Source organism: Cryptomeria japonica, chromosome 1 (assembly GCF_030272615.1).
Source record: "Cryptomeria japonica chromosome 1, Sugi_1.0, whole genome shotgun sequence".
Lineage (NCBI taxonomy): Eukaryota > Viridiplantae > Streptophyta > Pinopsida > Cupressales > Cupressaceae > Cryptomeria > Cryptomeria japonica.
In genome coordinates this window covers 633,250,470-633,322,558 of record NC_081405.1, presented here as the reverse complement: position 1 = coordinate 633,322,558, position 72,089 = coordinate 633,250,470, and the positions used below count along the sequence as shown (strand labels likewise).

General features: G+C 34.5%; 2 protein-coding genes across 2 annotated transcripts; one reads left to right on the top strand and one right to left on the bottom strand.

Annotated features, from left to right (window-relative positions):
• Window positions 1–14,392: 14,392 nt before the first annotated feature.
• On the bottom strand, window positions 14,393–15,799 carry LOC131042504 (glycine-rich cell wall structural protein 1.8). The gene has a single exon (XM_057975819.2). The coding sequence runs from the start codon at window positions 15,787–15,789 to the stop codon at window positions 14,707–14,709; it is 1,083 nt and encodes a 360-aa protein (XP_057831802.2). The 5' UTR covers window positions 15,790–15,799; the 3' UTR covers window positions 14,393–14,706.
• A 23,280-nt stretch (window positions 15,800–39,079) lies between these two features.
• LOC131042454 (glycine-rich cell wall structural protein 1.8) lies at window positions 39,080–39,856 on the top strand. The gene has a single exon (XM_057975732.2). It carries the CDS (start codon window positions 39,080–39,082, stop codon window positions 39,854–39,856), a length of 777 nt encoding a protein of 258 aa, XP_057831715.2.
• The last annotated feature ends 32,233 nt before the right edge of the window (window positions 39,857–72,089 follow it).

Below are 72,089 nucleotides of genomic sequence, written 5' to 3'. Positions count from 1 at the left end.
TGCATACCCACCACTATCATTCTACAAGACATCATTTGTGTTACTCTCCCTCTTTCTCTTCCTACCTGTTGTTTCCTTCTGAAAAACATATTGCAGGTACTCTGACTCATCATGTTTTTTTTGGACACTATTTTCCACATCTGCTCTACTCATTAAAAACACATTCAAGAAGAATATTGCTGTAGGTTTCCTTGTTTGTCACGGTAATACACCTGTGGTTCAATTTCAAACCCTATTCCTCCTATTCAATATACACACACAAATCCATTAGTCAATTTTCTTAGGAGAGCATACATGATAAAAATCAAAGAGAAAGTTGCAGACAAGAAATAAATTCACTTACTTCTATAGAAGTGCAGACACAGTTGTAGTGGGGTATGGAGGGAGGGAGGGAGAGAAGAAGAGAAAGAGGGATGGGGTATGGAGGAAGGGAGAAGGGGAGAGAGGGAGAGGGAGAGGGATGGGGTATGAAGGAAGGGATAAGGGGAGAGAGCGAGGGAGAGAGAGAGAGGGGGATCGGGTATGGAGGAAGGGAGAAGGAGGGAGAGGGAGAGAGAGAGAGAGAGAGAGAGAGAGAGAGAGAGAGAGAGAGGCACCTTGTATGCGTTTGAGAGGGGGAGACAATACACTTACATGTGTATATATATTTAATATATTATAAATATACATATATTATATATTATATGTATATACACATATTATATATACAATATCATATTATACACATATTGTATATTACATAGATTATATGTATATACACATATTATATATAGAATATCATATTATACAATATCGCATATGCGTTGTTTATAGTAAAAAGAGCGCATACACGTTGTTTATAGTAAAAAGAGCACGTACGCACTATTTATAGGAAAACGTGTGCATATGCGCTGCTTACACCATAAGTACCCCATACGCGCTTTTTAAACTTGTGGTACCCCGTACGCGCTTTTGACTGTTTAGGCTTGGAAATAGGCTTGGATGACAAAGCTGCAGTTTGGAAGTTTGATTTCCCTCCATTTCTCTCATTTTTGACATGTTTTATTTTATCAACTTGGTTTATCAACTTTGTCATCATCAGGTTTACACTTCATCAAGTGGGTATTTCTAAAATTGCCACCATATTTTCACCCATCTTCTGAGCTTTCTAACCATTTTTTTTTTTCAATTTGAACAACAATAACATATTACTATTGAATTTCTTTTACCAGTGTCTCCATAGTTCTCACAGACATAAGTGCACCATTTTTTGAATAACTTTTGATATTATTATCCAAATTTTAAAAACTTTATATATTATTGTAGTGCACTTGATTCTTTACAATTTAAAAAAAAAATTGTATTTTCGATTTGTTTAGTGCAACTTATGCTTCGCCCACGAATAGGTACCTAATTTTCAGGATGTGCTTGATTGGAAAAATTGTAAAAAAAAATACTAAACAAAAAATTACAAAAAAATACACATCTTCTAGTGCTCACTCTTAACTATCTTTCTACCAAAGGATTTGTCAAAATACCAAATCTAACTATGACATTTTTGATGCGCATGTCAGACACTATGTTATGTTTTTCAGAAAAAATTAGGGTCAGTTTTTCGTGCGCGGAGGATTTGACCCCCTTAATCTTATCCAATTTTGAAAACATTTAGTAGTTTGGAAACTAGATTCAGAGTACTACAATAGTTGTTCTTTGATTATCTTGATATCTTGAGTGGATGACTTTCAAATTTTGCCTCCAATTTCAGGTCACCTGATTTCAGAAAAAAAGTGTCCACTTATACCCCCCTTTTTTACCACCATCTTTGTGCACTTACCGTTTTATTCTTTGAAACGTCCACTAAAAGAAACTTAAATTATCTTCATATTTACAAATCTTGCAAAGAATGTTGTCAATTTAACCATCTCAGTTGTAGACACTTGACTATCTTCTTGGTTAAAAGTTCTTAAAATGATCAACGCCAAAAAGAACAATTTCATTAAAATTTTAAGCTATGGATTCATCATTTTTTAGAATCTTTCAAATAATATTAACATTTTTTCAATAATTAGCAATTACATTAAAAAATATTTTTTCATTTCCTTTTGCCAAGAAATTGATTCATTAGATACCACATTGAAAAGAACCCATGAATCCTTTATAATTCCAACATAATCCTTATCTTTAAAATGACTAGGGGTGTCCTTCCAACTTTTATAATTTTCAAGAAAACACACATATGATTAGAAAACCCTCTTAAACCAGTTCATTTCCTAATTTGGATCGTGTCCCCTATGAATTTATTGGCTTCTTAATTCTACATTGAACACCAAATCTCATGTTATTCCAAGTGTGGCACAACTTCACATGCTAAATGTCATACAATTTTAGATTAACCAACATTCACAAAAAATACTTAGAAGAGAAAGAATCGACGTTAGCAATAATGCCCCATATTTCGCAATCACAAGATGAAATTTATATCACCTTCGATGATGGTATTTCTTTGACATAGAAGTTTCACGACAAAGGCCTTATCACAATGAAGTAGCTAGTCAATATAAGGACCATACATATTAAGAACCATGTTTTCTTCCCTAATCTCCTAGGCATATAAAATATAAACCTAAACCTATTTTAGAGGAGAAAAAAATTATTCATTTGACACTTCTTCTCTGCTTACTTGAAAATTGATCTTCATAATGATCTAGATAATTCATATGATAAAAAATCCTTGATCTATAAAAAATTTCTAGAATTGATTATGTACAATTTTTATTATCACATTTAGATAAATATTTGTGATTAGAGTTTTTTGTTTGCTACCATATTTTCACTTATCTCTTCTTGTTATCTCATTCTGATGATGGATCATGAAGTTCGATTCAAAATTTTGATTATGTGTAACTTTTATCATCACATTTAGATCAAGCTTTGTGATTAGAGTGTTTTGTTTGCTACCATCTTTTCAATTATCTCTTCTCTTGTTATCTCTTTTTGATGATGGATCATGAAGTTTGATTCAAAATTTTGATAAAAATTACACATAGTCAATTCTAAAAATATGTTAATAATTTTTAATATGAAGTGTGAAAACTTTATACTTTTAACAATCCTAATCACCAATTTTGTTCTCTTACTCAATGAAAAATTTAAGTCCCATACCCATAGTTTTCTAAAGAAGTAGTTCTTACTTGTATAAATCCACAAACCTACACAAGGCCTATTATTTAGAGGTGTTTCTCAACTATCTTGTATTTATGAACATAAAAATCATGATATCACTTTATCATGGGTATGGACTTCTCTAAAAATCCCTTCAATATCATGATATTTTCCAACTAGATATTCCTTCCTCACTTCTTCCTAAGCCAAGAAATAAATGAAACTATACATCTTCTAGACCTAAGAGAACCATCCACAACATACATTCCTTATCCTTATTTATTCCCAATAAATAAATCCCAATTCCCAAAGTTGTCTAGGTCTAAGAAAATATCTAGAAGAGCCCATAGATCCTCCTTCATATAGAAGATAAAGATTCCATAGACCTTCTAAACATCTACTCTTGTTAATGTATTTTACAAGGGAATATTCTTCTACTAAACATATTTATTTGGCACTTGGAGATGAGGCCACCTCAATAAACCTTTCTTCCTCAAAACTCAAAGCCAAGATAACCATCTAATCCATTTTTGGTATTATCTCTATAAAAAAATCTTTAACTAATCATGGATTTCCAAATTAATTAAGGAAATAAAAAAATTGGAATAACCCATTTCAATGGATGTTTGAATCAGTGGTATCCCATCCTTAGTTTCCTCAAATCCTTGTTTCATGCAAAATGTATCATTGGTAGGAAAAATAGAGCATGATGTTCCATTAGCTTATATATTCCCTTTTAGGCATCCAAAATGTCACATTTAATAACATTTGTAATTTGTAATATCCCTTTCATCCAAAATCTTTTCATATTTTTGGGAAGACCCAATATTTAAGGTGATAGTAGATGCAAATTCTTGAGGCACCTCTCTAAGATTTGAAACTTTTTTCCTTACCTACCTTTTGGAGTGAACTTAAGCTCACATTTTTCCACAAGATGATCGTAGTGGTTAAATCTAACACTTTGAAAAAGGAATTATAGACTAGTCTAAAACATGAATATGAGAGATGAAATCACATTGTATAATTAACTCCATTGCTAAATCCTTCCAAAGGTTTTTGAATGAAAGAAAATTGATTTATAAACATGACTTCTAATTCAATGAAACTTAGATCCACCTTCACATGAGTTCAAAGTTGTAGCATTGTAAGTTGCATTTCTATGCAATTTCTTGCTCAGCTATGCCCTATTTTAGTATGTATGGCCTCTTGTATCTAGTCTTGAACATCCCAACTCAATTTCACATCTCATTTTAGCTTCTCCTTTCCATTTTGGACCTCATCCCAATTTGAGGTCACATTGGAGGGATAAAGGTGCCTAGGGTGACCCACTCTTGAGAGTTGGACAATCAAGGTGCCTTTCTCCCTAGTGTTTGGGCCCAAATTCAAACCACTTAATGGTTAGCTTAATTTAGAAAAAATTGGAAGGAAAGGACAACACAAAAACACCTTCCACAATGTTAAATTCAAGGGGAAGAGATGCAGGGATGAATTTCAATTTCATATTACAACGACTAATATGCACGTTACCAGAATGATAGAGTAAACAAAAGATTCACAGAGACACAGAGAGAACACAAAATTTGTGTGGGAAAACCCTTATGGGTAAAAAACCCACCACCAAAGCTAATCTCTTGTATTACAGTAAAATGTTTATTACATACAAGGTACAGATTAAGCTCTCAGGTATATATTACATAGTCTATATTCTGACAACATGCAACCTACAGATAGAACTTGACCACATAGACCACACAGGAAACAAGAACAATAGTTTTGCAATTTTGCATCCAACAAACCACCAAACTTCCAACCCAGTTGCCCTCAGCATCTGACCACTCGAAATTAGTCTTTTTCGATTTCTAATCTGCAAGGCATCTCTCAAACCTCATTTACAGACGTTTTTGCAACAAGTCTATCAGACCTCTCTCCGGGCCAACCTCTCAGCCTCACCTTGCAACCATTTCATCAAATGATTATATCTCTGCCAAGAACGGTTCATTTCAGCAACTATCAAACTTCTCAGACTGTCAATAACACGTGATGTTATCTCTCGCTTCCTCCGAGTCATTCCAGTTTGGTCTTATCAACAACAGACAACTTGATAAATCAAACGAGTCACATCGTGGTCCCACCATATTTCATGGATTATTTGTAGCTATCCCATTCAAACACTCTAGCTTGGACCAACCATTAGCATCCAACTTAGCACAAAAGACTGAGTTCATCGTGGTCCCCACTAAGTCTCACAACTTATGAGAGAGAGATACGACTTCGCTATTCACCTTGCAAAGTCTTATCAAATTCCAAAGTTACATCAAAAATCTCTTTGTCACCAAGACTCAGCAATGTCTTATCGATAACAGTTCCATCGACAGAAACCACGATTTCGGCTCATTGCTTGGAACATCTTATTGAAACCTCATGTCATATTGAAACTCCTTGATTTCGCCAAGATGCATCAGTTATTTCATCGAAAACATAGTTCATCGGTGAGAGGCATGTCTTTTGCTAACCACCCGAACTGTCTCACCGAAAGCTAATGTCACATCAAAAAAATCTCTTCCAGGTGGGTATATAACAAACAAAGGTTATCAAACTACTTTATCAATAACACGAAGGTTATTCAGTTCCCTTCGAAGATGATCAATAATAGGAACAATATCCACACCGAACTGCTCATTGTAGGAACAAAATGCCATCTGACCAAGATTTAAACCAGTGAGTTTGAGGCACCTATTCTCAACAAAAATATTTGCCTATGTCGACCTGCTCTAATTTTTGCACCCCAAAATGCTTGGGAGAGGTATATAAGAAAGGTATCCTCCCTCATTGTGGGTGAGAATGAGTAACACGAAGGAGTAGGAGAATAGGACAAGGAAGCAATTCAATTCAAGCATTCAAGGCATTTCATCCCACCATATTCTTCATTGTGGCAATCTTCAACAACCTTCATGCAGGCATGTCTTTAATGATTTCCTTTAATATCTTTTGTGGAGTCATGCTATTGCACCAACATTCGTGAACATATTCTAAGAAGCATTTGTATCATCTAGGTAGAAGAGATTTTTATTCTCAGATCTAGCCTCTTCTATATAGCAACACACTTTCTTTTCAAATACATTTCAATTCAATTTCAAGGTTGATTCCAAAATTGGGGTTTGACTTAGGCAATCTCCTTTCTACCCAACATTTTTTGTCTTTTATATGTGTAGGAACAAGTAATGGACCTGCAGAAATAGGTACAGAGCAAGCCAATGGAGATCTATAATCTACAATTTTGTCAGAACTGAAACTACTAGGAGTGGGCTGAGCAAGTTTCCTCAGTCCTAGGAGCAGGTTGAGCTAGGCATCTTCCTCCCTCCAATTTTTCCTAAGATTTGTTTTGCAAGTTGGTTATAGTCTACTCTACTAGATCTTCTTCCATAATCAGTCTGCTAGTTCACTATCTTCTTGTGCACACAAAAAGGTCATCTTTTCACCCAATTTTGCATCCCTCTTCCTAAATTGTAGAGTCACCTTTCCCATGAGGGACCACTAAATTCACCTTGTGCCTTAGAACTTCTTGGGCCAAGTGGATTATTCTCCCTCTCAAAGTAATTAAAGTGGAAATAGGCTTAAGCTTCCTAGTTTGTCCGCACAAGATAGTGAACCCTATTTCCCCACATTACATAGTTTTGGTGAACCCAACGTGTCCTATACTTCCATATTCTAATTTTCAGGTCTAATTTTGGTGTATTATATTATTCATAATGGACTTCACTAAATCCAATTGGTTTTCTATTTCACCTGTGATTACATTACTTCTTAGTTACATTTATCAAAATCAGGCGTCGGATAATGGTTTCTTTCACTTCATGTTGTTTATTTTCATTCATAGTACTCTTACGTATGGCATCACTAGAATTTCAAACATATTAACTAGCAAATCATTTCTCAAATCTTTTACCAACGTTGTATGTTGTTTTATTACAATATATCTTAAGAAAATGCATAACAAATGTAGGTCACATAAGAGATTTTGTAGAAAGTGATAATCCTAGAGATGACATTGAAATAAACAACACTTGTACCTCTCCTAGGTTATCTTTTGTTAATGAGGCTAGAGTCCATACTTCAAGACCCTCTACTCACAAGGATACCTTGATGCAAGAGGGACAAGCTAAGCATGTTAATTTAGGTTAGGTATTATTATGTGTTAAATTTAGGATTAAGTTAAATTTATAATTAACATTCAATTAGTATTATAGTTAGGGTTCAAATAAGATTACAACTCAATTAGGGTTTGGAGACAATCTTTTGAATATATCCCAAAGCTCCATTTACAAATCCTTCTTAGATCTAAAGATTTGAAGTCAACATCACCTTCGAATTCTTACTAATCAATAATTCTAGATCAAATTCATCATTTAACACTTCCTACTTTTATTGCAACACAACAAACAATAAGATGCTTCAACAAATATAAAACTTTCTTGTTATGATTATAAACAATCATTTGTGAAGAACCAATAGACAATATTGTCAAACTCATAATTGCTTACAACTTCAATGCTAATAGAGTTCTTGTCATAACCAGCCTCTAGTCATCAATGTAATGCGGCATTTGGGTTTAATTTGCATAGAAATGTAAACTTAATTACCATGATTCAACATTATTATTCACCTATATTTTTACTTTATTGCAGGCATTGGAAATGAAGTTACGAAATATAAAGGTCAAACGAAGAATATAATGGGTTGAGAACATGGGTTAGCTGATCCTGTGAGACCTTTAGTTAGAGATATAGGATTAGTAATTGTTTCGAACAATATATTTTTTTGTTAATAAAAGGTCTGTGGTGTTTGTGGTCAACTAGATTGCAAATCTCTATTGGAAAAACATATTTTCTGTCCAGAACTGCCATAGTGCAATTATGATTTTCCTTCTTTGTTTTCTTGAAACAGTTTAGCTATGTGCAATCTGATTTGCCATAAGTATGCAGACGTGGGTGAAATTCTGATTTTTCAAATGTTCTCAAATGAATGCAAAAGAGAATTGTGATTGCCTTAGTTTTTTTGTGCAGCACTTCAATATATGTACAACATGTGCAAGTTGCAAATAAACAGTGAGCAGTATAAAATAAATGCAAATTTGCATTAAAGAGGAGAGGTACATATCAAGGGGCCAAAAAGTCATGGTTTACTTGCATACAAAAATATTTCCTTAAGACAAGCTGGAGAAAATAGTTTAATGAGAACGCCTATTTGATAGACTTACCTGAAGAATTCAACATCACTCCTATAACTAATGTCGCAGATCTTTATCCATGTCATGTAGATAGTGAAGAAGTTCGAGATGAAAATATGGTGGGAGATGGGCTAGACACTTGCCAAAGAAAAAAGGAAGCATATTGAAACAGAAGTAGACAGTAAGATTACTGTTAGAAGGCCCAAGAAGCATAAAATGTATTTGGTGAAATGGCAAGGTAACAACACCCAGGTCACTGAAGAGAAACTCATGATAGGAAAGATGATATATAACAGACAAATTAATGTTGAACATTTTCCCACATTCCCATTTGCAGACTTTTGTTTTCTTTTATGAATTAAAGATCCTATCGAATATGCACATAATGATGTAGCCAAGCAGAGTTTCCTAACAAAATATTTAATTTAAATGAATTAGAAGAGTACAACTGAGCAACAAATGTGCATGAATTTCAGATATAATTTAATTGATTGAGTGATATCGAAGAAGAGGTGAAGCAAAGATAAAAAGTGGTCTTTTAGTCCATCTTCCAAGTGAATTGTGTGAGTGATTAGTGATCAAAACCCTACACTATTATACCTTCTTTTTCAATTATTTTTTAACAATAACATAACGATTTGTGTGTAATGTGCAAAGAGAAAAAAGCTACTCCCTATTCTCAAAGGGATAGGGTCAACTTATAAATAACCATAATAGCCATGTTCTCCACTTCAAAGGCTAGTGGGAAAACAACTCATTACTATAAAGCACCTCATAATAGAACGGTTTAAGAAACACACACTATGCTTACATTTTTAGGTTTAAAAGTGTTAAACATTCAGAGTTTATCCGATATTTTCTAAGTTTAATATGTAGCTTAATGTGTGTGATCACACTAAGAATACAATTCTAAACTTAAAAGTGTTAAACACTTAGAATTGACTAACATTCTTTAGAATTAATATGTTTCATAATGTTGTTAGAACAAATATGCAGTCTGTTAAGTCAACACTTCACTCAGTTATCTCCTTCTTTGTATCCCGTATGCATGTTGAGTCGGTAGCTATTTATAGTTGTTAAAAATAAGGAGAATACTCCAGTTTGCATGTCGTATTTCCCAGATTTTCAGCTTTTTCTTATAGTCCTCTCCATGCATGCCTATCTGCAATCTTGCATTCCAGATCATCATACAGTTTAGCTTTAGTTTCTTCATGCATTGCATATGCTAAACTCATCTGCTCAAATATCTTCTTCTCATGCAGTTAATATACTGATATTCTTGATCTTTGTTATTATCGTTAAAAACCTCTATAAAAAGAGAGGAGTTGTAAATCATCTCGAAGGCATTAATAAAAAACTCAGAATTTTGTATTGCAGTATTTTTTGGTCTTTGTTTTTAATTGCTGAAGTAATATTATCCATCTTTGGAATATTTCTTTTGTTTCCTCTGCTAACAAAATTGGTATCAGAGCTAGAGTTAAATGTTTATGCAGATCTGAGTTATTTTTGGGTGCAAAATATTGCTGAGAGATAAAGGAGATTGTTGTAGCAAGTCATGTCAACAATTAATTCTCAAAATCAGCCTCAAATTCCAATCTTCAATGGTAAGAATTATGAGTTTTGGAACATTAAAATGAAGACTTTGTTTTGTTCACAAGATATTTGGGATTTGGTAGAGAAAGGTTTTGCAGAACCACATGATGATGCAGCCTATCAGGGATTACAACAAGCAGAAAAAGATCATCTTAGAGATAATAGAGAAAGGATGCAAAAGCCCCGTTTTTAATTCAACAAGAAATGGATGAGTCAATCTTTCCTAAGGTTTAAACAACAACAACATCCAAGAAAGAATAGGAGATTCAAGAGATAGCTTATCAAGGTAATACAAAGGTGAAAGTGGCTAAACTACAATCTCTTAGGATAAATTTTGAAAATTTGCAAATGAAAGAATCTGAGTCTGTAGACCAATTTATGAATCAAGTCTTGAATATTGTGAATCGAATTCGATCCAATGGAGAAGAGTTAACAGATCAAAAAGTGATTGAAAAAATTCTCAAGAGTTTGCCTGGTAAATTGATTCTATAGTTGTAGCAATTGAAGAATCAAAAGATTTGTCATGGTTACTAGTAGATGGGTTAATGGGTTCTTTATTGACATATGAATCAAGATTGAATAGAATCAATAATACCTCTTTTGAGAATTCTTTCAAAGCACAGGGTTCATCAAGCAGAGGAAGAGGAAGATCGAATCCTAGAGAAAGAGGAAGAGACAGAGGTAGAGAGATGAATACAGATCAAGGAGAAAAGACCAATCAATCTAATCGCAATTTCAATAATAGATGACGGGGTAGAAACCAATCTCAAGAACAATCATCAAGGTTTGGTAAATCCAATATTCAATGCTATTATTGTAAGAAATATGGTCATTTTGCATATGAATGTAGAAAGAAACAAGCAGAATTTGAGAAACTTGGAGCAAATTATTCATATGTATCTAATAATAATTCAGGTAGTTTATTTATAACTTGCAATGTGGAACAAGAAAGCTCTAAGGATGTATGGTTTTTAGATAGTGGTTGTAGTAACCACATGACTAAAAATAGAGAACTATTTTCTAATTTGGATTATTCTATGAAATATGAAATAAAAGGGAAATGATACTATAGTATTTGTAATGGGGAAAGGTGTAATAAATGTGTTGACTAAAAATGGAGAAAAGAGGTTTATTCCTAATGTTTACTATGTGCCTGGATTAAAACATAATCTAATAAGTGTTAGACAATTGATTGAAAAAGGGTACAAAGTTCTCTTTAACAATGATGTTTGTACAATTTTGGATAGAAATCCTTGTGATAGGTTGATTGCCAAGGTTCAGATGACCAGGAACCGGATGTTTGCCCTTCAGATTCATGGAATAGAGGATGCTAATTTCAAGGCAGAAGTTTTAGATTAGACATGGCTTTGGCATTTGAGGTATGTACACCTTAATTTTGATGGCTTGAGTTTATTGCAAGGGAAGAATATGGTAGAAGGTTTTCCACCTATCATGCAGCCTACAAATTCTTGTGAAAGTTGTATAATCCCATCTTTAGGAGGAAGTCTATATTTTCTAACATTTATTGATGATTCGGTAGGAAAACTTGGATATATTGCTTTCAATAAATTTAAGGAGTTCAAATCAATGACTGAAAAACAAAGTGGACTCTTCATCAAGGTACTTAGATCTGATAGAGATGGTGAATATAGTTCTAATGAATTTTTGGATTGTTGCAGAGATCACGGGATCAAGAGTTCACAAGAAGGTACACACAACAACAGAATGGTGTAGCAGAGAGGGAAAACAGAACCATAATGGAGATGGCAAGGAGTATGTTAAAAGCTAAAAATTTATCTAATGATTTTTGGGCTGAAGCAGTAGCATGTGCCATATACATTCTGAATAGAAATCCCACAAAGAGTGTTAAAGACAGAATCCCGCAAGAAGCATGGATTGGTAAGAAACATTTTGTATCTCATCTTAGAATCTTTGGATGTGTTGCATATGTTTTAATTTCAACTGAAATAAGGAGAAAATTGGAAGATAAGAGTGAAAAATGTATTTTTATTGGTTATAGTTAGCAGTCAAAAGCTTACAGATTATATAAACTAGTTTCAAAGAAGATGATTATTAGTAGGAATGTCATTTTTAAGGAGGAAGAAGCATGGGTTGGAAGAAGCATGGGGCCAAATCAAGTAGGACCACGCACTCCACCAAGAAATCCTTTGCAAGGTCAATGATCAAGACATGTAGAGCCTCCCACTCCAAAAGTAGGTAATGAGACAACTTCTACATTGCTAAATCAAAAGGTAAGAAAATGAGAAGCTTGAAAGAGAGATATGAACAAGATGAAGAATGCTTGGATTTTAGTTCAAATGTTGCTTTATTCTCTTGTGATCCTATGTGTTTTGAAGAAGCACTTAAGGAAGAACACTGGATCAAGGCCATGGATGAAGAAATTAAGGAAGAATGTTAGAACAAATTAATTTCTTTCACTCCTTGTATACATGTATGTAGTCTGTTAAGTCAACACTTCACACTCAGTTATCTCCTTCTTTGTATCCCGTATGCATGTTGAGTCGGTAGCTATTTATAGTCCTTAAAAGTAAGGAGAATACTCCAGTTTGCATGTCGTATTTCCCAGATTTTCAGCTTTTTCTTATAGTCCTCTCCATGCATTCCTATCTGCAATCTTGCATTCCACATCATCATTCAGTTTAGCTTTAGTTTCTTCATGTATTGCGTATGCTCATCTGCTCAAATATCTTCTTCTCATGCAGTTAATATACTGATGTTCTTGATCTTTGTTATTATCGTGAAAAACCTCTATAAAAAGAGAGGAGTTGTAAATCATCTTGAAGGCATTAATTAAAAAACTCAGAATTTTGTGTTGCAGTATTTTTTGATCTCTGTTTTAATTGCTGAAGCAATATTATCTATCTTTGGAATATTTCTTTTATTTCCTCTGCTAACAACTGTGTGGGGTTTAAGACTGACCCTCCATAACAACATACAAAATACCCAGAGAAAGCTCTCTCCTGCGCTAGACCGAACAGAGAAATGTTACAAACAAAACATGATGAAAATCAAAATATCATCATCTAGTTAGGCGTACAACGTTATAATGGCAGGCTGACAGCGATTGGAAACTAAGGCGATTCTTTATTTGCATAGATTCTTTATCATTGTAATAATGGAAGGAAAATTTCGATTAAATCTATCATTAGTGACACACATTATTATCAAGCAAATCGGAATGTATCTATTACCTTCTGCAACATGAAGAGACTAGGGGATAATAAGATTGTGTACATGATCTGAGATACATTTGATAATAGTTAGGGATAGAAAAGAATACCAACTTTACTTTTTTTTATAATTTTTTTTTTCGTTTTTGGGTCTGAACCTAGTTTCTTAAATTGGAAACCAATTATTTTTTTCTAACTTTCAATTAATCAAGCATACATATTGGCTATATATCAAAGACCAAGCATACATATTCGAATAGTAATTATTTTACATATAAAAGATCACCAACCTGATCAGGAGCTTGTAAACGGACGTTGAAGATTAAATCCACCTGCAAAATATAAACATGAGCAGCATGAATACCCACCTGTTCAAATAATAAACACGCAAATGATCAAATCCACCTGCAAATAACGCAACTCACGTTAACATGAGAGATTCTTCTGGACAATAGTAGTTCTTAAAATTGCCTGAAGAGATGATTTAATGGTGGCTCATAACAGAAATATAACAGACAGATCAGACAATATTACGGTGCAAATGCATTATGGTAAGCATTATGTTGAGTTGCTGCTTTATAATATTTTTTAAATATTTCTGCCAATTCTTCAAGAAAACGCCAATTCTATTCATCTAAATCGAAACTGCAATGCTGATTTAATGCTAGTTTAATTTCAAGAGAGTCGATTCATTATGTTCGTAATTGCCAGCATGTTCCATTCGCAAAGCTTTCGTAATACATAAGTGCCTAGCTGTCAATTGGCTATGAATGTAACTGGTGAAGAGTGATCCGTTGAAAGTAACTTGTGGAGAGTGATTCGATGAATGTAATTGTTGGAGAGTGATTTTCTTAAACACATACCAATTCAATTGCGTTTGTAATTCTGTTCCCATTATAATACCTTGTAGAATGCCCATCAAATTAAATGGTCTATGAGTTGTCACAGCTTTTTCATCATAGAATGCCTCTTGGCGTAATTAGAAAAATATAATGGTAAATATATAAATTGACACAGATTTTTTCATCACTTTGTGACTATAAAATGCCTCTAGAAGTAATTAGGGTAAACATTATTATAATGAAGTAATCATGGTCTCTTCTAGATTTTAAACCTTACATAACTATTAGATTCTTTATCCTAAATGCAAATAGTCCATCGGTTGTTATCTTTTATAACAAATAAAATACTGGAAGCTATTTACTCTCCATTGTTAATACTGGAACAAACACGGCTAGATTAGTGTTGAATTACACATTTTACCATTCAAGTGTTGCCATTCAAATTTTAAAGACCGCTACACATATAGGTCTCCTTAAGTTATAGAGATCATTACTAAGTTATGATGAAGCAATCCTTTGAAAACCTCATTACACCAAAGGTAAGAAGATAACACATCATGCCTTCTTTGCATGCGACACCATATGCATTAAAGCCATTAAAGGGCTTAAGACTACCTCACTTTGCGCAGCTTTTGCATAGATTTCCAGACGTTCTTATTTCGTTAAGACAAACATAATATCTTATAAATAATATATATAAGGAATTCGTCGTCTAGTATCCACCGTTGCCACCATGACCAGCTCCACCATCTGCACCTGCACCTCCACCCGAAGCTCCACCACCACCACCACCATATCCACCCCCTCCACCAGCACCATACCCACCACCAGACCCAACACCAGCACCTCCACCACCATACCCAGACCCTCCACCTGAACCATACCCTGCACCAGATCCACCTGCACCACCTCCAGCACCATATCCTGACCCGCCACCACCTCCACTCGCTCCATAACCACCAGCTCCACCGCTACCTGCGCCGTAACCACCACCACTTCCAGAACCAGCACCATAGCCAGCTCCACCTTCGCCAACTCCCACTCCATGCCCTTCTCCAGCACCACCACCTGCCCCATAACCAGAGCCAACTCCTCCAGCTCCTACTCCATGGCCTTCTCCGCCACCGCCACCTGCACCATACCCGGAGCCAGCTCCTCCGACTCCCACTCCATGACCTTCTCCGCCACCGCCACCTGCAGCATAACCGGAGCCAGCTCCTCCTACTCCCACTCCATGACCTTCTCCGCCACCACCACCGCCACCTGCCCCATAACCGGAACCAGCTCCTCCAAGTCCCACTCCATGACCGCCTCCGCCACCGCCACCGCCACCGCCACCTGCACCATAACCGGAGCTGGCTCCACCAACTCCCATTCCATGCCCTTCTCCACCACCGCCACCTGAACCATAACCGGAGCCTGCTCCGCCAACTCCCACTCCATGCCCTTCTCCTCCACCTCCACCGCCACCTGCACCGTAACCAGAACCAACTCTGCCAACTCCCACTCCATGCCCTTCTCCTCCACCACCACTTGCACTGTAGCCGGAGCCGGCTCCGCCAGCACCATAACCTGATCCACCACCAGCACCGGAACCTATGCCGGTTCCAATGCCATGACCAATGCCTTCTCCACCTCCACCTCCACCTCCATAGCCACCACCAGACGCACCACCTGCCTCTCCGCCATAACCACCACTAGCACCTCCACCATAGGTCAAAACTGACCTGCGTGCAGTGCAGAGAGTAATACTCACTATCAATATGGCTGCCACAACAATAAAACTGCGCGCCATGTTTAGAGAACTAGTATAACTTGATGAGTGAAAAATGAGTAGTTGGGTCACCTATTTATAATCTAAAAAGAACAAGAAGCCAACTTGGTGCACTAATGTCAAGAATCTGCTGTCCTTCCTGTAACCCATTCTGTTGAAAGGAAGAGGGGACAAGAAAACGCGTTCTGCACACAGCACTATCCTCATACCTAATTCTTTCTAGTTTCTTTTCTCTATGTTTTCATTACATTGATTTGTAGATTTATAATATTTCTGAATGCATCGCGCCGGTGCCATTAAACCACAAACTAAAAAAGAGTTTTCTCAAGGATTTATTCAAAAATGACTTAATTCTAATGCTATTGGATTCGAACGTCAGCTATGACTCTCTGTGATCTTTTGCTTTTCAATTTGTTTGTTTGGTTTCTTCCCTTTACAGTAAGGTTCAGATAGACTTATTCTGACACTCCACTATGAGTATCTCCACATGATATTTGATATAGTGCTCCGAGTGGTTGGAAACATATGATGTGCATACGTGAGAATATGATTTTCAACATAGTGGCATCATCACTGTAAACAGAGCAAAATATTTAAATCAAATTATATTCTGTATGATTGATATTCATGGAAACAAATGAAACTTATTGGGTGATACACATTGTATCTTTGTTGATAATGATGCAAGTGTTGTTTCCTTTATTTTTACATTGTCCCACAGTAGTAATCATATTTTAAACATATACTTTCTGTAGATTTGTCATCATACCACAACCAATGTAATACAAATTGTTAAACCCTAAAAATTTCACTCCATGTGAGCTATTCAACTTTTTGAGGTGTCTTTAATATATCTTGAAAAACCTTTAGTTGTTCTCTAACGAAGATTTTTGAGAGATGCTATAAAGATTTAAATTAATTTAGTCATATAATTAAAAATGAGAATCATTAATTAGATTTTTTTGTTTATTGTATGAGTAATTTTTGTTTTGTTTGAAGTTGTATAATTTAGATATTGAATATTTAATCTTTATCAAGATTTGAGGTTTTGATATTGTAAAAGGACTTCAAAATATATTATTTAGTATATAATTTTAAAACATCTCACTATAATATTAATATTATACATAAAATAAACACTTTAATTATAAGTAGGAAGATCAAATTATATAGAAAGTTATATCAATTTAATACAAAATAGACATTCTTAGAATATTTAAAGTATTAACTTAGAGACAAAGATTGCTTCCATTACTCTTGATTTTCTTATTGTTTATGTACCCTATTTTTTAAATATATGATTGGTATTAAATAGGAATGGCTATGGTATACATATTGAATCCAAATATTTAACTAGATGGAGATGGAAATGCACTAAAAATCATGGTATCTCTATATAATCTAGTCATGGATGTAGGATTCAATGAAGGATTATCCAATCATGGGGTGGAATGGAACACTCGCATAGTTATACAGTAAAAATTTAATGAAGCTACGAAAAAATACTATGAAATATATTGAATCTCAATCATAAAAAAATATAAACCATTGCAATAGAATTCCAACATGCTAAGACTTAGACATTTTATTACAAATGGTTGAACTATAAAATTAAAATGATATTAAAATAAATTATAAACTACTAAGCTCCGAAAATCAATTTCTAATTACCTTGACCTAAACCTTTTTTCTAATTACTCATGAATAATGTTTATATAGTAGCTCCTAGTGTTAACATTAATCTCATCTAATTACAAGGCAGCACAAAAATTGATCTCTTATGAAACATGTAGTCAACCAAACACGTTAAAGGATATCCAATGATGAATATAGTAATAATGGATCAACGGATCTTGATGCAGTTCACACCAAAAGCTTCCTACATCTAATAAATTTTGAAATATGTTCCTTTCTTGTTGAAATATTTGAAAACTCAATACAATCCATAGATATTAAAACTAAACACTAGCTTACTATGTCTTGTAGAAAATCAAACATCAATTAGGTTTGTGGTGATCCAAATCATCTATGAATTTAATATGAAGAAGGATTAATATAAAATTTGTTTTCTCAACTACAAGGTAAAATTATGGTGATCCAAATCTTGCATTAGACCTTGAGTTGTTTCAAAAGTGACTCCTTCACTTTCTAATAGATAGAGGGAATCTAGGATGAACTACCTTAGCCTTTGAAAAACTTGGTGAATCTTCTTTAGGTATTTCTTTTTCAACTTACTAAATGCTCCTCAAATTGTCTATTTCTTGCTTCTCCCAATCTCACTATCCAAAATTTCCTTAATTTAATTTCCTCTTCGAGATATTTTGATATCTAATTTTTTCATTGGTATTCTAACTTACTATCTCGAAAATCTCCTTCATGATCTTTAATAAATATATAGCATTAATTAATGGTGATATAACCAATCTTATTTGTAACTCCACTTCATGCATATCTTGAATCAAAATTCTTGACAATTTTGTAGGAGATAACTTTTTTCATCTTCAACATGTTTTATATCCTGATTTGAAATATTTTCTTCTTGAGATATATCATCAATTCATCTCCAACTACAAACTCCTTATGTATTCTCTTCTATTTTTCTTTCTTCTTTCATCAATAATTCATCATTTTTAAGTGATTATTAACTTCTTCACATGCTACACAAATTCTTTTCCTTTTGTACTCTTCTCTATCTTTCAATTCCAATACATTCTTCAAATTACTACCATATGCAACTCTAAATGGTTTTTTCTTTGTACTCTTATTTATTGAATTATTATACACAAAATATACTTAAAGTAGAACCATATCCCCATTTCTTATCTTTTCTTCAACTAAAAATATCAACAAATTTCCCATAATCTTATTCACAACTTCTATTTTCCCATTAGTTTGTTGGTGACATATTAACCTATTTCAAGTTTGTCTTCATCTTCTTCCACAATTTCCTAAAAAATATCCAATATTTTTGTGTCTTTGTTTCACAATATGCTCTTTTTCAAACTATTCTACCTCACAACATTCTTGAAAAAAAAATAGATACATGTACTACATAATTTTTTAATACATGAAATGAAACATATCATCTTAGAAAATATATCAACCACCACAACTACTGAATCATATCCTCTCTATGTTTTTGAAAATTTTAATAAAAATTGTGTGTACTTATATCATCCAAAGGCTTCTCTAGACTTGATAATGATTAGTAAATATCAATAATTTGAGTTCTCTTTTTTGCAACTTGACAAGTCCTGCAATCTTAAAAAAAATTATCACATATTTATATATTTATGATCGAAAATAGTTCTCATGTGTGAATGCTACTATAGTATCTACTCCAAAATATCCTACTAAATATTCATTATATTTCTACATGATCAAATTATACCTCATTAAGCTTCTTAGAATGCACTACTAACTAACCTTAAACAATGTCTTATTTTGAATTAAATAATCCAATCACTTATATCTACCTATACTTACTAGTTCATTATATATCTTCCATCCTTTCTATAAAATTAGGACAATATTTATACAAATGCTTCAAGTCTTCAAATATCTACTCTTATTTTTATGGATAATATTTAATAACAAACATAATATGATTTAATAAAAAATAATAATTTAATAACTATTATAATTGTTTGTATGTGTTTTATTTATTTATTGCTATGACAAATTATTGAAAATTAAATAGCTCTCTCTATATATATTTTAAAATTATAAATTCCTAAAAAAATATTATAATAAATATTGTTTCTCTTTTTAATCTTTCACTTATCCATTTATGTGTATAATAGAAACACTAATATAATGTTTTCTCTTAATCGATCCTAACTTATTTTCATGATTAATACTCATTAAAAATTTATCATAGTATTGTATTATAGATAATGAATTCATATAAACTTAAAGTATACAAAATGTTGTGCAAAGTGATATTATTCATATTAAGAATTATGTTTAAATTAATCAAATAATTTTAGAGACACATTCATAGAAATTGTAACATGGTAAATAGTGAAATATAATTATAAATGAGACATGGTTTAATTTAATATGATGGGATATCTTAATTTTGTATTAATTAAGAATGAATAAGGAAAAGATGTAAATCTTATAATTTTGAGGCATTATTTTTTTTTTTAAGTGGGAAAAGGCCACAACTCGTTACAAACTAGACAAAGTACATTAGAGCACAAGAAAAACAGCAAAGTTACACCCAACTAACTCAACAACAAAATTGTAATGGAAGAGAATGATCCCTTTTCTTTCGATGCATCATAGTCCAAGAGGAATATTTTTCTAGAGAAACGAGAGGAACAACACTAGTAGAACCCTCAGAGGCAACAACACAATCTAAAAAATGAGTCGTGGAACCCAAAATGAGAACTCGACATTGTTATAGTGACATACAATCTATTAAATTAACTTATAGGACCTAGAATTCAAATTTATCACATTATGATTAATATTGATAATAACCCTTTGAATTGATTTATATAGGTAGAGTTATGAACAAAAGTACTTATTTTGGAACACAGCAGGTGTGGGGAATGATCCCAGGTGGGGGGAGGAAGTAAAATGCACACAAGTCTATTATTCCTACTCAACATATATAAATATTTCAACCTAATACACCTATATCTACGAGTATTCAACAAATGTGGTCAATGGTCTATCAAAATTAATTCTTTGTAAGGGTGTGTAATTGAGATACATGTTCCCTAAGATGTAAGATCCAAATGTAGTTTATATGGTAAGTTATAACAATTTGTAAAAGCTTTAAAAAATAAATATGTAACTTGAGGACGGTTTTAGAGCAATATATAAAAGTACCAATTGTGTGATTGGGAGAAATCCACATTACTATTTAAAAAATGTATTATTTGCTTTGAGAATTCTTTACATATCAATAATTTAACAGGTACATCTATATGGTCATGCAACATGATAATTAAATCAATAGTTATTATTTTTATATTTAAATAAGCATTAAAAATGTTTTGTAAGCATACCAACCTAAACTTATATTCATGCTATCATAAGTTGAAAAGTTGCATATATCTTTGGGAAGTGAAGAAAATTTTGATGCAAAGAATGTTGATACATTTTTAAGAGACTTCAAGTTAGATATATTAGATCTATATGCCCATCTCCTAGGAGAAAAGAAGTTTTCATGACTTGGGATTATTTTACAGTTGGTAAAAAATTAAAACAATCCAATAGTCTCACCTTTGTGTGCAAAATGATTTAAGTGGCTTGTGTTATGTTTTATTATTGTATTGTTGTGACTTGTAATTGATATATTCTAAGTTACGTGATCTATTTAAAAACCATCTAAACTAGTATCCAAACTCGTTGTAATACAAAGGCAATAATTTGAGTAAATATTAGTAATCTAACTAGTGATATTTTATTTCTTTCTATAGCTCACAAAAAAATATATCACACATTTTACTAAGTTTCAATCAATAGTAGCAATGGGGTAGAGCTAGATGGAACCTTGTGACCTAATGCTTTACAGGAAACTCTCACCAGGCCCCTAGCCTTATACACTATATAATTTATTTCTTCTATCCACTCCTCTTTTATTTCCTATTGAAACTCTCTTATTATTTTTAAATCGTCATCTTTTTTTTCTCTCTTTGGCTCTTCTCCACTCTTGGTATGAATAAGAAAACACTTAGAATCCCTTATACATTCTTATTTTCTAATTGAGTATTATTTCCTCAAAGTCTATCCAATTCCATATAAATTTCCGAGTTCTCTTGCAAGAGTTCCAAACGAGAGTATAAAGAAAGGAAGGTGCCAGAAGAGAGGGGCGATAATTCTCTCTCCCTCTCGTCTTTTATTGAGCATGCATGTATTTTACATTCTTGTATACAGGGCAAATTTGTTTGTTGAGTGGCTTAATTTACATGCAGGATGGTTGCTTTCTAAAATTAAAAGGAATGGTTGCATTCATCATTCATTATAAATTATTTCAGAATTGAAAATAAAGAAACTGATATAAACAAATATGTCTGAGAAGATCAACTGATAGGTGAATGTGAATGAGAAGATCAACTGATTGGTGAATGTGAATGAGAAGATCAACTGATTGGTGAATATGGTTAATATGAGTGCTCCTATCTAAATGGCTACTTATTTTCCTCACAGTGGAAGATTATTTGTTATTAATATCAAAGCCACATTTCCCACAGCTGGATTTGAAATAAGTAAAACAGCTACCGAATCAAAAACTACAAACAGTTAATATATCCAATATGAAATGCATAAGAGTTTATGCCCTCTTGCGGATCTCAAAACATCTACAATCTTTGCATACTCTTTCAGACTTTCTTATTAGGCTTAAAGAGCAAACATGCTATCAAACAACCTTAAAACTACCCTCCATGTCTGGGATAGATTGAATTGCACTCGATGTTTGAAGGAGTAAATTGGTGGTAGCAATTAATTATAGTGTGAGTTTCAGCATTATTGTGCATTGTGCACTGTATTCCTGTAATTTGCTTCCTTACTGTGTGTCACCATGAATTTGCAACCAAGTGGAGGACAAGAAAGCGTGTTTATTGGACACAGCACTAACGTTGCTGCGGCTATACCTAATCTTGCTACTTTCCATTTGTTTTAACTGGGCCAATTAAGAATAATAACGTCCAAAATGAAAATGCATTTCCAATGCCATTAAACTCAAACTAATGAGAATTTTATTGCAAATGAGTTGTGACAATAAGCAAATATGTTTCGAACGTCAGCCATGACAGTAGCTAATGTTTTTTTCTTATTCTTTTTTACACTTATTCTTGTTTTATGATTTATTTCCTATATTGAAAGGTTCCGATCACTGATCCTCTGACACAACCCAATCTGTCAGTAATAATATTCTTACTCTCTGAGTGTTCAGTGGTGGGAAACTGAAAGACGCACCCGTTCACACAGATATTTCTCAACACACGTTAGAATATTTCAAAACAGTTAACAGGAAAAAAAGACATGAACTTAATTGAAAAAATTGTCATGGTACTTGTATCTCTCTATTTTGGCTGTATGATTGGAGAAGAGGCTAGTGGTTGTACTCAGGCAATGTCCAATCTGTCAGTAATAATATTGTTTTCTTCAGAGCTTTCAGTGGTGAGAAAGACCCCCCCACCCACAGAGATATTTTCAGCACGTCATAATATTTTTATTCTATTGTCATAATATTTAGGTTTTCCTATTTTGGCTGTGTCTGATTTTGGGACTTTTTTCAGATTTTGAGATGATGACTTTGTAGAAAACTTTTTTGAATTTTTATTGAATGAAAGCTTTGGTTTAATGAAATCTTTATTTATATTTTTTAAAATTTAAAACAATATAATTAGTAATGGTATTTTGGTGTGTAATAGTTACTACGAAAAGGTGTGAAAGATCAATTAGTAAGAAATTTAGCCTATTATTTGCATACATTTGTGCAGTATATGAGGTCAATTGGTAGGCCATTTAGCAAATTATATTTTTTTGCACAAAAAGGGTCTTAATGATAAGTGATAGCTTCATATGAACTATGCTATATGAGGTCTATTGGTAGGCCATTTAGCAAATTATATTTTTTTGCACAAAAAGGGTCTTAATGATAAGTGATAGCTTCATATGAACTATGCATCCACTTACAGGGATCCAAACACAACTGAAACAAAACCTCTAGAACAAGAAGATGACCAAGATCCATTACCAATAGACTCATGTTATATTTGCAATAGGGAGATAGAGAGAGAGATAGGGGAGAGTGAGGGATAGAAAGAGGGAGATATAGAGAGGAGTTGGAGGCGGGGAGAGGGGGGTGAAGGGGGGAGCGAGAGATAGGGGTAAGGAGATAGAGATAGAGAAAAAGATTTGAAGAACATGTCTTTCCTCTATAAGATTAGTAAACACAAGTACTTATCTCTTGTCTCCATATGGAATATGATGAGCTCCTAATTTTTCTAAAGAAGTTCATTATTACCCTACAAAAACAAGATCTATTACATAAAAGAATTAGCATATGAAAACTTTTATCTATTTATGAGGGTCATTTTTACAATTGTAGAATTTATCCTACAAATTAAAATCTAAACTAAATTGTTGAATATAATCTCCATTAAATCCCAAAATTTCACTCTTAACTTACCTCAAATTTCTCATCCTAATATTCACATAAAAAAATGGCTTGCATGCTTGGGAGTTTGCAAATGGTAGGGATAATTATGCCCTTGCGTCAAACCACTATAAGGATGCTTACCCAATATATTTTGGACAAGATTGAGGACATCAAATACTTGGGCAATTTTCTTTGGGATATGGGTGTGGAATTGATATTACAAAATGCTTCTTTTCAAGCTTTTCATGTGTGGTCAAAGTTGATTAACTCAATTGTTCACTAGATAACCTCACTTATAAGAGTTTATTTTTAAATATGACAACCTAGCATATAGACTAACTATTTTGTACTTCAAATTATAGTCAATTGAGGGAAAAAATAAGTAGGCCCAAAATTCAAATTTATTTTTGAGATAAGGGATCATTCATGTGAGTGTAAAAGTGATCTAGTTCTACTTATACAATAAAGAATCTTATTTGAAATAGGAAATGGATAAATTAGGGATTAGGTTCAAACTTTAGGAATGAGTATAGATGAGATGAAAATACAAGATCAAGTTATTTGGTAGTTGTTATCACTAAAGTCCACACACTTCTTGAGTTCTCAACTCAACAATCTAGTGAAACATGGGATCATTCCAAAGTTGTGGGTAAACTATGGTGAGAATGAACCTCTAGAGTGGGTTGGTTTCCTTTAGTACTTCACCTAAACTACTTTAATATACTCACTTTCTTGAGAAAAGGAAAAAGAGTACTTAAAATATAAAGTAATACTACTACGGTGATGCACCAAATAGTGTTCAGACTTATGCTTTACTATTTGACACACACTAGTTTCAATAATTTAGTTATTTGGTCACACAACTCATAATTTTCACACGTTTATGCATCAATGTTTCATGAGAAGGTTGAATGATTTTATAGTTTTGAAGGAAAATAAGTTTTTTCACAATTATAAGCTTCTTACATTCACCAACTCATAACCTTTAATGATCATGTGTTTTTTTGCCTAAAGGTGCTAAATGAGACATACATTAGAGGATTGGAATAAAAATCACAAAACTATATATCAATCATGATTTTTCACACAACATATCAACATTTGAGAAGGTAAAATGATTGAATTTCAATGATAAAATATTCTACAACAATAGTACATGTCTAAAAATGTCATCCTATTGCTTTGAATATATAAAAATACATTGTATTTTTAATTAAAAAATGAGTAGTTTGTGAGTTGCAAAATAATTTTTTGATAGAAAGAAACTAGGAAATTACAATGCTTGGCACAAAGAAGGTAAGAACTAAAGTTTTTAATAGTGAACCTAGAAGTCCTATATCTCTAGATCCAACATGGGAGAAGAAGTATGATAGATCCAAGTACATTTAATCACTCTAACCTCCTTCTTCATTACTATTTGACCTTGTTGGGTGCTGAGAAAGGTTTCCATCTTTCTTGACTATCTTCAAAGTGGTGTTGGGAAGAAAGAATAATAACCTTTTCAACCATTATCCCTACTTTTCTTCACACTAAATCTGCTCCCCATTTCTGCAACTTCACAAATTGCTCCCAAATTGCTCTCTAGATGCTTGGTACCTATCTTTGTGTTCTTTAAAGAAGACCATAATTTCTTAGTCAATTGTTCAACCACTAATATTTGTTATCCACCCTTATATGCCATGTGACAAGTGTTAAGAAGGTGGTTAGAAGTATAAATGTGTGCGAGAACGTTTAGGGTAAGTTACTATCATAAGTCCCATCTCATTAAGACTTCCTTGTCCATATTCTCACAAGCATAAATCACTATGATATGTAGTTATTTGTCATATTCTTACTTGTAAACCACTTCCCTTGAAATATAGTCATATCATATTACTTAAAGATTATGTAACCATCATTATGATTCAAAATATTGCTAGGCTTGCCCTCATTATTATTAATGTAAAGTACCTCTGAAAATCAATGTTCATTGTCCTTTTGGGATTGTCCTCAAACCTCTATCAACACAGGCCTCCCTGTCAAGTCTTCATTTGGATTATGATTCATCATGTTACCTTCATTAAGACTATAATTATGCCTTCTAAACTATCTTCTCCTATTTTGTGAGGCTTATAATTTAATTCTATTCTTATAAACCCAAGAGAAGCCTCTCACATTCTTGGTCTAAGGGCTTTGATCAACTAAAGATGACAAGGTGGAATTTGTCTCACCTATGAGACCTACTCCATTTGGAGATTGCCAAGGAAACCTAAAAAAATGGAAAGTCCAAGGATGAACCTTTATATTGATATTGGGAACCCTCTAAACCCTACAAGGTGAAGGAATTTCAATGTAACAGGGCCAAAGAGGTTAGTGTGCAGGTGGTGAAAAGTGAGGATGGGGAAGGTGAGATGCCTCAGTTTGTTATGCCTAGTTGTGAGGAGATGGTCATGGATAGAGATGAGGATATTCAATATATTAGTTTATAGACTGGCTATGATTCCCAAGCGAGTGTTGAGGAGGGGACCCTAGATGATAAACCTATAAATACATCCATATTTATATTTATATCATTCCACTTTCTTGATAGTAAGTATCTTCCCCATGAGAGTGGATTTGTAGTTTTGATTTTCAACAATAATTCACTTCCAATGTTCTAATTTTTTAAAGAAGAAATTGTATTCTATCAAAATTGTGCTAAAATTGGGAATGTAGAACCATAAAATATAGAGAATGGACCCAAGCAAGTGTTGAGGAGGGGACCCCACTTTCACGGGGAATATCCTTACTATCAAGGAACTGGAATGATATAAATCGAAGAGTCGTCTTTAGGGAGGGTAAATTTATGGGCTAGCCTCTTCTTCTTCATTTTTTATTAAATTTGGTAGGATGTTTCACTAAGATCTAAGTAGAATAATCAAAAAGAAAAAAACACAACCAAGATCTAAAGTAATTACATCTTATGGTAGCCATTAATAGATGTATATAAGACTTCATATAAAGTAGATGATAGTAAATTTACAATTCAACATATGTATGATAAAAAAATATTTATATAATTAAATATGGATTCTCTTTACCCTACATACATGTGTAAATAAAATAACTACTATAATATGATTGTTTGAATATTTTAACATATATGAATTTGGCAAAACTATTAACACTAAATCATGAAAAATGTTAAGACCTTAAAAAATACAAATAAAATGGAATGAAAGAGTTTCTGTTTTAAATATTTAGAGTGGTGTAGTGGAAGGATAAGATACTAATATTAGTGTCTTGATCACATGAGCAACTACGTCAAACACAACCTTCAACATGGTTACATTTGCAAGTCTAGATAAATCTAGATGATATAATAAAATAAATTGCTCAAATACACAGATATTTTTATAAATATTTACATAGATTAATTAAATAAAACATCAATTGATGGCTTACAATTGTAGTGACACTTTTTTCCAAGACTTAATTAAGTAATTGGAGAAAAATTAATAGATTAAATATTAATGTTAAGATCAATTATAAGGTGCGATAAATTAAATTAGATGAAAACAACCAAAGTAACTATGACATGTAATACTCTGACAATAATTATAAATTCAATTGTTAACACAGGGTAAGTGTACAAAGATGGTGAACAAAAAGGGGGGTATAAGTGGCCACTTTTTTTTTTTTTTTAATTCTGAAAAACAGGTAAACCTAAACTTCAAAGAGATATTTGAAGGTTATGCAGTAAAAACTGGGAGTTGAGAAAATAATAAAAATTGTAGTGCTCTGAATCTGGTTTCTAAACTACTATAGTTTTTTAAAATTAGATAAAATTAAGAGGATCAAACGTCTCATGCACGAAAACCTGTTCTTGATTTTTTCAGAAAAACATAACATAGCTATTTTTGTGCATTGCACAAAATATATAGTTAGATTTAGTACTTTGCAAAAACCTTTGGTAGGATTATAGGTAAGAGTAAGATCTATAAGTTGTGTATTTTTTGTAATTTTCCGTTCAGTATTTGTTTTTTTAATGGTTTTTTGAAGTAACTGTATCCTGAAAATTTGGTACATGTTCATGCGTTGGGCATAACTTGCATCAAAATAATTGAAAATGTAAACTTTTTTTTTTTTAAAGTATATAGAATCTAGTGTAGAACAATAATATGTAATTTATTTTTAATTTGGTTAACTATATCAAAATTTATTAAAAAAAATGGTAGACATATGTCTGTGAAGACTATCAAGGCACTGGTAAAGAAAATTAAAGTTTACTATGCTAATGTTGTCCAAAAATAGAAAAATTTATATGGTCAGAAAACAAAGAAGACGTGTGAGATTATACTGGTAATTTTAGAGATACCTACTTGATCATTTGTAGACCTAATGACAACGAAGTTGAGAAATCATGTTGGAAGATGAAAAAACATGTAAAGGGACAAAAATGGGGAGAAAATGTGCTTGCTAGCCTTAGGGTCATTTTCCAACCCTCTTACCAAGCCAAAATCCACACGGGTTTTGAAAAACAAAAAGTATTATTCACAGTTCTCCATAACCCGCACGGGTTTTGAATCACAAAAAGTACTATTCACAGTTCTACATAACCCGTACGGGTTATGTAGAACTAAAACCATTATTTTGTGTTTCACAAAACCCGTACGGGTTATGAAGACATAACAATGTATGCTTGTAAACTTAGCATTTACTACATATATGTATAGACATACATATATAATATGTGTTTATGTATGTATATATGCATATCTATACTTATACATACATATATTTATATAGATGTATGTATATATGTTTGTATACATGCATGTCTCTCTTATTTTCCTCTCTCTCATCTTCCTTGCCCCATCACTGCCTCTGTCTATTCTGAGCCCTAATTATCCTCCTTGAGTTCTATATCATCTATCTCCCCCTCACACTTCTCTCTCTGTCGAGTCTCTCACCCTTTTCTCCTTATCGTTCTCTCTACCTCATCTCTCTCTCTCTCTCTCTCTCTCTCTCTCTCTCTCTCTCTCTCTCTCCCCCTTCTCTCTCTTTCTCTATCCCTCCCTCTCCCTCTCCCCCCTCTCCCTTTCCCTCTCTCTCTCTCTCTCTCTCTCTCTCTCTCTCTCTCTCTCTCTCTCTCTCTCTCTCACCCTCTCCCCCTTCTCTCTCTTTCTCTATCCCTCCCTCTCCCTCTCCCCCTCTCCCTTTCCATCTCGCTATCTTATCCTATTCTCTCTCTCTCTCTCTCTCTCTCTCTCTCTCTCTCTCTCTCTCTCTCTCTCTCTCTCTCTCTCTCTCTCCTCTCCCTCTCTTTATCCTATTATCCCCATCTCTGCCCTCCCTCTCCCTCTCTCCCAATCTCCTCTCTCTCTCTTCCCCTCTCCTTATCCTATTCTCTCCCTCTCTTCCTATCTCCTATTCTCTCTCTCTCTCTCTCTCTCTCTCTCTCTCTCTCTCTCTCTCTCTCTCTCTCTCCACTTCCTATTTGGATCCTATTTCTACATAACCCATACAGGTTATGAAGAACTAAGACCAAAACTTCTAGTTCTACATAACCCACAGGTTTCTAAAAAATATAACGTTCCTCAAAACACGGGTTTTGAGGAACTTTTTGTTTTTTTAATTATTTTTGGCTAGGCTTGGTGTTACCAAGCCTAGCAAGTTTTTGAATTTCCATAACACGCACGAGTTATGAAAATTTTCAATTTTTTTTTGCATGTGGCCACTTTTTTGTTCACCATCTTGGTGCACTTACCTCATAATAAATTAAATAACATAGCCACATAATCCAACCATATATGTTATTTAGAGGATCCGATTAATAATGAGAAGGGGGGTGAATCAGTATTAACAATAAATTGAAATCTTAAACCAAACTAATCAATACTTCACCAAAACAATCATAACTAGTACCAATAGCCATTGAAATCAATCTACTAATCAGATTTACCAAACTGCTCATTTAAGTGTTCCATATCATGCATGCAATAGAAAGATATCAACTTACCACAAACACAAATCAATCACCATATGAACACCAGGATTTTCACGTGGAAACCCAAATGGGAAAAACCACGGTGGGAATTGGTACCCACAAAATAATGCACTCTTTCGAAATGCGCCATGTTAGGATCCTAGCCCAATTAGGAGCTTATAATGATGCTCGGTTAGGAGTCACCCGGTCAAGGGATTTACAATATGAGCTATGTTAGGAGATTTTCCCTGTTATAAGCAACCTCAAAGGAGGATTTAAACTCAAGTTGTTGAGCTACCTGGTTAAGGGATTTACATGAACAAGACCTGTTAGGACCTACCTAGTTAAGGGATTTTGAACCTGATGCAACTGTTAGGGAACAATAGATGAATGATCTAGAAATAGCACTTACTACTTGCTTGTTTAGATCCACTTCAGCTCCAATCTGCTTCACTCTTGCAAACGCACACCTCTGGTTCGGATACACACTCTTTTCTCAGATTATCGACACAATAAAATTCATCAAAACTGGCCTAAATATAGTTTACATCTTTGTCAGTTATAAAACCATAGATACATCAAGATTCAAATGAATTTACATCATAGATCATCACATATCATTATAAATCATCATACAGAACATTATAACAAATTTCAAGACAATTACAGTCGTTGAATGATCATAACACATCATCGCACATCAATTTGGTAAGCAGACATGCCCTTAAAATATTTTGCTAAGCACTTCGCTGCTTCCCAAGTAATTCCATCCTTAATTGCACCAAAACAGTATTTTAATTTCTCACACAAGTTGTGACATGTCACCATCAAGTTATGGACATAATGAAATTTACCGCCAAACCATAAAGCGTCACCGGTTAAGAGATCTTGTTACCGGTTCTAAAACCCTGTTAAAACCCTAGTGAAAATACAACAGTAAATCACAAACATGACTTCCGGCTATCAAAACATGACTTACGATTATCAAAACATGATGTGGTTTTGGTCATGGACTTATTATAATGATATAAACACATGTTTCAAACCGCAACACCTAATTCCTCATCAATCTTCAGAACTAATTTCTTAAGTATAACACTGTTTCATGTTTACGGTTCAAGTCCTATTTGCCAGGTTGTCTATCAGCTGCACAATTCATTTCACCAACTTAATCCATTATCGGTTAGGTTACACCAATAAACCTAGATGAAAAAGTAATCAAAATAAAACAATTATCTTAGTTGCCATCAATGACAACACAAATAACTGATCACCAAGTCACCAACCAATATCTCAATCTATATCGGTCATACATCACCATGCCATCATTATCCTTATCATATCAACTATATCATCACCAACAATCCTTATATTGGTATGTCAACATCATCATCAGTTATGCCAATCATCCCAACATTCTCCCCCTTTGGTATTGATGGCAACACTAAAATAATCATCATCAAACTTGAATCATTCTTTACTTTCTCTTCTCCTCCTTTATATGATCTTCTACCAGTTATATTACTTTCTCCCATTTCTGCTACATTTCTTCTCCCGGTCATATTACTTCTCCCCCTTTGACAACAATGCCAAAGGTGCAAATGCATCTTATAACATCATCGTTGCTGCTACAGTCTCCATCATCTCTGCTAATTTCATCTTAGCTACTCCCCTTGAGGAGTAGCCCACATCTCATAAATCCATAGTGAAAATATTCAATAAGTCCATTGGATTGATGCATCACTTGCATCTTAGTTGATCTTGTGTAAGGGTCTAACCCCTAATTTACCTCTAAGATATTCAAAGGTCGCCTTAGGCAAAGGTTTAGTGAATATGTCTGCTAACTATTTTTTGCTAGACACATGTTCCATTCTCACTTGCTTCTCCTGTACTTTCTCCCTCAGAAAGTGATATTCAACTCAATATGTTCAGTCCTTGCATGTAACACCGTATTTTTAGAAATATTTATAGCACTAGTGTTATCACAATAAATAATCACCGATTCAGTCAAATTCTTCTTAAAACCTTCCAAAACATGTCTCATCTAAATAGCCTCTGTACAATTCATAGATGCAGCCACATATTCTGCTTCTACAGTTGACTTTGATACACAAGTTTTCTTTTTACTAGTCCAAGATACGAGTCTACCTCCAAGAAGACAAACTCCACTGGTTGTGCTTTTCTGGTCATCAACATTTCCATCCTAGTCTGCATCTGTGAAAACTTTCAAAGAAAAGCTACCTCTATAAGGATACCATAAACCATAATCAATGGTTCCTTTCAAATACCTGAATATCCTTTTTACTGCTACCAAGTGTGTCTCCTTGGGACTCTTTTGAAATCTAACAACTAAACCAATAGCATGTGCAATATCCGGTCTACTGTGAACAACATAATGCAATTTTCCAATCATAGACTTGTATTCTTTCTCATCTACAGAGGGTGAATCATCCTCTTTTGATAATTTGCAACTTGTCACCATTGGAGTACCAACCGATTTGCATTCTTCCATTCCAAAAGTATTCAAAACTTCTTTCACATACCAACCGGTTGGAGTACCAACCGGTTTGAATTCTTCCATTCCAAAAGTCTTCAAAACTTCTTTCACATACTTAGTCTGACAGATAAAAATTCTGCTTTCTAGTTGTTGAACTTGTAACCCAATAAAAAAATTTATCTCACCAATCAGAGACATCTCAAACTCTATTTTCACTTCATCAGCAAAAGCCATACACAAATCATCATCTCCACCAAATATTATGTCATCAACAAAAACTTCTACAATTAATGTTTTGTCTCCTTCAGTCTTTAAATAGATACTATAGTCCTTGTTGGTTCATTGGAATCCTAACTTAATCAGATGTGCATGCAATCTCTAGTCATATCATACTCTCGATGCTTGTTTCAATCCATATAATGCCTTGTGTAACCTGCATACCATATCTTTATCCTCTGTCAAAGAAAACCCATCTGGTTGTTCTATATACACTTCTTCAAGAATATCGTTCAAGAAAGTTGATTTAATGTCCATTTGATAGACCTTAAAACCTTTAAAAGCTACAAAGGCAAGTAACAGTCTAACACCTTCAAGTCTTGCCACTGGTGCAAAGGTTTCACCACAGTCTTCACCTTCTTATTGTGCATATCCTTTGCATACAAGTCTTGCTTTATTCCTCACAACCTCACCATCTTCATTTAACTTGTTTCTAAAGACCCACTTTGTACCAATCACATTTTTGTCTTCCGGTCTAGGAACAAGAGATCGTGTATTTTTTTTCTCAATCTGATCCAGTTCTTCATTCATTTCATTATTCCAATCATCATCTTTCAATGCTTCTCTAACTGTCTTTGGTTCAACAGTTGAAATCAGACAGGAATTTTCTCTTATTACTCTTCTAGTTAACACGCCAGCATTCTTGTCACCTATAATCTAGTCTTTTGAATGATTTAGCCTTACATATCTAGGGATTACTAATTCTGGTGCAATGACTTCTTCTTCATGTGCATCATCTTCCTCCTCATCTATCGGTTGAGCACCTATTTCTCCATTGTTTTGTTGATCATATTTTTGCACTTTCGGTTCAATAAACACTAGTTTTTCTTCATCACCTATAATCTAGTCTTTTGAATGATTTAGCCTTACATATCTAGGGATTACTAATTCTGGTGCAATGACTTCTTCTTCATGTGCATCATCTTCCTCCTCATCTATCGGTTGAGCACCTATTTCTCCATTGTTTTGTTGATCATATTTTTGCACTTTCGGTTCAATAAACACTAGTTTTTCTTCATCATCTACAGGCTCAGATCTGTTGGTCTCATCAGGTTTTTTAGAGAATTCATCAACCTTAACATTCACACTCTCAACTATCTTCTTTGTCCTTCTATTGTAACACTTAAAATCTTTTCTCTTGGTGGAATAGCCAAGAAATGTTCCTTCATCACTCTTTGCATCAAATTTACTAGTAAAATCATCTCTTTTAATAAAACATTTTCTCCCAATAACTTAAAAATAACTGACATTAGGATTTTTGTCATACCAAAGCTCATAAGGTGTTCTATCATTACCTTTCTTCACAAGAACCCGGTTCGAAGTGTAAACAATAGTGATAACTGCTTCTCTCCAAAAAAATCTTCGGTACATCTCCTTCTATCAGCATGGTCCTATTTGCTTCCACAATTGTCCAATTTCTTCTCTCAGCGTTTCCATTTTATTGTGGAGTCATAGGTGCAGATATATGCCTCTTTATTCCCTTCTCATCACAATACTTTACAAACTCATCAAAAGTGAATTCACCACCCCAGTCATATCTCAGACATTTTAGACTCTTCCTTGTTCCTTTTCTACTAAGGCTTTAAAGGCCTTAAATTTACTGAAAGCTTCAGACTTTTCTTTTAGGAAAGTGACCCACATCATCCTTGAAAAATCATCAATAAAAATCATAAAATACTTATCACCATAAAAGCTCCTAGTCCTCATAGGACCACATAAGTCAGTATGCACTAAATCAAGAATATTCTCAGAAGAAAAGGATTTACTCTTAAAAGATGTAGAAGTCATCTTACCCATCTGACATTATTTACATAACACATTGTCTGGTTTCACAAGTTGTGGCATACCTCTCACCATACTAGATTTGCTAACCCTTATCAAGTTATCAAAGTTCACATGACAAAACCTTTTGTGTCATAACCAACTATCCTCAATTCTAGCCACCAAACAACTATTCACATTAGCATTCAGATGAAATAGATTGCCTCTAGTTTGTTTTCCAGTATAAATCAAATCTCCTTTGCATCCGATGATCTTGCATACTCCACTCTTAAATTCAAGGTGATATCCTTTGTCATTCAATTGTCCAACACTCAATAAGTTATATTTTAAGTCTTCTACCCAATAAACATCATCTACATTACTTTTACCATTCAGAGAGATAGATCCTTTACCTTTAACCATACAGGGTGAGTTGTTACCAAATCTTACCACACCGCCATCAAATTCTTCAAGTCATATAAAAAAAATTATCACCGGTCATGTGGTGTGAACAACCACTATCAATTATCCATTCATCACTAGAGTCAAACTGACATACCAAAGCCTTTTCATCAGACAAATCATCTTTTACAGCAACAAAGACAATCTCCTCGTTGTCATCTTCTTCAAATTCCTCATCAATCACTCCTTCATCAACTACAACATAGCATTGTTTCTTCCCTTTTCCTTTATATTTTCTAGATTCTTCTTTCTATCACTGTCAGGACAGTTTGCAACTATATGTCCAATCTTATTGCAAGTGAAACACTTAAGAGGTAGTTTACCTTTATATTTACTAGTGCCTCTTGGAAGTCTCTTAGCCAAAAGAGCTTCAAACTCCATCAAGTTGTCTTCATCATCCACATCTTCCCTACTACCACCATGACTTGATCTACAATCATAACTGTGACATACATCTTTTCCTTTTCTCACAGGTGTACTGGTAACAGGTGCCTTAAAATCTAATTCAGATGACTTAGAAATACTATTATCAAAACTATTCAATTCAAATGCAGTCAATTTACCAATAAGTGAATCAACAGTGACCTTATCACTACTCACTGACCTTAGCTCTTGAATAGCAGAAACTCTGATTGCATAGGCAGGTAAAAGACTCCTAAGCATCTTACTTACAACATTGTCATCTTCAATCTTTCCTCCAGCACTTTTAATACCACCAACAACCTCTTTGATCCTTTGTCCATATTGAGCTATATTTTCACCTTCTACCATTCTCATATCATCAAATTTACCTCTAAGGTTCTCTTCCTTAGATTTTTTAACATGTTTATCACCACCATAGATTAGTTCTAATTTCTCCCAAAATTGAAATGCAGTTTCCAATCCATGTGCATCAATGTATTCAGTATCAGACAGTGCACTTACAATGGCTTCCAGTGCTTGATTGTTTTCCTGTTGCTCCTTAAGCTGATCTGGAGTTAGAGGACCCGTAGGGGTACATATTTAGTAGTAACACGTTGCCAAAACTGAGAACCCATACCTTTGATATAAATCTTCATTCTATCTTTCCATATTGTGTAGTCCTTAGTAAATTTCGAACCCTCCTTCTTCATCATTTTCTTCTGGATCTTTTCCTCGAGTTGTTAAACTTCCTGCACACAAAGGACCTAAACCTTTGATACTAATTGTTATTTAGAGGATCCAATTAATACTAAGAGGGGGGGATGAATCAGTATTAACAAGAAACTGAAATCTTAAACCAAATTGATCAATACTTCACCAAAATAGATCATAACTAGTACCGGTAGCCACTGAAATCAATCTACTAATCAGATTTACCAAACTGGTCATTTAAGTGTTCCATATCATGCATGTAATAGAAATATATCAACTTAACACAAACACAAACAAGTTATGAACATAATGAAATTTACCGCCAAACCATAAAGCATCACCGGTTAAGAGATCTTGTTACCGGTTCTAAAACCCTGCTAAAACCCTACTGAAAATATAACAGCAAAACACAAACATGACTTCCAATTATCAAAACATGATGTGCTTTCGGTCATAGACTTATTACAATGATATAAACACATGTTTCAAACCGCAACACCTAATTTCTCATCAATCTTTAGAACCAATTGCTTAAGTATAACACTATTTCATGTTTACCGGTTAAAATCCTATTTGTCAGTTTGTTTGTCAGTTTGTCTGTTAGTTGCACCTGGTTCATCTCACCAACTTAATCCATTACCGGTTAGGTTACACCAGTAAACCTAGATGACAAAGTAATCAAGAATAAAATAATTGTCGTAGTTGTCATCAATGACAACACAAATAACTGATCACCAAGTCACCAACCAATATCTCAATCTATACGAGTCGTACATCATCATGCCATCATTCTCCTTATCATATAAACTATATCATCACCAACAGTCCTTCAACATATTATCACCAACAATCCTTCAACATATCATCACCAACAATCCTTATACTGGTATGTCAACATCATCATCAGTTATGCCAATCATGCCAACAATATAATCATCAAATTAAATATGAAACCTTCTCAATATCTTATAGCATCAAGGTTTCCAATACTTATCTTAATCTTGAGCACTTGGAACGATCATTCTCACTCTAAGAAGATTCCAGTGGCCTTGAATCCTTTATCACTATAGCAGCCCATAGAGGAAACCGGTTCTTACATAGAACCCTGCATGTCTTCACAATACGAAAAAACGCAACCCTGGCCAGGACACTCCCAAGTGTACAATGTACCCCGAGTTGGACAAACTCTATGTGCCCCTTCTCACTAATGCTCATAGCAGACCAAGCCACAACCTTCTTCTTCTTCCATGAGTGATCTTTATGCCCCTTTCCCAAGTCACACATAAATGAATTATATAACCTTTTAAGGGGTGGTTTCCAAATCATCACACCCTTTTGAAAAGGTCACCTTTATTTACCCTTTCATAAATATAATTATTCATCTCGTTTAAGAGAGTTTTCATTAAAATTCTTTATTAATCTTCTTTTAAACCTAAAGATTATAATATTCTTTATTTTTATCTCTATTTTTAATTCTAAAAGACTTATTTCATAACTTAATGTTCTCTTGGGAAAAAAAATTATAACAACAATTTTCTTAACCATTGCATTATAGCAGGAATCTACTCGTGGACCAACCAACCCCATATATATTTAGAAAGGCGTGTTTAAAACAGCCTAAATCTACCCTACATTTGCCATGTTGTTGACACTAGTGGTATTGTTGGAAACAACCTTATCAATCATACATTTCTTTAGTCATGGAATATATACCATACCATATCTTAGTGAATAGATATAGGCAATCCTGAGCCTCAATTTGTATGATGTGATTGAGACACTTGATTTCTATAGATTTGTTCAGAACCATTCAACTTTACCAACTGACAAAAACCCATTTACAAATGTCAGAAAATTTTAAGAAATCTATATCCAAATAAAATGTCAGCTGTTTTCACAACCCAATAGAATATGCTAAGAATAACAGATAGCAAAGTATTACTTTGCTTTCCTGAAAGAAAGTATATAAAAGTACAAACACTTGATCCTAGGATGAGAAAATAAAAGAGTTTTCTGTTTCATCTGACTAAACTATAGTCAGTACACTCAAAAACCCAGACACCAAACGGTACATTTCTTAATGAAAATGGGGGTCAATAATATTCAGCGAGGTGATGATTTGTTATGCACTAAACCGAGCCAGTGTCCATATCACAAATTTCTGCAAAGGCATCCTCACAGATGATAGTGGAGAGTCTGAACAAAGCACCATCTACACATGTTGGTTTTCTATTTACACGTATGATACACACCACACATATTATTCCCTTAAAAAATTTGTTGAAGTCTGCATTACAAACAGCATCAAAGAATTATGATAGGAACTAGCCAATACTCAGAACACAAATACTTATTTGGGTCCACACCAGAAGATAATTTTTTTTATGATCTATTATCTTGATAATAAAACATTGAATTTAAATCTATATGAAAACCCTAAAGGTAAAATCTGTAATAATATATTGACGATAGATCATGAAATATGATCTCAAAAATTAATATTACACAATCAAAATTTAAAATATACAACATCAAATTTTAAAATTAAACTTGTAATTAGATATCTCATAACAAAATTAAACTAGAGCCCTGAGTAAGGAACTCACCCACTTTTTAGGAAAAGGAAGAATAAATTAATAAAAAGCGCAGCGTGGCCATGACTCACATTGCACCAATAATGCACCTAAATATTTTCAAGATATACTTGCAAGATTAAGAACTCTCCACAAAACATTCATCACAGGGCATTCATTTCATTATCAAGATGAGGCAAAAATAGCAGCATGGTCATGACTCACACTGCACCAAGCATTCACTTAGTTATTCTCAACCCTAAATTTTCCCCACAAAGACTTACAGATTTGGACACATTACCATCAAGATGATAATGCCCAAATAACTACGTTTAAGGCACTAAACTAAAATTTACTTCAGTTAGTGGGTTCTCTCCTATAGGCACTTTGGCGTCCCCAGTGAGTCTGAACTCGGCTGAAGTAGTGAAAACTCTACTGTACGATTGTTGGCGCTGACGAAAGAAAGAGTTAGTGGGCAATCCACAATACCACGTCTGAGATGACTATAAATACACTCCATACTTGTTCATTCACCATATCTCATATTCCTTCAAGACATGGCGCGTAGTATAATCCTCTTAGCTCTAATATTAGCCCTTACTTTTGCCGGCTGCTCTGCCCGGAGATCAGTTTTAACATATGGTGGAGCAGCGGGTGGTGGGTATGGTGGAGCTAGTGGTGGGGGTTCTGGCGGAGCGAGTGGTGGTGGGTATGGTGGAGCTAGTGGTGGTGGTGGTGGTTATGGAGGTGGAGGTGGAGAAGGAATTGGGCATGGTATTGGCACAGGCATAGGCTATGGTGCAGGTGGTGGGTCTGGTTATGGTGGTGGTGGAGCTGGGTCTGGGTATGGTGCTGGTGGTGGTGGCGGCGAAGGTCACGGAGTGGGAGTTGGTGGAGGCGGAGTGGGGTATGGTGCTGGTTCTGGTAGTGGTGGCGGCTATGGAGTGGGAAGCAGCGGAGCTGGTGGTTATGGTGCTGGTGGAGGTGGTGGTGCTGGCCATGGTGAGGGCGGTGCTGGAGGAGGATATGGTGCTGGTAGTGGGTCTGGTTATGGTGCTGGTCATGGTGAGGGTGGTGATGGAGGAGGATATGGTGCTGGTGGTGGGTCTGGTTATGATGCTGGAGGTGGTGGTGCTGGTGGGTCTGGAGCAGGATATGGTGCTGGTGGGGGTTCTGGTTATGGTGCTGGTGCTGGTGCTGGTGGGTCTGGTGCTGGGTATGGGTCTGGTGGAGGAGGTGGGTATGGCGCTAGTGGTGGAGGTGCGGGTGGCTATGCTTCTGGTGGCGGTGCAGAGGGTGGAGCTGGTCATGGTGGTGGCAATGGTGGATACTAGAAGACCACCTTGCTAATATAGATGACTATTTATATATCTATATGTATTTATGCCTAGTGTGTGGGTGGGTTATGCCGTAATATTAACATGAAGAAATGTAAGCTGAGAAAACAATAAAATGGCTATTTACCATTAGCTGGTTATCCTTGCACTTGCATTCTATATATGCTTCACGATTAGTTTTTTATTACATTCTATGTATTTATCATTGTTAGTTATTTGTTGTTCTTACATTCTCATACATTTCTTCTCTTGAGATTTATGTTTTCTAATGAGAATTTATATCAGTGTTTTGACATTCTCACACATTTCTTATCTTGAGATTTGTGTCTTCTCATCTTAATAAGATTTATTTCTTCCTATCCTAAGATTTTATTAAAATGAAGAAATGTAAACTGAGGAAAAGTGAAATGGCTATTTACTATTTTATATATGCAATCTTATTGATTATTTATTACAGATCTCATCCTTGCACTTACATTCTATATGTGAACTATGATTAGTTATTTATTATACTTATCTTTGCACTTACATTTTATATATTCCCCATCTTGAGGTTTGTCTTTTTATCTTAAGGTAGTTTTCTAATGTGTGATTGCATAGGCAAAATTTATTCATGAAACTCAAATGTCAAATTTTGAAATTTATTTGCTCTAGGTTAGTTCACTATAAATTATGAGCTAAAATTTATTTTCCCTAGCTTAGTTCATTATAGATTATGATTATGATACATGTTCACAAATTTTTTTGATATGTTTTGGTATCAAAAGATGCGTAATGAACAATTAAATCATAAGTAAGAATCAATTATTAAGGGGAAATTTTAAGCATTACAAAGCAAATCATTTTAGGAAGATTTAATTTGGAGCAACAAAAGAAACCTTAATCTACAATAAATTCATCTATAACACTTACATTCTATGCATTCTCTATTACTAGTTATTAATTATCCTAATTGGTGTTTAATCTTGGATAATGTCTTGTTATTCTTGGATAATCTTGTAATGTGTGGTTCTTTTACATGCATGAAATTTACTCTTAAAACTAAGAATTCAAAATTTAAAATTTGTTTTCTCTAGCTTATTTGACCATAGATCATGAGTCAATTTAATCCAAGTTCCCACAATTTTTTTCTATATCTTGATATTTAAAGGTATTTAATCTATAACTAATTCATAAGTGAGAATCAATTATTAAGGGGTGAATTCTAAGCATTACAAGGAGAATCATTCTAGGAAGATTTCATTTTGGAGCAACAAGAGGAATCTTAATATACGACAAATTCATCTATGATATTTGCATGTCTAATATTGGTGGTTTTGATATTCTTCTATAACCACAAAGTTGGTACAATCAAAGGTGTTTTGATATGAGAAACAAACTCTTACAATCCAACAACATCCCCAAAGTATTTTGCAATGCCACTGATCTTTAATAACAGACATCAAAGAAAGGGAGAAACACTACTGTATGGTTTACAGGTCCCTTGTTGCTCAAATGGTAGAGTTGGTTGTTGATGTTTCCGATAGTATGGTTGTCTATCAGAATTGGTCTGAATAATGTTTGTCGGTTTTCTGATTTGTGGACTCAAGTGTTGTACCTTGGAGGACATGTTCATTTGGTTTTTGTTGTGTTCCAATGCATTCTTCTAGTGATGGTTTGATTGGAAAGTGAAGTTATGGTATTCTGAATTCTGTGTTGTCAGTCGAGTTAGTTTCCAAATGACTGAGGTGGTGTATCCTATATGGATTGTGTCATTTGGTCTGGATATTCTTTGGTAGTTGAGTCCTGGGTGTTTATATGGGTCTCACTGTGGCATGTGTAGATCCGCATTGAGTTTTGTGCATTGGAAGGTTCTTTGGGTGAACTAGTTGTCATGCTACATTGTTCATCTGCACATTTCATTTATTGTCAACCTTGGATGATATGTTAGTGTGTGCGGTCTAATGGAATAATTTGGAAAGGATGTGTTGTGATGTGTTTTTAGATACCCTTTATCTCCTAGAGTGGACCGTAGTGGATATTATAGGTCTTGGTGGCAAAATTTATGTAATATTGTTTATTCTGTCTATGGTCAGATATGTTTGTCGTGATATTGGTCGCTTGACACAATGGTTGAAGGAAAATTTCATGATCAAGAGTTGTTCATTTCATTTTATTGATCCTCGGCACCTACTGAAAGAAGGTGTGTTCCTTTTGGCAATCAATTCATTTGTTATCTTGTCTTGTAAAGCAAGTCTTTTGTATCTTGCCCTAAGGTTTTACACCTTAGTCTTGCAAGTCCCTTAGTGGGAGTGAACTCCTTAGCCTTGATCCTAAATACTGTAATCAATTATTCATATTGTGAGTGTGATTCACACTATGGTTTTTCCCTATTTAGGGTTTTCCACATAAATTCGGCATCCATGTGTATGTTGTGATTTGTGCTTTCGTGTTTCATAAGTACAATAAAGAGTTAAGTGTAGTTTGAAGTATAATAAATCAAAACTGAAGTATTTTGAGGTCTAGACTAATTCACCCCCCCCCCTCTTAGTCATGCGGTGTGTTCAACAATTGGTATCATAGTCTGGTTCCTCTTAGAGAAGCTTAGTTGATTGAGGAAAATCTAGAATTGTACAAGAAGTTAATTTCAAAGCATCAAAGTTTTATGGAACAAGTTACTCTTATTGGAAGGAAAGATTGGAATTTTATTTGGAATCTCTACAAAATAGAATATGGGAGGGTATCCAAAAGAGGTAATTGCTCTGAAAAATGGTCCTTAGACTCTAAATGAGGTTAAGGCACATGAGAAAAATGTGAAGGCTAAAGTTGCAATTATCAACTATTCAAGTGATTCGGTATTTTCTAAAGTTGATGGGTTGAAGTCTGCTAAGAAATCTGGGAGAAGTTGAGAAGTGTCAATTAAGGTGATCAGAAGACAAAGCAAGTCAAGCTAACAAATCTGAAGCACAAGTTTGATAACTTGAGAATGTTTGCTGATGAGAACATTGAAATCTATATATACACTAAATAAATGAGATTGTGAGTGCAATTAAGGTTTTTGTGGTAAATTAGAAGAAAGTGAAGTTGTGAGAAAAATGATGTTAACATTTCTTAAATGCTACAAACCTAAAAATTATGTCATTGAAGAAAGCCATGATATGGGAAAATACACCTTGGATCAGCTATATGGCTCACTCTCTACCTTTGAGACTGTTGAGCTAGATGATTTCCAAAAAGAGAAGGAAGATGCTACATTCAAAGCTATTGGGAAAATTGAAGATGAACCTAAATCAAGCAATGACATGGATGAGATATAAGCAAACTTTATAAGAAGACTAAAGAAAGGATCCATAAAGAACAAAGGTAAGTTACCCTTCAAATGTTTCATTTGTAGAAGAATTGATCAATATGCTTCTTAATGTACTTATAATGAAGATTATGGTAGAAGACTTGATGATGATAACAAGGGAAGAGATAATCATAGATGGAATAATAGAAATAAGAGAATAGATGATAGAGAAAAGCCTAAGATGAATTTCTTCTGAATGGAGACCTATTCATCTGAAGAAGAAGATGATGATGACTCAAATGAAGAATTTTTTTTTTTAGCTATAGAGTAGGACAGTGATAAAAAGTATGGTAATCTAGAAGATGTGAAGAATAGTGAAAAACTAGTGAATGTGAAAATTGTACTGCATGTGAAAGTAGATCCTAAAACATAGATAATTGACTCCAGATGTTCAAATAACATGATGGGTGACAAAGAAAAGTTCGTTGATTTTGAAAATTATTATGGTGGATCAATAAAATTTGCAAGCGAGGAAGTTACACCAATTTGTGGTAAATGTACTATTTCAATTAATGGCAAGCATACGCCTAATGATGTTCATTATGTTAAGGGATTGGGACATAATCTTTTAACTGTGTGTTAGATATGCAGTAAGGGTTGTAAGATTATATTTTATGGGTCCATATGTGACATCAAAAAAGAAAGTTTGTGTTGGGACCCCAAGGCTATTGTTGACATCAGTCAAAAGATTAGTTGCAGAAGGTATAAGAAATAATGGCAATGTTTACTATGTGAAGTATAACATTGGTAGAAGTTATATGTTGGCGCAGAGAAGTGAATGTTGGTTGTGGCACAAAAGGATGGTACATATCAACTTTGACAAATGGTGAAGATAAATTCTACTCATGTTGTAAGGGATTTACCAAAGATTATCAAACTTGTTGATATACTATGTGTAAGTAATGTCAACTAAGAAAGAAAACAAAGAGGAGATTCAAGAACAAGAAATATTTTGTACTTCAAAAATTTTGGATCTAGTTCATATAGATCTATGTGGACCTACAAGGATAAGATGATTGAATGGTGAAAGGTATTTTATGTTGATTATTGATGATTATTCTAGAATGACATGAGTTACTTTCTTGAGAGGAAATTCAGAAGCATTAGAAAAGCTTAAAATTTATTCAGGTCTATGGTTGAGAATCAAGTTGATGCTAGGATCAAATGTTTAAGGTCTGATAGAGGACGACAGTTTATTTCAAATGAATTTGATAGATTTTTTGAAGAGCATGGTATTAGAGGATATTTTTCTACTCCTAGGACTCTTCAACATAATGGATTTGTAGAAAGAAATAACAGGACTATTATTTAAATGGCTAGAACTATGATGAAGGATGCTAACTTGCCTAGTGTATATTGGAAAAAGGTTTTGCATACTATTGTTTACATTCTTAACAAGGTCCAGATAAGAGTGAATCACACAAAGACACATTATGAGCTATGGAATGGAATACCTCCTACAATCAAGTATTTCAAAATCTTTGGAATAAAGTGTTGCATAAGGAGAGATGAAGAATATATCTAGAGAAGTTTAATGCAAGGTCAAATGGAGAAATATTTTTGGGATTCTCTACAAGGAGTAAATATTGTTGGTGTTACAACAAGAGGCTAAATAATTTTTTTAAGAGTGCAAATGTCAAAGTTAGTGAAGAATAGAATCAGAAGGAGACTATACCTGAAGATGAGACTGTGATAGAAGTTGTATTGGTGGCTAAAGAAGAGGAGGATTATTCAAAAGATAAGGAAGAGATAAGTACAAAAGAAAAGGAACCTAAACATACTCCTAAAAAACCAATAGAGTATGTGAGGAAGAATCATTTAGAGGAACAGGTTATGGGAGACAAAAAAGGAGTTCAAACAAGAAGAAGACTTGCAGAAACCATTGAACAAGCAAAATATTTTTCCTTATCTCACGTGGAACGAAAGACCTATGCAAAATAAAACAACGGTGAAATTTAGATTAAGGCAATGGAAGAGGAGCTAAATTGGATAGAGAAGAAACAAACATGGGAAACTGTTCCTAGACTGGTGGATAAGAATGAGATAGCAATTAAGTGGGTGTTTTAGAACAAGCTCAGTGAAGATGGAAAAGTAACAAGGAATAAGGAAAGATTAGTGTGTAAGGGTTATTCACAAGTTGAAGGTAGAGACTTTGAGAAGAATTTTGTTTTAGTGGCTATAAGGATGTTTCTTTCATTTGTTTCTCCCAAGAACTTTAAGGTATATCAAATGAATGTCAAGTTGACATTCTTGAATGAAGAACTTGAGGAAGAAGTATACATTGAACAATTAGTTATATTCAAGCTATCAAAATATGTAGATATGATTTGTAGACTCAAGAAAGCTCCTAGATCTTGGTATGCAAGGTTGGATAGGTATTTGTTGTAGCAAAATTTTAGAAAAGGTACTACAAATAAAAATCTTTATTTCAAAGTTGAAGGTGATAAAATATTGGTTGTTGCTGTGTATTTTGATGATATCCCATTTAGATGAGATGATAGTGTACGTAGGAATTTTTTAGAAGAGATGCAAAAGAAATTTGAGTTGTCTATGATAGGTGAGATGTCATTTTTTCTTGGTATTCAAGTTAATCAATCAAAAAAAGGCATTTTTATTTCTCAGACCAATTATATCAAGAGGATGTTGAAGAAGTTTGGGATGGATAATGGGTAAGTGCACCAAGATGGTGAATAGAAAGGTGGCCACATGCAAAAAAAAAATGAAAATTTTCATAACCCGTGTGTGTTCTATGAAATTCAAAAACGTGCTAGGCTTGGTAAGCCTAGCCAAAAATAATTAAAAAAACAAAAAGTTCCTCAAAACCCGAACAATTTATCATAACCCATACTGGTTATGCAAAACTAGAATTTTTGGCCTTAGTTCTGCATAACCGGTACGTGTTATGAAGAAATATGAACCAAAGAGTAAGTGGGGAGAGAGAGAGAGAGAGAGAGAAGGTGAGAATAGGATTAAAAGAGGGAGAGGAAGAGAGAGACACAGAGAGACAGAGAGAGAAGGGGATAGGAAGAGAGGCAAAGAGATAGGGAAAGAAAGAGAAGGGAGAGAGGGTGAGAATAGTATTAAGAGAGGGAGAAGGAGAGGGAGAGGGAGAGAGAGAGGGGGGGGAGGGAGAGAGAGTAGGGGATAGGAAGAGAGGGGGAGGGAGAGAGAGTTAGAGAGAGAGAGAGTAGGGAGTATGAAGAGAGAAATAGAATAGGATAAGGAGAGGGGGGGAGAGAGAGTTAGAGAGAGAGATAGAGACAGAGACAGAGAGACAGAGAGACAGAGGGGGGGGAAGAAAGAGAAGGGAGAGAGGGTGAGAATAGGATTAAGAGAGAGAGAGAGAGAGAGAGAGAGAGAGAGAGAGTAGGGAGAGGGGGGGAGAGGGGGAGAGAGAGTTAGAGACAGAGAGAGAAGGGGGTAGGAGGAGAGAGAGAGAGAGAGAGAGAGAGAGAGAGGGTAGGAAGAGAGAAATAGAATATGATAAGGAGAGGGGGAGGGAGAGAGAGTTAGACAAAGAGATAAGGGGAGAGAGAGAGAGAGAGAGAGAGAGAGAGAGAGAGAGAGAGAGAGAGAGAGATATAATAGGATAAGGAGAGGGGGAGGGAGAGAGAGTTAGAGACAGAGAGAGAAGGGGATAGGAAGAGAGGGAGAGAGGGAGAGAGATAGGGAAAGAAAGAGAAGGGGGAGAGACAGACAGACAGACAGACAGACAGACAGAGAGAGAGAAGGGGATAGGAAGAGAGGGAGAGAGATAGGGAAAGAAAATAGGATAGGAAGAGAGGGAGAGAATAGGATAGGGAGAGGGGGAGGGAGAGAGAGTTAGAGAGAGAGAGTAGGGGGTAGGAAGAGGGATATAATAGGGTAAGGAGAGGGAGAGGGAGAGAGAGTTAGAGACAAAGAGAGAAGGGGATAGGAAGAGAGGGAGAGAGATAGGGAAATAAGGAGAAGAGAGAGAGGGTGAGAATAGGATTGAGAGAGAGAGAGAGAGAAAGAGAATGGGATGGGAAGAGAGGGAGAGAATAGGATAGGGAGAGGGGGGAGAGAGAGTTAGAGAGAGAGAGAGTAGGGGGTAGGAAGGGGGGATATAATAGGATAAGGGGGGGAGACAGAGAGTTAGAGACAAAGAGAGAAGGGGATAGGAAGAGAGGGAGAGAGATAGGGAAAGAAAGAGAAGGGAGAGAGGGTGATAATAGGATTGAGAGAGAGAGAGAGGGGGGGGATAGAATAGGATAGGGAGAGAGGAGGTAGAGAGAGTTAGAGAGAGATTAGGGGTAGGAAGAGAGGTATAGAATATAGGATAAGGAGAGGGGGAGGGAGAGAGTTAGAGACAAAGAGGGAGAGAATAGGATTGAGAGAGAGAGAGAGAGATAATAGGATAAGGAGAGGGTGTGAGAGAGACAGTTAGAGAGAGTAGGAGAGAGGGGGTAAGATAGAGAAGAGATGATAAGAAGAGAGGGAGAGAATTGGATAAGGAGAGGTGGAGGGAGAGAGAGGGGGGGAGAGAGAGGAGATTGGGAGAGAGGGAGAGGGAGAGGGAGAGGGAGAGGGAGAGGAAGAGAGAGAGAGAGAGGGCAGAGATGGAGAGAATAGGATAAAGAGAGGGACAAGGAGAGAGAGAATGAGAGAGAGAGTAGGATAAGGAGAGGGGGAGGGAGGGAGATTGGGAGACACAGAGAGAGAGAGAGAGAATAGGGTCAAGAGAGGGAGAGGGGGAGAGAGAATAGGATAAGATAATGAGAGGGAGAGGGAGAGGTAGGGGAGAGAGAGAGAGAGAGAGAGAGAGAGAGAGAGAGAGAGAGAGAGATAAGGAGGAGAGGGTTAGAGATGTGAGGTAGAGAGAGAAGGAAAAGGAGAAGAGGGTGAGAGACTCGGTAGAGAGAGAAGAGTGGGGGGAGAGAGATGAGATAGAACTCAAGGAGGATAATTAGGGCTCAAAATAGACAAAGATGGTGATGGGGGAAGGAAGACGAGAGAGAGGAAAAGAAGAGAGACATGCATGTATACAAACATATATACATATATCTATATAAATATATGTATATATAGCTATAGATATGCATATATACATACATAAACACATTATATATGTATGTCTATACATATGTGTAGTAAATTCTAAGTTTACAAGCATACATTTTGATGTCTTCATAACCCGTACGGGTTTTGTGAAACTCAAAATAATGTTTTTCATAACCCGTACTGGTTTTGTGAAACTCAAAATGATGGTTTTTCATAACCTGTACGGGTTTTGTGAAACTCAAAATGATGTTTTTCATAACCCGTACAGGTTTTGTGAAACTAAAAATGATGGTTTTTCATAACCCGTACGGGTTTTGTGAAACTCAAAATGATGGTTTTAGTTCTACATAACCCGTACGGGTTATGTAGAACTATGAATGGTACTTTTTGTTTTTCAAAACCCGAGCGGGTTATCTTGCACATCAGAACCCGTGCGGGTTTTGGCTTGGTAAGAGGGTTGGAAAATGACCCTAAGGCTTGCAAGCCCATTTTCCCTCCATTCTTATCCCTTTACATATTTTTTCATCTTCCAACATGATTTCTCAACTTCATCATCATTAGGTTTACAAATGATCAAGAGGGTATCTCTAAAATTACCACCATAATCTCACACGTCTTCTAAATTTTTTGAACATATAATTTTTTCTATTTTTGGACAACATTAGCATAGTAAACTTAAATTTTCTTTACTAGTACCTTGACAGTCCTCACAGACATACATCTACCATTTTTTTAATAACTTTTGATATACTTGACTAAATTCAAAATAAATTACATATTATTTTTCTACACTAGATTCTATACAATTTTAAAAAAAAAAAGTTTTCATTTTTTATTATTTTGATGCAAGTTATGCCCAACGCACGAACAGGTACCAAATTTTTATGATGCGGTCACTTCAAAAAATCATAAAAAACAAAATACTCAACAAAAAATTACAAAAAAATACACAACTTCTAGATCTCAATCTTACCTATCGTCCTACCAAACGTTTTTTCAAAATACTAAATCTAACTATATATTTTGTGCAGTGCACGAAAACAACTATGTTATGTTTTTTTCTAAAAAAATCAGGAACAGTTTTTCGTGCAAGAGAGGTTTGACCCTTTTAATCTTATCCAATTTTAAAAACCTTTAGTAGTTTAGAAACTAGATTCAGAGTACTACAATTATTGTTCTTTTCTCAACTCCTAGTTTTGAGTGTGTGACCTTCAAATATCTCTTTGAAGTTCAGGTTTACTTTTTTTTAGAAGAAAAAAAAAAGTGGCCACTTATACCCCCCTTTTGTTCACCATCTTGGTGCACTTACCCTAATTTTAAACCGGTACCCCTATGGCTATTGGTTACATAAGTTAAGTGAGGATGATGAATCTTTGGATGTTGATAAAAAATAGTATAGGTTTATGATTGGAGGATTGTTGTATTTAACTTCTTTGAGACAAGATATTATGTAGGTTGTTTATTTGGTTGTTAGATATAAAGATAATCCTAAGCAATCTCATGGTCAAACAAAGAAGAGGATATTTAAATATTTGAAAGGGACTCTAGATTATGGATTATGGTATAAGAAGTATGATGATTTTAGTCTAAAAGCATATACAAATGTTGATTGGGTTGAATGTGTTGATGACAAGAGAAGTACAAGTGGTGGTGCATTTTTCTTGGGAGATAGATTGGCCTCTTGGTTGAGCAAGAAATAGGATTTAGTGTCATTATCTGCTACAGAGGCAAAATGAATTGTAGCAACATCTTGTTGTACTCAGGTTATGTGGATGAAGCAATCTCTTAGTGATATTAAGGCAAAGTATGATGAGACAATTCCCATTATGTGTGGTAATACAAGTGTTTTAACATTTCAAAGAATCTGGTAATGTTTTCAAGAACTAAACACATTGCAATCTGATATCACTTCTTAAGAGAGAAGGTTGCAGAGAAGGAAGTCAAATTGGAGTATGTAGCTACTAAAGAGCAGATTGCAAATATATTTACTAAGGCTTTGGAAAAGGAAACCTTTGGGTATCTTCGACAAAAATTGGGGGTAATTTCCCCTCGTTCTTTAAACTATATGCATTAAAGTGGTGCATCTATCTAGGGGAAGTTCTAAAATTCATCATTTCCTCCTGGATTGACATGATGGCTACTCTTAGCGGTAGTAGTGAGTGTTGCACTTATTAGAGCTTATCAAAATGGAGGAGAGAGTTTAATAGAGTTTCCTTTATCCTTGATGTCAAAGGGAGAGGGAGAGAGAGAGAGAGAGAGAGAGAGAGAGAGAGAGAGAGATACAAATTAGGAGAGAGAAATCAGTTGTGAGTTCATTTTTCTTTGTTGTTGGTGGTACAAGTGTTTCCATAGATGATAAATGGAGAGAATGTTGGAAAATTGAACTGTTGTGTTGTGTTGTCAAATTGATGTCAACTTGTTTGGTGTTGCCATTAACGTCACTATGTGTTATTTGTCTATAAGTGTGTATTCTAATGTTGTTGAATGGTCTATTGGTATTGTTGAGTTGCTTTCAGAAGATTGGTGTAATGGAAGTTTCAATATGTAGGAAACAATATTTATGAAGGAAAGAGTATTTAATGTCTTAGTGGAAGAATACTTTGCATTCCTCTAATATGTGCAGATTATGGAGTGCATTTCTAGATATAATGTTTATGGTTTTTGTATGTTGTAATATCAAGTTTATAGGTCCTTTGTTTCTTAGATGGTAGAGTTGGTAGTTGTTGTTTTTGATGGTATGGTTGTCTATTAGAACTGGTCTGAAAAATGCTTGGTGGTTCTCTAATTTCCTGATTCAAGTGTTGTGGCTTGGAGGACATGTTCATTTTTTTGGGTAGTGTTCCAATTTAGTCTTTTGGTGATGGTTTGATTGGAAAGTGAATTTATGGTGTTTTGAGTTTTGTGTTGTCATTTGGGTTGATTTTTGATTGATTGAAGTGGTGTATCCTATCTATATCATGTCTTTCTAGTCTGAATATGATTTGGTAGTTGACTCTAGATGTTTATATGGGTCTCACCCTGGCATGTGTAGATTGACATTGATTTTTGTGCATTGGAAGAAGTTCTTGGGCCGACTAGTAGGCTTGCTACAATGTTCATCTACATGTTTCATTTTTTGTTTACCTTGGAGGATGTGTTAGCATTTTTTATTCATTGGAATCATTTGGAAATGATTTTTTGTAATGCGTTTGGGTCCCCTCTGTCTCTTGGAGTAGACCACAATGGATATTATAGGTCCAAATGGCCGAATTTATGTAATATTATTATTTTTATCTATGGTCGACCCTCAACTAGGGTTTAAATGAGTTATCATGTATATATATGATTATGGATGTATGAGTTAAGTATGGGATGTATGTGAATTAATGTCAAGTGGACATAAATGATTCACAAGCATATTTGGTAAAGTAGAAATGTGAGAGATGGTTTGTAAAGAACTTTGAGATAGTATTTGAGGTCAAATATGTTTCTTTGTGATATTGGTCACTTGACATAGTGGTTCAAGGATAATTTCATGATCAGGGGATCTTGTTCATTTTCGTTCATTAATCCTTTGCACCAATCAAAAGAAGGTGCATTCCTTTTGGTGGATAGTGCATTTGTTTGTATCTTGCCCGGAAATGGTGAGTTTCAGTAAAGCAATTTTTTTGTATCTTTCCCTAAGGTTGTGCAGACTAGTCTTGTAAGTACCTCAGAGGTAGTGAGCTTCTTTGCCTTGATCCTAAACGTTGTAGTCAATTAATCATATTGTGAGTGCCATTCTCACTGTGGTTTTTCCCTATTTAGATTTTTTCAAATAAATATGGTTTTCATGTATATGTTGTTCTTTGTGTTTTCATGTTTCATTATCACAGTAAAAATTCAAGTGTGTTTTGAAGTTTCATAGATCATAAGTGAAGTTTTTTGAGGTTCAAACTGATTCACCCCCCCTCTCACAATCTTATGGTGTGTTCAACAAAGCATCGTCGCCTTGCCCCTCTTCTAATGGTGGGCATTGCAATTATAAAAAGCATTCCTCCCTCCTTCTCAAAAGGTTTCATATTTTGTTGATGGTTCTTCTTGGATGGTTGTTCAATACAAAAATAAGTTTAATAAAAAAAAAATCTCCTTCTAACATTTTTGTGCATCAAAATTGAGACTCAACTTAGTTGTTTCCTTTTATGTTCCATCCTTGTTGTTTTTTGGCTAGGGCATCTTATTTTTGTTGTTTTATGTGGTGCTTTGTAAAAGGTTTTGAGTCCTTTCAAAATCCTTTTTAATTTAATCAAAACACACAACAATAAAGAATGATTAATCTAAAATAAGATCAAAGTTGCAAATTGATAAATTAAAAATATTATTTTTAAAAAATTAAATATAAATATCCAAGGTGTTGAACTTACTTGGTTATAGTGTTGCATTCTTATTGTAGGGACCCAAGTCTAAATCCCAATATGAAATTTTAAGTATGTGACTCTTGGTCTTTCATAATTGGCTTCTAGTGTGGTCATGAATTCTAAATAAGTGATATCTAAGTCTTGAATCTTGGTCTTCCATAACTATTTTCTAGTGAGGTTACTCGAAAGGATTTTATATTAGTATCATGGTTTTGCCATGGGGTCATCACTGGCTAGGCAATATCATATCACGTGCATTGATATTGGGGGGTTTAATATCCAAAAAAATGAGCTCAATATATTTCCTATCTGGTGAAAATAGGGGGTGATAAGACCATAACTTGTCTCATATTTAACCCATTAAAATCATCTATTTCTTCTTAGTGTATTATTATAAAAGTGAATTTGAGTAATATTTGAAAGTTATTTAGCTTGTTTAAGGTAGAATATAAAGTACATATTTGGTTTATTTTAGTTAAATAAATGTGATAAATAAATTGATCTAAATTTCTTATAATATGTCTCTATGAGTGTGCAAGATGTTACAATTTAGTTGAATGAGTTATTAAATAACTCAAGACAAGATGAAGCTTCAAAAACACTTGCAGCAGAGAGCTCCAGACATTAACTCCAAACAAATACTGACAAGGATTTGAAGACATTAAGAGGAAATAGAGAATATTATTGAATACTCCCAACACACTCCAACAATCATGCAAAATCATGGAGCACCAGTCATTCCTATAACAATGGGAAAAGTATATGTTTCATACAAGTTGCAGTTGCACACTACACTGTGTTATCCTTCTCCAACAAAGATAACTCAGGTTACAAAATAACTCCAATGTAATTGTATGATTGTATAATATTCTTCATGATGATCAAAAATTATTTGGTCAAGTGAATTGATGATTAATTCATTCATTCGCGTTGAGAACTTGAAGACTTCTGAAAAATCAGGTGCTCAAAAATTGTGAAAAACACAGTCTTAGTAAAACAATGATATCTCCATCATTTCTCAAAGAAATTAAAAAATTCAAAAGGATATGGAAATTAAACTTGAAGTTATAAAACCCCTTTCGAGGGTTTGGCAATATTTACAATAGTTAAGGATCATTTAACATCAGAAAATGACTGAGACAGATTGGCAGGATGAAGGACAGCAAGTTCAGTTTTCTCAATGTTTTGTAAATGCCCCCTTCAAAAGTGGATCTTGGATCCATATTCTTAGTTGATTGGTTGGGTAGATATGGAATGATAATTCTATAAATATATTATAATCAATCAAGAAAAGGGGGGATTAAAAAGACTTGTTTTAGCCCGAGGAAATAGGATAGTTTGTAGTTTCATTTCTAGCAATGTATTTTCAAATTTCTAGATTAAATTTGAATTCAAGAAAGCATTTCATTTCTAGAAAGTGTGAATTATATTAGCCTCTTTCCTTTCCAGAAAGTGTGAGATAGATTAGCTGTTTACTTTCATGCAAGTTTAGTCTTTTCAATTCCTACAAGTGTGTCTTAGATTAGCTTTCCTTTCCTGTAATTTAGAATAGATTATCAAATAAGTATTCTCAATTCTCTATTGCATACAACCATGGACACTGCCCTAGATTGATAAATTAAATGATGAGGATTATAAAAATCCCATAATTTTTGGTGCCGTTGTCAGGGATCTTTAAAAAGATTTGACTATTGAAGTTAGAATCTTAGTGTTGATAAGGAAAATTTGAGCAGTTGATGAGAAGATCTAGAGATCAATTTGGAAGATTTATTCCAAGGCATTATAACCTTGATCAACTGTTGGAAGAACAAAAAAATGAAATTGAAGAACATTTTGAACAAAACAACGAAATGGAAGAATGAGTGCAAGCTGGAGAATACAATGAAGAGCTCTTATCTTCATTACAGAAGCTTGCAAAAGATAGACTTATTTGGAGACCTTCAAAATCCAAGAATGGCTACCCAAGTACATTTTTAAGTCAAAAGAGGGTTGCCCAATTAGAGATTTGAAAAACAAGAAGTTGATTCCAGTTATGCATGTACCAGATCAAAAAGAAGGATTACAATATCTCTCCAATCTGCCCATGCATTTTCTAGAATCAGAAACCATGGAGAAGGTTTCCACTTCAAAGGAAGGTGAAACATGGAATTTAAAATATTTTGTCATCTTCTTTTTATTATCTTCTCTTAAAAAATTGAATGCATGGAAACATATTGTGAGGAAGGGAAGATATTTTTCACAACCAAATGGGTTATGTGTAACCTCTTTGTACATCATTAAGTAGAGTAAGTTAGGGTAGGTTTGGTTTCTGCAAATAAGTTCTTTGCACATGCTATTTCCTCTTCTCAAAGGTTGTAAAAATGCACTTTTTTAGAAGTTGTTGCACTCAAAATTTGCTACAAATATTTGGCATCATGGATGATTGGTTGTTCTAGTCTTGGGCTCTAGTTCTAGCACTAAATCTTCAAAAGAATGGAAGAAAAAATAATGATGAAGCAATCAGAGTTGTTAGTCACCATAAAGGATCAGGTTCCTGCTCTCAAAACTTGAAGAAACTCTTTGCATGCATCATGGGGAAAGTGAACTACAACTCATGCATGATGGTTGCATAAAAACTAAGGTAAAATCAGGCATTTGCTTTAATATTTTACTCCTATTCAAATTAAATTTCTTTCATTCTACTCAATCCACTCAAAAGGAAGAAGAAGAAAAAGTGACTAAATGCTTATTCCAAGATTTATAGAGTTGACAAGAGTTAAAATTTAATTTTAAATGCTAATCGGGAGCCATCGGGAGCTATCTGGAGCTACCTAGAGCAACTGTTACAAAAGTGAATTTATTTAATTTGAAGGCTCATTTTGAGTTGCAGAGGGACCTGCAACACTTTAGGTGTGAGGGAGATGATGAGACCATAACTTGTCTCATATTTAACCCATTAGAATCATTTATTTCTTCTTAGTGTACTATTGTAAAAGTGGATTTGAGTAATAATTGAAAGTTCTTTAACTTGTTTAAGGTACAATATAAAGTAGATATTTGGTTTATTTTAGTTAAATAAATGTGATCCAAATTGCTTCTAATATGTCGTTATGAGTGTGCAAGATGTTTTTTATTACGGTAGAAGTGGGTTTTGAAGGGACTCGAAACTCTTTAATTTACAAAAAGATTACAAAAGATGTATCAAAGAATGCCTATCATAAGACTGACCAGCCAAAAAACACAATAGGGCTAAGAGATAGCAAATACAACAAAAAGACACCCCAACCCAACCAGACAACAAAAAGACAACAGACCGTCAGCAAAGAAACAAAGACACAGACAAAAATCCTTAACCCAGATTCTTCATAGTTTCAGCAATTTCAACCTCAAGCTGATGCATCTTTTTATAGTATCCTTCAGGTCCATGATGTCCTGAGGCGCACCTAAAAATTTCTTCTTAATACTTTCTCTTGTGTGTTTTCCAAGGGGACCCGAATCATCAAGCCTGGCAACATTATCCTTATCCAAATCTACAACATTCTTCTCCATATGAATCTTTTCCAATTTATCTACCATAGTGGACATATTCTCTACAGTAACTTTGAAAATGATATGGATACTCTTTATGATGTTATGGAGAGTGGAAGCTACTCCTTAATTTTTTGGGTAGCTTCCATATTTTTGACCAAACAGTCAGCCATAACCTTTTTTTCACTCTCAGTCCAGAGAGCACCAGTTGCAAACCCTTCAAGAACCTCATTCCCAACATCCATAGTCTGAATATTACCAACCTTCTGCATCTTATCCACTGCATCCACATTGACCTGAACAACATTCAATTTTTAGGAGAAAGACCGCTACTTAAGATTGATATTTTTTATTTCAAAAAAGACCCACCTGAAAAAGTTGAAAGACCTCCAATGAACTATTCTTGGCAATATTCAGAACATCAAATGCGATTTCTTGTTTAGGGTGAAAATATTGAGGAACAAAATCAACAAAGTCCTGGGAATTATGCCCCGTCCCAAGGGAGGAAGAAGAAGCCCTTAGTATGTTGAGGGTGAGCAAGGGAATCCTTCTCATGGGAGCTATCTAAAATAAGAAAAGTATCCTTTTTACCCCTCCCCTTCAGACATTTAGTAGATCCCTTGCCACCAATATTAGCAGATTTAGCATCTTTACTAGTACCAGAGGCAACCAGCTTAAGCTCTTTCTTAGCCTTTTTTTTAGGAGGGGGGGGGGGGGGGGGGGGGGGGAATCCCCATCATCATTATCAGTCTCCCAGCCCTTAGAATCTGACTCCTCACTATCAACCACATCTTCCACAGAAATGGAAGGAGGTTTACTATGATTCTCAGAAGCCCTAGCTTTGAGGTGCTCATAGATGAGCACAATTAACCCTTGGTGCAACACCGAGTTAATATGAGGGTTCTCCTTATAATAAAAAATATTGGTACTCAAAGAAGATAGCAAATAGATCGGCAAAGAAATTTTATCATCGTGGTGAAAATGGTTCAACAACACAAAATGGTACCTGTAAATTTTAGTGAACCTCTCATCTAGGGTAAAGAACTCCATAATCACCCTCAAAAGATCCCTCCATAGAAACTTAATCTGATGAGGCTCGAAGTGGGTTTTATTTACCTTGACCAGCCTAGCTTTCTCCTTGTCCTTCTTTAGGAATTTCTTGATGGCAGCGTCTGACACCTTTCTGTCTCTGTAGAATTTAATCCCCTTCAGGGATAGACCCGACACTTTTGTAATAAGCCCCTTGTCAATAACCATAACCCTACCAAAAAAGTTCACTTTGTCATTCTTCCATCCCTTAACAAACTGCTTGGTGATATTCTGATCGTGCCCATGCAATTTCTCTAGGAAGGGGGTAACTCCCCCTTGTTGCAGACGACACCAGATAGTAGCATCCTTCCTCTAATTATCATAGCTAGGCGGCTCCACTCTGCGTCTCTGACCCCCCATAGTATTAGTCTTACAAAAATTCACAGAGAGCCCGATAGAAACAGAGCAGCTAACAAAAAATTCACTGCTAGCTTCCCAAGCAAGAACCACCCATAAAATGTATGAGGGCTCCCAGCAATAATGAGAAAGGAAGGCGCTCTGACAGAGAGCTATCCAAGTAATAATAGCAACTTTAATTACCCTCATCATCAAAATTAGTAGAAATCCCATCAAATATACCATGTGTCTAATCATATATCAAAAGGGATCTGACCTCAGCATCCAACGTGTCCTCATTATACCATAACGGCCACATTAGTAAAATAATCTATCACAAAATTCACTTCCCTATAAGAATGGGAAATAAATAATTTATTAAAGGTTCTAATAATACTAACAAAATATTTAATTAAATTCTCAATAGTCCATGAGGCTCTACTTCTCCCTTTTAGGCACTGAATTATATTATTTGAATCACCCTCAATCCAAACCTTCCTGCAATTTAATTGTCTAGCAATTTGCAACATTTGAAAGGCTCCCATGGGTTTGGCAAGGTGGTTAGTCTGACTACCCATGGGGAGTGCCATTTTTGCAATACACCTACCATACTCATCTCTTATCACACCCCCACACCCAGCCACCCTCAGATTGCCCTTAGCCGCCCCATATGAGTCTGCAAGATGTTACAATGTAGTTGAATGAGTTATTAAATAACTGAAGACAAGATGAAGCTTCAAAAACACTTGCAGTAGAGAGCTCCAGGCATTAACTCCAAAAAACTACTAACAAGACTTTGAAGAAGCTAAGAGAAGATAGAGAAGATTCTTGAAGACTACCAACACACTCCAACAATCATACAAAATCATGGAGCACCAGTCATTCCTAAATCAATGGACAAAGTATATGTTTCACACAAGTTGCAGTTGCAAACTATACTGTGTTATCCTTCTCCAACAAAGATAACTCAAGTTACAAAAGCACTTCAATGTAACTGTATGATTGTAAAAAATTCTTCATGATGATCAACAATGATCTGGTCAACTGAATTGATGATTAATTCATTCATTCACGTTGAGAACTTGAAGACATTAAGAGAGCCACTTGCAATAGAGGGCTCCAGACATTAACTCCAAACAACTACTGACAAGGCTTTGAAGACATTAAGAGAAGATAGAGAAGATTATTGAATAATCCCAGCACACTCCAACAATCATGCAAAATTATGGAGCACCAGTCATTCCTAAATCAATGGGCAAAGTATTGTTAGGATTCCCAAAGATACTAAGAGGGGGGGTGAATCAGTATCTAGCCAGTTGAAGAATTTACTTGATTTAAAACATGTAAAGCATATCAATACTGTATATTGGTAAACCAAAAATAATGCAGTAAACAAAGATAACAACAACCACATGAAAAACACACCATAACACAGTAGTTTAATGAGGAAACCCGGTGTGGGAAAAACCTTGGTGGGATTTGTGACCCACAATATTCGCTTACTAGCCAATAAGTGAATATTACTCTTACAATAGGGGTCTGCACATGTAGGAAGGCCAAGTGCCTAGAGCTCACTGCTCAAATACAAAATAAGAAGTCACATTGATTTACAAAATGGATTATGCAAATCCAATGTCTTGTACTGCTTCAAAATAGCATCTGCTATGCCAGATCTAGTACCAGTTTTAGCTCTGCTGCATACATAAACCCTTAACCTAAAATTCACATATTAGGTCTGCATAATTTCGCCTATATCCTTCTTACAAAATGTTCTACAATGATCTCATACATATATGAGTCATATTACAACTCGCCATGTTGGCTTACAATGATTTTACAATTAATTACAAAATACATTATAAACAAAATTCATGTCGGCTAGGGTGTCAGTATCCTTCCTTTGTCTATCGGTGTCCTGTGTGTCGGTGTAGAGTCTGTCATTGCCGGTGCCAGTATATTGTCTTGCTGGTATCATATGATTTCAAGATTGCCATCAATGACAAAACCTTCAATCACCTACAATTTCTCATTGGAGTGTGCATTTTCCAACAATCTCCCCCTTTGGCATTGATGGCAACACTCATGAGAAAATCCAAAAAGTGTCATCCAAAAATGAGTCTGCCAGAATTGTCTTACCAAAAAAAAATATGAGCTCCCCCTAAGCTGATGAGCCATTTGCTGATCATTTTTCTCATAGCCTCTACTCCCCCTTGGACATCAATGACAAAGGTTGTCATTCACTGTTAGTGGAGTCCTGCCTGGTTTCTTGTAGCTGGTGGGTTACACTCTGAAAAATATTTGTCAAAATTGAATTTATGTCGTTGTTAAATGTTTTACTATCTTTTATAGCCTCATGGGTTCTTTGCACTGTACCAGTGAGTATGTGCATTTTCTCTTCTGATGTCTTTAGTTCGGGAACCAGAGCCTCAAATATTTCTTTTCTCAAAGAAATAAGATACTCTAATCTTGGACCAAGTCGGCATTTTAAGTCCTTTGCTTTGTCGTTTATTCTTTGTTTTTCATTTTCCAGTTTCCTGATTTTCTCTTCTTGCTTTGCAATTTTCTTTTCTAATTTCAAAAATGAATCTGATGTCCCAATCAAATTGTCAGCAATATTATTAATCTTATCTTGTGTCTTTCTAATTTCTTTGTCAAGATCTTATGTTAATACATCCATTTTGCATGTATCCCTGTATAGTTTCTTGAAGTCAAAAATGATTTCATTGAGTTTCGGTAAAAGAGCGTCCATCTCTCCCTTGTTCTTCTTAACTATATCCTCAAAGAATTTTTCTTTTTCCTTTATCAATCTCTCCTTAAATGTATCCTCATTTATTTTGTCGAGTGTTATTAGGTTACCGGTTATATACTTAGACAATGTGTCTAATTGGTTCAAAGAAACTTTGTTGTCTATGTTACACTTTGGAGCTATCATCTTCAAAATTGGTATGGTGCCATCAATAGCCTTATATGCTAGTGCATTACAATCTATTAGTTTCTTAATTGAATCTAGCAGTACCTCTGTCACATTTGTTGGTCTGAATTCAGACATGGAGGTTCTGGATGTCTATCCAACTGACTTCACAATGTGTAATCTGTCAGTGGTGATAATAGTATTGCTTTCCTCTTTTACTAGAGGATCAGTTTGTGTCTCCATTTTAGCTACCAAAGGTTTAGGTTTTTCAATTGTAGCTGGTGGCACTGTCTCTGAATGTACTTGTGAATGAACCTGTTGTTCTTCCTGTTTCTTTGTGCTCTCTATTGATGGTTTCTCTGATGGTGCCTCTGATGATTTTTCAGTGGTATCCACTGCCGGTTTTCTACTTGTGACTTTGTATTTTCTACCGGTTTCTTTGTGCTTGCCCCTGAAATGTTTTCAGTCGGTTTCTCAATACCAGTGCTATCAATTTTTCTTGTATTCGTTGTCTATTTAGTTTGTTCCTCACTCCCAATTGCAATGTCTCCAACTGTATCTTCAACATTTGTCTCAGTTTTTGTGTCTTCTACCAGTGGCTCAGTTGCCACATCTCTTTTCTCACTTGTTTCCTTATCAACCACAATGTTGACTTCTTGTGTGTCGATATTCATTGTGTACAACACCTCAGAATCAGGATTTGTGTCCTCATGTGTTGTCTTCATACTCTCTGTTGCCGGTTGATTTTTTTTTATTGTCTACCGGTGGAGTATCTAAAGGTGGTGGGGGTAAGTTGTCTGTTATCTTTATACTAGGAGCTCCACCAACCTTGTCTTTTCCTTTGTCCCTATCCTTTTGATATACCTTAAATTTTTTAGGTTTTTGAGACTCTTCCTATTTTTCTTTTTCTACCAGGAATATATCCCATGCATCTATTGTTTCCTCTGTTATCTGATTCACTCTCCCTACCATTAGTGCTACATGTCGGTGAGCAGTTGAAAATACTGTCCAGTTAGCCTCTGAGATCAATTGATCTATCTCATTGGGTGAGTTAACAGGATGTACAGCAAGAAATTTTTCAATCTTTATTTTCTTATCAAGCTCAATAATAGCTACTCTTCTAGCTTCTAGTCTATTGTATAGATCTATCGGTATTTCATCAACAACTTGCATCAAAAATTTCTTGAAAATATCTAAGTGTAATATTACACTGTTCTCTACTTTCTCCTTGTCATCAGCGGATAGTGTGTTATACAGTTTGTTGATATTCTTCAACTTGCCATCCTCAGTAATTTCATCCAGTAATTTATCAATAAGAGCTATAGTTTACTTTGACTTCTTCTTAGGAGTCAACTTCTTTTTCTTTGGAGTTAATTTATTTTCTAGGGGCCTTGCTGCCTGTTGCTTCTGTCTTTTTGGTGTAGGAGAATGTGTCGGTGAAGGCTTTCTCTTCCTCTCAACTCTCTTGAATACTGCAGGTATGTCACTTTCTGAGGAAGTTCCCATTGGTGAAAGGTGTGTTTCTGGTTGGATTTCTTCTAATTCACCTTCAGTTATACCGGTTTGCTTTAGCACATCTTCTTCAATAGCTTTTTCCTGCCAAGTTCCTTTTCTAACAGTTGCCTCAACCTTTTTAACTCTTTTATTTGATTGAATTTGACTTTCTATAGTTTCAGCATTGCCAAATCCTTCTTCTTCGGGTTCCTTAGGAGCTTCTAGGAGGGCTTTTGCATAGGTTTCTATTATGTTGTCATCAGTCTCATACCCCATTTCAGTGACCCAGATGGTTCTAGGAACAACTGCCTCCATCCAAATTTCATCTTTCTTTATTACAAAATAAGTTTCATTTTGGTACTTATCCACAATAGCTTGTGATAACTTTACTCTTGTTTTCATTCGAGCTTTCAATGCCTGAAAATACTCATTTAAGTTCTTTTCCCTGTTCTCTCCTGTGTTGTTCAGCAATACCGATAGTTGTTTTCCTACCGGTATATCATATCCAAAATCTTTGGTGCCAATACCAAGTACTTGTTTGGTTATATATAGCATCAAACAAATAAGTAGGTTTCCAAATCTGAATGTTCCTTTATTGTCTTTCTTTATCTTTCCCAAATTATCAATCAGTTCATCTTTAAGCCATTCACATATGTCTATCCTTGCATTATTATTTACCATATCATAGGCACTTTTAATGCATAGGCTAGAAATTGAGTTTAACCTATTTGCATGTGTAGTCTTGTAACCTAAAATCATACTGATAAATTTGACATTGATATTTGATACATCATTTACCCTTAGTGATCTCTTGTCAAATGTTGCATTGGTTAGTTTTGTCACTAAATCATTTGAGACCTTCTTAGTTTTGTCAGGTCTATTGCCGGTGGAGGGTAACCCTGACACAACCTTTACTGATTCTTTAGTAATCTTGTGAATAGAGTCCAACCAAAAGAATTTTCCATGAACCCTGCTTAGCACAATTCTTATGATATCCTTGGGAAAATCTGGGATACTAAGAATTTATGTAAAACCTAGGGTTTCTATTATCTTGTGTTCAGTTTTGACATTTCTAGATTCATCACAAATTACAGATTTATACATATTCTTAATTTCCTCATCACCTAGTTCATCAATATGACAATGTATATACATTCTAGGGTCTTCAACATATACTACCCCTTTAGGTATTTGAGAAAATGCACCTAAACTATCATCTTTCTTTGCAATTTCGGGAACTAGCTGGAATACGGGTCTAGGGCATTTAATAACTTCAACAACAGTAGGGTTTGCAATAAATTCAGGAGTAGATGAGGATACCATAGCTACAAATACCTTAATCTGCCTTAGGGATGAAAGATTTGATAGATTGTTTTGCTTCTTTACTTGGAATGCCTTTGCTCAAAAATATTCGCGCTCTCAAAGATTTGAATGCTCGGTGAAATGAAAATGGAGCCAAAATACTTGTTTTATAATGTTATTTTCTTCAAACTTAACTTATCTGCCAGTAAATAAATAATCTCAACTTCTCACCATCAACCGAGGGAATAATAGCATGTTTTACATTCAGTTGCTAAACCCTCAAAAGGATTTTCCTTCAATTAGATGAAGAGTCTCCTATCGATGGAGTGTTACTCTGTTCTGCCGGTGGAGGAGTATTCCCATCAACATTTTGTTCTGATTTTCTGATCCATTGTTTTGAGAATTTTTTCTTTACCTCTTCAACATTTTCTTTACCTTTCAAACTAGGAACTTTGTTATTTGCCAGTGAGGACTTGCTTCTACAAAATTTAGCAATGTGTCCAATCTTGTTACAGGCATAACAAGTCACATTGTTTTTTTGAATTTCTTTCCCATATCCTATGTCAGTTTGTGTTCTGCATTGATTAGATAAGTGTCCAAATCTTCCACAAACATAACATCTTACATTCATTCTGCAATTCTCTGAAGTATGACCAACTTTGTTGCATTTAGAACACTGACCGGTGGGTGTATTGGTGTTCTGATAATTTCTAAATCTGCATTGATTTTCTCTATGACCATACTTGTTACAGTTAAAGCATTTGCCATTAAATTTATAAGCAATTGGTTGTCTTACCGGTTTTGTATGATCATGTGTGTTTGCAATACCAGAGCTTTCACCAACTTGAAATCCAAGGCCATTAGTGTCACCAAGTTCTTCTGAGCTTTTCTTGAATTTTTCCTTGTGCTGATTTGCAGTAGCCAGTTCTCTTTCCAAGATTTCTTTCTATATCATAAGTTCATTTGATTCATTTTGTGTGTGCATCAGATCTATCTTCAACATATCATTTTCATAACTAAGTCTTGTGTTTTCATTTGCAGCATCATTTAGTCTTCTAGTCAGATCTTCTTCATTTTTCTTCCTATCTTCAATTTCTTTGCAAAATCTCATAGTCATATCCTGCATCTCATTCTATGTTATACTTATCTCTTGTCTTAGTTTGTTTACCAAATGATTAAGATTTTCCTTTTCATCTCCCTGTTTCTGCATCTTCTCACAAAGTTCTCTTCTTTTATTCCTTTCTATAGTGTAATTCTCTTGAAGTGCTTGAATGATATCCTGAGCAGCTTTTAGATCATCTTCAAGTTTGATATTCTTCAATTTTTCTGTGTCATAGTCTGAAAGAGTTGTTTCCAGTTGTTTCTTCAAGGTATCCATCTCTACCAGTTGCAAGATCTTCCTCAAGCTATTAGGATTCTGAAAATAGAGGACCGAGCTCTGATACCAATTGTTAAGATTCCCAAAGATACTGAGAGGGGGGGTGAATCAGTATCTAACCGGTTGAAGAATTTACTTGATTTAAAACATGTAAAGCATATCAATACTATATACCGGTAAACCAAAAATAATGCAGTAAACAAAGATAACAACAACCACATGAAAAGCACACCATAACACAGTAGTTTAACAAGGAAACCCGGTGTGGGAAAAACCTCGATGGGATTTGTGACCCACAATATTCACTTACTAGCCAATAAGTGAATATTACTCTTACAATAGGGGCCTATAGGAAGGCCAAGTGCCTAGAGCTCACTGCTCAAATATAAAATAAGAAGTCACAATGACTTACAAAATGGATTATACAAATCCAATGTCTTGTACTGCTTCAAAATAGCATCTGCTATGCCAGATCCAGTACCGGTTTTAGCTCTACTACATACATAAACCCTTAACCTAAAATTCACATATTAGGTCTGCATAATTTTGCCTATATCCTTCTTACAAAATATTCTACAATGATCTCATACATATATGAGTCATATTACAACTCGCCATGTCGGCTTACAATGATTTTACAATTAATTACAAAATACATTATAAACAAAATTCATGTCGGCCAGGGTGCCAGTATCCTTCCTTTGTCTATGGGTGTCCTATGTGTCGGTGTAGAGTCTGTCATTGTCAGTGCTAGTATATTGTCTTGCCGGTATCATATTATTGAAAGATTGTCATCAATGACAAAACCTTCAATCACCTACAATTTCTCATTGGAGTGTGCATTTTCCAACAAGTATATGTTTCACACAAGTTGCAGTTGCACACTACACTGTGTTATCCTTCTCCAACAAAGATAAATCAAGTTACAAAAGAACTCCAATGTAATTGTATGCTTGTAGAATATTATTCATGATGATCAACAATGATTTGGTCAACTAAATTGATGATTAATCCATTCATTCACGTTGAGAACTTGAAGACTTCCGAAAAATCAAGCGCTCAGAAATTGTAAAAAACGCAGTCTCAGTAAAACAATGATATCTCCCTCATTTCTCAACGAAATTCAAAAATTTAAAAGGATCTGGAAATTAGACTTGAAGGGATAAAACCCAATTTTAGGTTTGTACAATATTTGCAATATTGAAGGATCACTTCACATCATAAAATGACAGATAGATTGGCGGGATGAAGGACAACAAGTTCACTTTTCTCAATGTTTTTGTAAATGCCCCCTTCAAAAGTGGATTGGTTGGGTAGATATGGAATGATAATTTTATAAATATATTGTAATCAATCAAGCAAAGGGGGGGATTAGAAATACTTGTTTTAGCCTGAGGAAATAGGAGAGTTTGTAGTTTTAGTTCCAGCAATGTATTTTCAAATTTCTAGATTAAATTTAAATTAAAGAAAGCATTTCATTTCCAACAAGTGTGAATTATATTAGCCTCTTTCCTTTCTAGCAAGTGTGAGATAGATTAGCTATTTACTTTCATGCAAGTTTAGTCTTTTCAATTCTAGCAAGTGTGCCTTAGATTAGCTTTCCTTTCCTGTAATTTAGAGTAGATTGTCAAATGAGTTTTCTCAATTCTCTATTGCATACAGCCATGGACAGTACCCTGGATTGATAAATTAAATGATGGGGATTACAATGATCCCATTAGGGGGGTTTTAATTTGGGCTATGAAAAAATGCAATATTTGGTTAAAATAGGGGGCGAGGGGGTTTAGGGGGTTTAATTCGGGTTGTGTATTGGGAGGGGGTGACAAAAAATGAGTTTAGGGCAATATTTTTTGAAAATAGGGGGATTCTATAGTAGGCCATAAATGCACATGATATAACCCAGGGTCACTAAGTGAAGCCTATTGGCATTGCACACTCTAATGGTAGTTAAAGGTGATTGAAGGTGTTGTCATTGATAGCAACCTTGCAATCTTATGGCACCGGCAGGCACCGACACCGGCAAACTCTACACCGACAGATAGTTCACTGACAGCGACAATAATGTTTACTGGCACCCTAGCTGATAGGATTTTGATTATTGTATTTTGTATTTAATTGTAATATCTTTTTGTAAGCCGACATGACATATTGTAATAAGACTCATATATAAGTATGATATCTTCTAGATCATTTGGATATATAATAGTGGATATACATAGTGGATATACACATAGAGGATAGATATGATGGATATGTAGAGCGAATAGAAAGGTAGATTTTGTATAAGGGTTTATGGTTATTGTATGAGCTTAAACTAGTATCGAACCTGGCATAGCAGATTCTTTTTGTAGTAGTACATTATATTGGATTATCATAATCCATTTTTGTAAGTCAGTGAGGCTTCCCTTTGCATTTGAGCAGTGAGCTTTAGGTAATTGGCCTTCCTGCATGTGCAGGCACATTATTGTAAGTAATATACATTCGTTGGCCAGTGAGTGAATATTGTGGGTCATAAATCCCACCGAGGTTTTTCCCACACCAAGTTTACTTGCCAAAAATATTGTGTTATGGTGTGCTTTCTATGTTGTCTTTATTGTTCATATTTACTTCATTAATTCTTGTTTACTAGTACATTGTTTTGGAATGCAAAATACTTAATAAGGTCATAAAATATGTTAACCGGTTAGATACTGATTCACCCCTCCCCCCCCCCCCCTCTCAATATCTTTGGGACTATCATCAATCCTAACAAAGCCCCCATGGGTTTTACTTTCAAGAACGTGTGTTAGTCTTATTTTGATGCTCAAATGAGAAAAATGTTTGCAAATTATTAGAAATATTAAATTAAATGTGAATAGATAGAACACCTAGCTTTATAAAATCTAAAATGAATAATAGTGTTGATACTATATAGAATCCACATTCTAATGTCCAAATATGATATGCTCAATGTGCTTGCTATCTCAAAACTAGAATAGAATAGAATTATTTGTAGGGAAATGTTCAGTATCTTGAGGTTCATCTTGATCAATATGTATTTTTCCAATGATGTGTACATATAAGCTAGTTGAAAGTTTACATATAATTGTGTTCACTTGTGTCTCCTATGTGTGAATTTACATTTAACAATGATAATATTTTGAAATACCTTTGGGAAATTTATTGAATTGCAAGGATAAAGTTCTCCTTAGTCAACCCACTTGGAAGACTAACTTTATGTCTTAGGTGAATGTTCATAGATAACATTCTTAAGTATGCAGATGTTTTATATGTATATCCTGATGTGAAAAGTTTATTTTAATGCTTGATTGAATCATAATGTCATTAGAATCAATTATTTTCTTCTTGTATAAATTAATTATAGATAGGGTTCCTTTAAATACTAAGACATGATAATAATTCATGTAAACATATACGAAGACAACTTATAATGGCTGGTGAAAAGAGTAAGAATCGATAATATGAATTTAAAATTTAAAACTTGGGAGCCAAGATTGAGCACCTTGAGATCAAACCTAAGTGTACCACAAGATTGACCTAGGATAGGAAGGTATGAGTCTCAAGTTAAGGATTAAATGGATCAAAATATGTGTAATAGTAGGTACGGTAAATGTTTAAGAATGATAAGTTTGTGAGAATGTGTGTAATTGGGGATGTAATGATATCATGCGTATATGGGTAAGTGTAGATGGATGTAAAATGGGACTTGATAAGGATCAGTGTAATGGCCAAAAGTTAGTATGGATTAAATGTGAAAAAAGGCCAACTACTTTTTCAAATTGAACTTTAAAATTTTGAAAACAAAGTAATGTAGGCTAACATGCTACTTTTGTCATCACACCCTACACATATAAAAGGTACTTCTAGAATACATATAAGAGGAGAGATGAAAAATTATTGATCTATGAAAGATGACATGCATCATGATGCAATTCAACCACACACATAAACAAGATAATAAAGGAAGAAATATAGTTATATTTATTTAATTCCTCTTAACATTAACTAGGTGAGTTAGATTCAATAAGGCAATAATTTATCTTCTAGAGTGTAAAGAATGGTACCAAGATAAAATATTTCCATTACATTAAGAAATGGTATAATGGAGCTAATCAGCCAAATCTAATGTGATAGATGATATCATAAATGAAAAGATGAATTTTACATTCATTTCATGTTATCACATCATAAACTTCCCTATGAATAAGTGAGATAAATTATAATAAATTAACTCATCAAAATAATCGAAATATAATAACTTGTATTTTAAAAACACTAAAGTGCTAGTAAAGTCTCAAGTAAAATATAGGATAAAATTTTGCTTTGCACTTGCAAAATTGAATTTTCCACTTCCATGATCAAATTCACCATTACATAGAAAACATTCATCATTGTAGAGGTAGAGTTTTCCACTAGTTTATTCTTCATTCTCAAAGGTGAAAAATAATTTTCCACTTACACATTTTTCATTCATTCTGAATAATTTGTTGGCAATTGGAGGAATTAATTATGTGTTGCATTGATGTTTTGTCATTGATGGCAACACCGGTTGACTTGGTTGTTTACCGGCTTTCAGTAGGCTCCGGTAGAGTGGTTGGTTTATGATATTGATCTGGTATGCTCCGGTATGCTTTGGCTTGTGGATTTGGTTTTGATTTGTTATTCATGCTATTTAGATGGGTATCAAGATCAGTTGGATCAGGATTTGATAACTCAGGAGCTATCACTTGTTCTAGTAAGCCTTTTGGTCACCGGTAAGGGTTCTACCAACAGAGATTTGCTGAAGATATTTTGATGTATGTGATAAGTGGTATTGGCACGACTTCTAGATAGATTTTGGGATGTTGTTGGTTATCTTGTTCATGTTCCTGTTGATCAGTGGTGTTGGATTTGGGTCAGGACCTAATGCTATCTTATTCAGCTAGGTTATGGATCGGTTTATGTAACGTGTTGGTGGATGATCCTGATGCATTATCGATTGAGTTTATCAATTGGATTATGTTGTTTCAATCTTAGGTTGACTTGGTTTATCATTGGATTATGGGTTTATGTTATGAATATTGTATTATCTTTTAGGTGGCCGACCTAATTGTTTAGGTCCCTGGTTGGTATAAATATGATGTAAGATCTCTTTGTAGATCGTGGGATTATCTGTGTGCGAATAAAGTTGTAATCATATACAAAGGTTTTGGTTGATCATAGGTGATCAAATTGGGTTGGTGAAAGAGGTTTAAGACCTCTGGTACTGAGCTTAACCGAAACTATACTCAAGCATAAGAGATGTTATTCTTGCAGTTCTTTCTTCTTTTGAATTATAGTCTAGAATTATTTTGTAGTCAGTGAGGCTCCTTTTGTGTAGAGTAGTGTGCTCTAGGTTGTTGGACTTCTTGCATATGCAGGCTCCTCTTATTGTAATCACATACTTGTTGCAGAAGTATTATCTGGTTGTGGGTAGGCTTCCCACCGTGGTTTTTCCCTTTACTGGGTGTTCCACGTATAAATCTTGTTGTTATCTTTTGTGGATGGTTGGTAAATGTTCTGTGGTTTATATTTGTTCTTAATTGTTATATCTACTATTCCGGTATTTGGTTTATGTATTCCAGTAATAAGGTTTTACTGCTTAAAGTTCTATAATTTGTTGACAACTGATCCACCCCCCCCCCCCCCCCCCTCTTAGTTGTCCTCTGATTATCTGAGTTGTCTAACATAATTTCCATTCACTATGATTGAAAAATTGGAAAACTCTCTCAAATACACATAAGAAAGTATGCAATTTTGATCATTTGAACAAAATAGGAACCAAGACAATAAATTATTGGTTTTCCTACTAAACTAACATATCATAAAATTCATTCCTACATATTTCTAGCATGATAAAATGGAAGGAAAATTAATACTATTTATAATTAAAAATAATATTAATATTTTTATAACAATATCTACCTAAAACAACATTTTCTCAAGTAAGCTTTAATCCCAAAACCTTTAAGACCCACCCATAGGTTCATCCAACCATGGATTCACCCACCACATAATCGTGAACTAAAATATTAAATATCGGAGTTATAAGAATAACATAAAAATATATGCATTCAAATAGTCAAAACATCTTTATTATTTATTTTCTTGAAAATCAAGCTACATGAAATATATCTTAGAAACCCTATTACAATTGCACTTTATACAAAAACTAAGAATCTCAAGTACAATTTTCGCATATAATTAAAGAAAAAAATCTACATTTACAACCTATGTATCAATTGTCAACATAAATAAATGTATTAACAATCTCTTCCAAAAATTCAAACTCCATGAAGATGCAAACTCAAAACCAATAAAACTAATTTTTAATTATATCAAGAATCACCCCTCCTTGATCTAACAGACTATAACATGAAAATAAGCATAAACACACTCAAGAATGGTTAATGGTAGGATTGAAACACATCATACACTTAAACATAGATAGAATATCACACTTAATTCTACATATCACTAAGGATATATAAATTCATTAGTGATCTAGTTAATGAGATATAACTCTAGAATCTCATACTTGAGTGATCTTAAAAAAAATTTAAAAAAGTTAATTATTAAGCATAATATTCTCTCAAAGATAGTAAATCACAAAATAACATCATTCAAGGCTTATTCCTCTCAAATATATAATGGCTCACTCTTCATATTAGAACACACGTTTTGCCTCCTATATCCTATAAATTTCTCCTAAACTTATACCAAAAAAACAAGGTATAACAACACCATTGAATCATACAAGAAAGCTTCAATTCTTTAACAGACTATACATAAGCGGGAAATAATTTTCCTAGCTCTTAAAAGATCCTTTAATTTATTTCAAGTTTAATTTTTGAAAAAAATTAAATAACTTAAAGAGTTGAAGCACTTTTATTTTTTTCTACATGCTTATGAAAGAAACAAAATACCATTTATATAACAAGAAGAATAAATAAAATAACACAAGAATCCTACCTCTTGTAAGATTAAAATCCTTGGAATTGAAAAATAGTTATATCAAAAATTATTTCATAGTCTATTATATATATTGCAAGTTCTAATCATTATTTTAAATCAAGAACACTCTTCAAGTCTTCACAAATCCTTTAGAAACTAAAACTCTCTTCCAGTATTATTTTCTCTTCCCTTCACATGCTCTCAAAAAAAATTCTCAAAAAGTAATGATAAACTAATAAAAAGAGAATTTCTTCTCTTAACTTTTCTTTATATGTATTTAGGATACCTTTTCCTCAAATATATATAACTAATATGTACCATCAAGGAATCAAAGTGATCCATGTGCTCCATCAAGTGACAAGTTTGCAATAGTAATCAAGGTTACCACCATATCAATGAATCATCGCATCCTCCATGATGCCAATGCACAAAAGATAAGAACTTGTCTAAAGATATGTCACACTAATTGTGGCTAGAAGCATTATCTTTTCCTCAAGCTGATATCTAGACATGTA

Bases quoted from the DNA above. Each gene is read 5' to 3' on its own strand.
- LOC131042504 (XM_057975819.2), bottom strand. From the start codon at position 15,789: ATGGCGCGCAGTTTTATTGTTGTGGCAGCCATATTGATAGTGAGTATT.
- LOC131042454 (XM_057975732.2), top strand. From the start codon at position 39,080: ATGGCGCGTAGTATAATCCTCTTAGCTCTAATATTAGCCCTTACTTTT.